Below are 72,089 nucleotides of genomic sequence, written 5' to 3'. Positions count from 1 at the left end.
TTATTTTGATTCCATATACAAAAATTTCATTATTTTAACAACCCATGAATTTGTTACTATTTTCTAGTATTTCTCATAGTTTTTGATCACATGATGTAACCATTTATGTGCCTGTCAATTTCTTATTGGATTTTAAATAGCATATGTCAAAAATTGAAGATATAACTGGAGGCTCTCAATGATATTAATAAACATATGTCTTCTTAGAAGAATTTTATATTTATTTATATTTCAGACAAGGAATTAGCTAAAAAAACTAGCAATCCCTTATCAATTTAACCCAATCAGGATTGATATGATTCATGGATTAAGTTCAGTTTCTGTGAACATTAGTCTATTTCTAGTTATTCATTCCTTTTTTAAAAAAAAGTCTCTCAGATTTCCTGGTTAAGGTGCTTACTCATTTGAAGGCTCTGATAATAAATACTGAAACACCCCAGTGTTAGTATATGTTGAAAGTACTGATCAACTTAGTGTCTCAGTTGAACTTTCAGAATCAGTAGATACTTCTAGGAAAAAGTTGCCCCAAGTGCTTAGTTTGTATCTGTGGGCTTTCCTTCTCTTCCACATCTAGGTTGAGCAATAACTCATTGAAATGTCCAGATACTAGTTATTTCACATGAATTATTTTTCAATGTTCTCTTTATCTTTTTTAGTTATCATTAAGAGTGTTGAACCCAAACTGGAAGAATTCCATTGCTAGAAGCAGAGTATACTTCTTTACTCAAACAAAATAGACTCAATTCAAGTTTATTTTCAATTTTCCCTCTCTCATTCACAATCTAACATTTTGTCTGATGTAAGAAAATGTTAGAATTTGGGAAAGTAAAATAAGAAGAATCAAGTATAAGCTTATGTATGGCCAATGAAAGTGTGGAAATCATGTAAATGGAATTTCTGTGCTGTAGAAGAAAAATGGTTGAAGTTATTTGCTATGGAATATGTAGTTCAGTTCAATTTTGCTTTCTGTTATCAGTCTTCAAATTTTGTGAGCCATTAAATTGTATCTCCTAGGTATTTGGCTTTTTTCTTTAAGGCAATCATTTACTAGATTTTCCCTCCATTGTTTCGCAAAGCCTAATTGCTTGGTATCTTTGTCTATCATTGATGTTATCATGTTTATCATTATCAAAAATGGTGTTGAACGTCTACTATATGTAAGGCTCCATATATAGTCTCATTTAATTGTTACTCTGATATAACAAAAAATCTAAATCTACCATTAAAAAAATACTTCCACAAATGGAAGAGTGGAAGGAAGGAACCAACATTTGTGTAACAGCAATTATGTGCCAAGCACAATTTACTCATGTATAACCAAACTAAGAAGCCCTTATAAAATATTTGAATATTTGAAAATTTGAGATATCTTTAACAGTTTGGCTTCAAAGTTTTTTTTTCTGTTATTTCTCCCTGTTGTATCCTCAGATTAAAACATTTAACAGCATAATACAAATTTCTTAGAGCTAATTTATGTAATTCTCCCGTCATCTGTTGATGTTTACACTGATAATTTCATTTTACACTTGAGAAAATTAAGACAAGAAAGTTATTTAATTTGTCTCTGTTCACACAGCTTAGTTGTGAAACTGGGATTATAATCCAGATCTGGTTAATTTAAAAGTCTGTGCTTTTAACCAATATGGGACAAATCTCAGCAAGTTCATTTCTCTACCTGTGTTACAAACCTCCAAACATTTTAGTCAACATCTGAATACTAGTTAAATGTAGCTTCTAAAAAGAAAGTAATGTTACTCAGAATAAGAAAACATTAATAAACATGAAGATGGGGTTTGTTTCTTCCAAGTTCCTTTGCATACATTTTACTGTCCAGAAACTGAGGGAGATGCAATAACTGACTTATACAAATGCAAATGTGGGCGTTTTATTAACCAAAAGAGCAGAAAAGTATGAGATCAAAAGAAATACATTACTATATTTTTTGGTAAATTAGAATATTTATGGTAAATTAGTTCTGAAAATGATGTAAAAGAATCTAATATTTTTTTAGGTTCAGTAAAGTATAAAGAATGGAATTCATATAATTGCTATTGTTAAATTTTAGAGGAAGTGGCTACGTTTATGTCTTTGGAAAAATAAAGTAATAAGGAAAATTATGTGTCACTGAGATACTAGATTTGTAAACACACTATTTGTGACACTGTTACACAGAAAACAAAGCAATTGGATCAGATATTTCAAGCATTCCCTTCTCCACCCAATCATATTTGTGTTGAATATAGGCGCTCAAAGTAAATGTACTACTTTTGTTTGAATTTCTGCATATTTTTTATAATTATCCATGTTAACTTGAATGTTAGACATGAGCTGTTTATAGAAATTAATACTTTTACATTTTCATTACATATTGAAAATGTTGCAATCATGCATATTAACAAATCTAAATTGGGCACCTTGAAATAAATGTTTCAAGGAGATAATTTTTGACATGAAAATTATGTTTTGTTTTGTTTTGTTTTAAATCTAATCATTATAAAAAGTATTCTAACAATTACCTTAATATACAAATGTAGAATAAGTTAAACTCTGGGGTGTTAACTATATTAACAAAATTTAATTTAATTAATGTCATGATAAAGTGCAGATAAAAATTTACAACTGTGATTATTACCAAATTTCATCCTGTTGATATGGTACTATTATTACATATAGGTCTCTAGGCCTATTAAGGTAATTCATGTCTCATTTAAAAGTCGATTTCCAGTGACCTCAGCAAACATGGGAGAATAGGAGACTCTGATACTCATTGTTCCACAAAAACAGCAAGTAAATTGTCATAAACTGTCATAATGACCCTTAGAACTCTGGAAATGAATCAAAAGTTTACAACAACCTAAAAAACCCTTAATCAATGAAAAAAAAACCACTTTAATCTCATTAAAAGAATTTTGTGATATTTTTACCCAACTTAACCTGAGCCTGCATTCACCAGTTTGGTGTTAGCTTTAAAGAACTCTGCCTACATCCTGGTATAGGTTCTTCGGGATGGAGAAGAAAAATGAACCATATACTCCAAGAACGGTAATTATTTGTTTTGCTATATCTGGTAATTTCTTCAAGGATCAGCTCCAAGGGCTTTCCTTTATTTCTCCCAGCTCAGTACCTAGCAATAGCTGAAGTAACTACCCTGGGGAGTAGTTGTTGAAACATTTAAAAGTAAGTGCATTAGCCTTTGCCACATAGGGCAAGGATAAAAATTGGGGTAAAAAATAGAAAAAGTGAAAAACTTGAGAATGAAAACCCAGTAATGACATACCTCAGGGGAAAAAACACTTTAAAAATCTCCCATATACTAGCTTTTGAGTATGTTATATTCATTTCATGTGTGCAATATAGTGACTCAACATTTCTATACTTTATGTTATGTTCACCATAGGTGTAGTTATTATCTGTCCCCATATAATGCTATTACAACATTGACATATTCTCTATGCTATGCCATTTATTCCCACGACTTATTCATCTATAACTGGAGGCCTGTATCTCCCTCTCTCCTTCACCTATTTTGTCTAACACCTGAGCCCCCTCCCTTCTGGCAACCATCAGTTTGTTCCCCATATTTATAGATCTGAGTCTGATTTTTGTGTGTTTATTAACTTTTAATGTTCCATTTATCAGTGGAATCATGTTTTTTTTCTCAGTATGACTTATTTCAATTAGCATAATAACATCTAGGTCCATCCATGTTGTTGCAAATGGCATGATCTTATTCTTTATGGATCTATAAAATTCTATCGTGTGTGTGTGTGTGTGTGTGTGTGTGTGTATACATATATACCACATTTTCATTGTCCACTTATCCATTCATGGACATTTAAGTTGTTTCTAGGTCTCAGCTATTGTAAATAAATATAAGGGTGCATATATCTTTTTGAGTTGGAGATTTTGTTTTCTTGGGTAAATACCCAATAGTGGAATTATTGGAACATACAGTATTCTATTTTCAATAGGAACCTGCATAATGGTTTCCGCAGTGACTGTACCAATTTACATTTCCACTAACACAAGGGTTTCTTTTTCTCCACATCCTTGCCAACACTTATTATTATTATTATTTTTATTTTAACCATTCTAACAGGTGTGAGGTGATATCTCATTGGGGTTTTGATTTGCATTTCTCTGATGATAAGTGATGTTGAGCATCTTTTCATATGTCTGTTGGCCATCTGTATGCCTTCTTTAGAAAAATATCCATTCAGGTTCCCTGCATATTCTAAAATTGTACTGTTTGCTTTTTGGTGCTGAATTGTATAAGTTCTTTTTTTAAAATTTTTTAATGTTTATTTATTTTTGAGAGGGGGGAGGGGCAAGAGAGAGGGAGACACAAAATCTAAAGCAGGCTCCAGGCTCTGAGCTGTCAGCACAGAGCCCGACACAGAGCTTGAACTCATGGACCATGAGATCATGCCTGAACCAAAGTCAGACGCTTAAGTGACTGAGCCACGCAAGTGCCTCTATACATTCCTTATATTTTTTTTGGATATTAACCATTTATTGGATATATCATTTGCAAATATCTTTTCCCATTCAGCAGGTTCTCTTTGTGTTTTGTTGATGGTTTCCTTTGCTGTGCAAAATTAGCCTTTTATTTTGCTGTAGTCCTAATAGTTTATTTTTACTTTTTTTTCCCTTGCCTTATGAGACATATCTTTAAAAATATATGTTGCTATAGCTAATGTCAGAGAAATGACTACCTGTGCTCTCTTCTAGAATTTCTATAATTTCAGGTCTGACACTTAGGTCTTCAATCCATTTTGAATTTATTTTTGTGTATGGGTTAAGAAAACAGTCCAGTTTCATTATTTTGCATGCAACTGTCCAGTTTTCCCAGCACCATTTTTTGAAAACACTGTCTTTCCCTCACTGTTTATTCTTTCTTCCTTTGCTAAACATTAGTTGATGATGTAATTGTGGCTTTACTTCTGGGGTGTCTGTTCTGTTCCATTGATCTATATGTCTATTTTTATGCCAATATTTACTCTTTTGATTACCACAGATTTGTAGTATATCTTGAAATCTGGAATGATGATACCTCCAGCTTTGTTATTTCTCAAGATTGCTTCAGCTATTGGAGACATTCTGATGTTCCAGGAATGAAAAATGTTGTTGGTATTTGATATGTCTTGCATTGAATCCGTAGATTGCTTTTTGTATTATGGACATTTTAACAATATTAATTCTTCTAATCCATGAGCATGGAATATATTTCCATTTTTTGTGTGTGTGTCATCTTAAATTTCTTTCATCACTGTTTATGGCTTTCAGAGTCTTTCACCGTTTGGTTATGTTTATTCCTAGGTATTTTTTTTTCCTTTTTGGTACAATTGTAAATGGTGTTTTTTATGTGTATTTATTTTGAGAGAGAGAGACACAGAGAGAGAAATTGAAAGAGAAAGAGAGAGAGAGAGGGGAAGAGAATGAGAGTTGGGGAGGTGTAGAAAGAGAGAATCCCAAGAAAATCTGACAGTGCAGAGCCCAACATGGGTCTCGGTCTCATGAATTGTGAGATCATGACCTGAATTGATATAAAGAGTTGGTCGCTTAAATGACTGAGATACCCAGGCATCCCAATGGCGTTTTTTTTTTTTTAATTTCTGTTCTTGTGATTTCATAATTAGTGTATAAAACACTACCAATTTCTGGGTATTAATTTTGTATCCTGCCACGTAACTGAATTTTTTTATTACCTCCAGTAGTTTTTTGGTGGAGTCTAGGATTTTCTATGTATAGTGTCATGTCATCTACAAATAGTGACTGTAGATAGATGCCTAGTGACTAATATGGATGCGTCTTATTTCTTTTTGTCTGATTGTTGTGATTAGGACTTCCTGTACTATGTTGAATAAACATATAAAGAGTGGTCATCCTTATCTTGTTGCTGACATCAGAGAGAAAGCTCTCAGTTTTTCACCATTGAGTATGATGTTAGCTGTGGGTGTTAGCTGTGGGTTTTTAATAATGGCCTTTATTATGTTGAAGTTTGTTACCTCTGATTCCACTTTGTTGTGTTTTTATCATGAATAGATGTTGAATCATGTCAAATGTTTTTATGCATCTTTTGAGATGATCATATAATTTTTGTCTTTCATTAAGGTGATGCAGTGTATGATGGTTGATTTGCTAATATTAAACCAACTTTGCATCACAGGAATGCATTCCACCTTATCATAATTAATGATCTCTTTAATGTATTATTGTATGCAGTTGTTAATATTTTAGTGAGAATTTTTGCTTCTATGATCATCAGAGATATATTGCCCTGTAGCTTTCTTTTCTTGTGGTGACTAGTTTTGGTATCAGGATAATGCTAGCTTTGTAGAATGTATTTGGAAGCTTTCTTTCCTTTTCTATTTTTTTTTTTTGGAATATTTTGAGGAGCATAGCTATTAACTCTCTTTTTTAATGTTTGGTAGAATTTACCTGTGAATTCATTTGATCCTGGATTTCAATTTTTTGGTAATATTTTGATTATGCCAATTGGATCTCATTACTTGTAACTGATTTGTTCAGATTTTTTATTTCTTCTTGGCTCAGTTTTGGATGATTTTATGTTTCTAGGAATTTATCCATTTCATTTATAAGTTGTTCAGTTTGTTGGTATATAATTTTCATAGTATTCTCTTACTATTTTTTTATTACTCAGATGCTGTTATTTCTCCTTTCGATTTTATTTATTTGAATCCTTTTTTTTTTTCTTGATGAGGCAGGCTAAAGGATTCTCAATTCTGTTTATCTGTTCATAGAGCCAGCTCTTGATTTTATTGACTTTTCTATTGCTTTTTAGCCTCTACATTATTTATTTCTGTTCTGATCTTTGTTATTTGCTTTCTTCTACTCACCTTGGGCTTTGTTCTTTTTCTAGTTCCTTTAGGTATAAGTTTAGATTGTTAATTTGAGCTTCTTCTTTTTTCTTGAGGTAGGCCTGTATCACTATATATTTCTCTCCTAAAATGGTTTTTCCTATATCCCAAAGATTTTGGACAGTTGTGTTTTCACTTTTCTTTGTCTTCATATTTTTTTATATTTATTATTTGCTTCATTGACCCGTTGGTGTTTTCGTATCCATTGATGTAAGTGTAGTTTTAAAGTCCCCTACTATTATTATATTACCATCAATATTTCTTTATTTTGTTAATATTTGATTTATGTCTTTAGATGCTTCATTATTGGGTGCATAGATATTTACAGTTGTTATATTCTTTTATTGGATTGATTCATTTATTGTTATGTAATTCTTTACTTTGTCTCTTGTTATAGTCTTCCTTATTTTTGTAAGGTGTTTATTTATTTATTTATTTTTAGAGAGCAAGCATGTGAGTAGGGGAGGGGAAGAGAGAGAGGGAGAGAGAATCCCAAGCAGGCTCCATGCTTAGCATGCAGCCTGATGCAGGGCTTGATCCGACAACTGTGAGATCAAGACCTGAGCTGAAATCAAGAGTCAGATGCTTACATGACTAAGCAACCCAGGCACCCCTACAATCATTCTTTTAATGACTATTTTGTCTGATATATAAGTATTGCTACCCTAGCTTTTTTGTTTATTTTTACTTCCATTTGCATGGTGAATGTTTTTTCCATTGCTTCACTTTCAGTCCATAATGTGTCCTTAGGTGTGAGATGAATGTCTTGTAGAATGCATATAGATGGGTCTTTTCTTTTTTTAATCTATTCGGTCACCTTATGTCTTTTGATTGGGATATTTAGGTCATTTACAATTCAAATAGTTATTGCTAGGCCTGTAATTAATGCTGTTTTAAAATTTGTTTTCTGGTTGTTTTCTAGTTCTTTTTTTTTCTCCTCTTGCTCTCTTTCTTTGTGATTGATGAGTATCTATAGTGTTATGGTTGGCTTTTTTTCTTTCTTCTTTTTTTTTTGTTTATCTATCATTGGTTTGGGGCTTGTGATTACTATGAGGTTCATATACAACATCTTAAGTAAATAGCAGTCTATATTAAACTGATGGTCACTTAAATCCATATATATACCTTAAAAATAAGAAAAAAACACAAATTCTTTTTCTTTTTATTTTTCTCTTCCCATTTTATGACTTTTCCATGTTTTACATATATGTTGTAACATTTTACATCTTTTATTCATAATTTTCTTATGTCTAGTTATGGCCATTTCTTTTTCACTTAACGAAGTCCCTTTAACATTTCTCATAAGGCTTGATTAGCAGTGATAAATTCCTTTTTTCTTTTGTTTGTCTGGGAAATTTTATCTCTCTTTCAAACCTAAATGAAATCTTGTAGAGTATTAATTGTAGGTTTTTCCTTTCAGCACTTAGAATATATCCTGGCATTCCCTTCTGGCCTACAAAGTTTCTCCTGAAAAATTTAGCTGATAGTCTTATAGGTTTTCACTTGTAGGTAACTTTTTTGTTTCTTTCTTGATGATTTTAATATTCCCTCTTTATCTACAACTTTTGACATTTTAATTCTTATATTCTGTGGTGGAGACCTTGTTGTGTTCAATTTGTTTGTCACTCTCTATGATTCTTGGTCTTGGATGTCTATTTCCTCCCCTAGGTTGGGGGGGGGGTTCAGTTATTATTTCTTCAAATAAGTTTTTGACACATTTCCTTCTCTCTTCTTCTTCTGGGACCCCTATAAAGCAAATGTTCTTTGCTTGATGTTGTCCAAGAAATCTCTTATCATTTTAAATTTTTTTTTCTTTTTTTGCTGTTCAGTTTGTGTGCTATTCATTACTCTGTCTTCCAGATTACTGATATGTTCTTCTGCATCTTCTAATTTACTGTTGATTACCTCTAATGTGTTTTTAATTTCAGTTATTGTATTTTTAAACTCCGGTTCTTTTTAGTATTTTCTATCTCTTTATTGAATGTCTCACTTAGTTCTTCCACTCCTTTCTCCAGTCTTATGAGCATCTTTATAATCCTTACTTTAAATGCTCTAAATGTAAAGCCATATTTTTTATCTCTGTTTCATTTAGTTATTTTCCTGGGGATTTTTCCTTGTTCTTTTTTGGGAGGATATTCCTCTGTCTCTCCATTTTGCTTGACTTTGCATCTTTGTTTCTATTGATTAGGCAGAACAGCTACTTCTTTCTTTCTTTCTTTCTTTCTTTCTTTCTTTTTTAGAACAGCTACTTCTAAACTTAAAGAAATGGTCTTGTGTATCATGTCCCCTATGCAGACTGTGTTTGCTTGGTGACTTTTGCTGGTTGACTGGAGCTGTGACTGCATTTGCTAGTTACTCTTAAACTGTGGCTTTTTACAAACAGAAGATAAAAATAATAATGAAATAAAAAATAAAAAGTAAAAAGGAGTTAATAAAAGAAAGTAAAAGAGAAAAAGAAAAAATTAAAAGAAGAATGAAAATAAAATAAAAACAAAACAATGCAAATTATAAATAAAATAAAGAAAAAATTAAAAAATTAAATTAAAACAAAACAATAAAATGGGGATTATTTTCTGTGTCCCAGAACAACAGGGGTACTTGTGTGAGCTTGCAGACACTGATCTTGCTGGGGTCACAATCTCACTGTGAGCCAGACCCTGCTCTAGTCTGGGATTTTAAGGTGGAGGGAGAGAGAATGATTCTTCTGTTCTCCAGCCTTTTTATTATTTATTTGTTTCATTATTTTAATGTTTATTTACTTTGAGAGAAAGAGAGAGAGTGCGAGTGGAATAGGACAGAGAAATGAAGAGATTAAGAATCCCAAGCAGGCTCCATGCTATCAGCACAGAGCCTTACTCAGGGCTCAAACCGATGAACTGTCAGATTATGACCTGAGTCAAAATCAAGAGCTGGACACTTTGAGATCATGAATGGAGCCAAAATCAAGAGCTGGACAATTCTGAGCCGCCCAGGCACCCCTTCCCCCCTTTTAAACTGCACCTTTTTTTTTCTTTGTCCCAGCATGCATGGGATTGGTCTGGGCTTGCAAACTCTGGGCCTGTTGATATCATAATCTCACTGAGATGATCAGACCCACTTCACCCATTATGGCCTCAGGACCAACCAGTTTTGGTGTTGAACCTACCCCATGTGGTGTTCAGGCCCTGCTCTGGTTTAGGCTTTTAAGGTGGGGTGGAACATATACCATGTCGACCTCCAGTCCCTCTGACCTGGAGAATATTCCCACAGCTTCCCTGCCACTTAGCAGAGTTCTAGTGTTGTCTCTTTTGTATGCTAGTTGATCTTTTAAAACATAGCTTTTTTTCTCCTGTGTCCAAGGACAGAGTAACTTGTCCCTGGTCCTTCAATACAATTCCTCCCTAAAGCTGTTCACAGTATTGGGGGTGGGGGGTTCACTTTGTTACCATGCCTCCACATCTTGTAGTTCTTTTGCCATTCCCTCTGTCTTTAGTTGGTTGGTAGCTGCTCAGTCAGCCTTCAGTTCTTCAGTAGGGAAGGTATAATTTCATTTTTTTCTGTAAGAAGGTGAATTCATAGTTTTCCTACACTGCTATCTTGAACTGAATTTTCCCCACATAATCTTGAGAATTTAGAAGACCATACACATACCTAGGGTTCATTGCTTGTTCACAAAATACCTGAGAAGCTACCAACTTGCCATTTCCCATAGATTTTCAGGAGCTGTATAAGCATGAAATGAAGACAGAGGTAAAATTGTAAACTTTAAAGCTGAAACAAATAAATGGAAGAAAATAATAAATATTTGAATGGGATGAATGAAATAGAGAACAGAAAAACAAAATCAGAAGGTGGTTTCTTGAAAAATCCATGAAATTGACAAAATATCAGGTAGATTTCCAGGAATAAAAATATTTACATTACTAACTTTAGAAATGAAAGTGGAGAATTACTATAGACATCAATGAAGAAAAAGGGAATGCAAAAGAATGCTATAATGTAGATGGATAATTTCCTAAAGAAACAAAAACTACCAAAAATGAATGGAAAAGAAATAGAATATCTGAATAAACCTATAATAAGATATTGGATAAGTAATCAAGATTTCTAACAAAGGAAAGCCTAGGATCAGATGGATTCACTGGTGAATTGCACTAAACATTCAAATAACAATTAAAATAAATGCTTCTAAAACTTTTACCCCTCACCCAAAAAAGAGGAGAGAATACTTTGTGTGAGGCCACTATTCCCCTCATACTAAAGCCAGGAGGAGATATCACAGGAAAAGAAAACTACAGGCCAATATCCTTTATGAATATAGATGCAAAATTCCACACCAAAATATTAGATCAATTTTATTTTTTTAAATTTGTTTAACATTTATTTATTATTGACAGAGAGAGAGAGAGAGAGAGAGAGAGAGCATGAACATGGGAGGGGCAGAGAGAGGAGGAGACACACAATCTGAAGTAGGCTCAAGGCTCTGAGCTGTTAGCACAGAGCCTGATGTGGGGCTCGAACTCACAAACTCTGAGATCATGACCCAAGCCAAAGTCGGATGCTTAACTGACTGAGCCACCCAAGCACCTCTTAGCAGACAAATTTTAATAGTATATTAAAAGCATTACCAACAGACCAATTTTAATAGTATATTAAAAGCATGACCAAGTGGGATTTTCCTAGGAATAAAATAATGTTGCAACATGCAAAACAGCAATAACAACAATCACCAATGTAATATACCATATTGATAAAAAAATGAAATAAAAAATGTCAAATGATCTTCCTAATAGAGAAAAAGTATTCAACAAAATCCAACATTCTTTATAATAAAAACTTTCAACAAAATAGGAATAGAAGGATATTTTTCTAACATGTTAAAGTTTATCTATTAAAAAAGTCACATCTAACACCATATTCAATTGTGAGAAACCAGAAGCTTTATGCCTCAGATCATTAATAAATCAAGGGTGCCTGCTCTTGCCACTTCTATTAAGAATTTTGTACTGGACATTCTAGAGAGGACAATTACTCAAGGAAAATACATTACATACACAAATTGTAAAGGAAGAAATTAAAATTGTCTCTATATGTAGATGACATGAGCTTATATATTGAAAATACTAGGGGCATCTGGGTGGCTCAGTTGGTTAAGCATCCAACATTGGTTGAGGTCATGATGTTGTGGTTCATGAGTTCAAGCTTGTGTTGGGCTCTGTGCTAACAGCTCAGAGGCTGGAGCCTGCTTTGGATTCTGAGTCTCCCTCTCTCTCTGCTCCTCCCCCATTCATGCTCTGTCTCTGTCTCTCAAAGATGAATAAACATTTAAAAAATTTAAAAAAAGAAAATTCTAAGGAATCTACAAAAAATACTAAGGCTAATAAGCAAATTCACAAAAGTAGCCAGATACAAAATTAATGCACAGAAATCCATTGTAGTGCTGCTATATACTAGGACTGAATAATCCAAAAATGAAATGACAATTACATTTACAATAGGGTCAAAAAGAACAAAACACTTAGAAATAAATTTAACCAAGTATGTGCAAATCTTGTGTACTAAAAATAAAAGAAATTAAAGATGATTTAAAAAGTAGAAAGATATCCCATGTTCACTGATTGAAAGACTTAACATTGTTAAAATTCCAATATTCTCCAAAAGATCCACAGATTAAATACTATACCTATCAAAATCCCAACTGCTTTTTTAGCAACAATGAACAGATTGATACTAAAATGTATATGGACTATTACTCAGCCATAAAAAAGAATGAAATTTTTCCATTTGCAACCATGTGGATGGGGATCTAGAGTATTATATTAAACAAATAAGTCAGAGAATGACAAATCCCATAAGATTTCACTAATTTGTGCAATTTAAGAAACAAAACAAATGATCATAGGGGCAAAAGAGAGAAGCAAACCAAAAAAAAAAAAAACAAAAAACAAAAAACTCTTAACTATAGAGAACAAACTAATGGTTACCAGAGGAGAAGTGGGTGGGGGGATGGGTTAAATAGGTGATGAGGATTAAGGACTGCACTTGTTCAGATGAGTACTGGGTGTTGTATGTATGTGTCGAATCACTAAATTGTGTACCTTAAACTAATATTACACTGTATGTTAACTAACTGGAGTTTAAATAAAAACTATAAAATAAGAAAATTTATTTTATTTTATTTTTAAATTTTTTAATGTTTTATATTTATTTTTGAGACAGAGACAAAGCATGAGCAGGGAAGGGGCAGAGAGAGAGGGAGGCATAGAATCCGAAGCTGACTCCAGGCTCCAAGCTGTCAGCACAGAGTCCAATGCGGGGCCCAAACTCACTGACCTCGAGATCATGACATGAGCCAAAGTCAGACACTCAACTGACTGAGCCACCCAGGTGCCCCTAAAATAAGAAAATTAAAAAAAAAAAAAAGAAAAGAAAAAGAAATGTATACCGAATTGCAAAAAGACCTGAGTAGCAAAAACAATCTTGGAAAAGACAAAATTGCTGGTATCACACTTCCTGAAATTTCAAAACAAAATAAAACTACAGCAATCAAAACAGAATAGTTCTGGCATAAGGATAGCCATATAGACCAATTGAATAAAATTCAGGGTCCACAAATAAATCCATACGCCTATCTCAAGTTGATTTTAACAAGGTTGTCCAGACCATTCAATGGAGAAATAATAGTCTTTTCAACAAATGGTCCTGCAACAACTAGATATTTACTAGCAAAGGAATGAATTATGACCATTACGTCCTACTGTTTTTAAAAAGAAACAACACAAAATGGATCAAAGAACTACAAGTAATTGCTAAAAATATAAAACACTTAGAGGAAAACATGGGAATAAATCATATTCTTGGATTTGGCAATATATACACAGCTACGACACCAAAAACAAAAACAATGAAAGGGAAAATAGATAAATTGGACTTCATGAAAATTAAAGACTTCTGTGCACCCAAGAATATTATCAAAAAAGTGAAAAGACAATCCACAGAATGTTAGAAAATATTTTAAAATCATATATGTGGCAAATGTGTAGTATCCAGCATATATGAAAAAAACACTTATAACTTAACAGCAACAACAACAAAAAAACAAACAAAAATTATCAAACTAAAACATAGGCAAATTAAGTAAATACACATTTGGAAAAGAAGATACATTAATGGCCAAAAGCAAATGGAAAGATAGTCAACATCTTTAGTCACTGGGGAACTACAAATTGAAGCCACTGTGATATTATTTCAAATTTACTAGATTAGTCATGAAAAAAATAAAAACAGAATTTCACATTTACTAGATTAGTCATAAAAAACAAAAACAAAATAACAAGAGTTGGCAAGGATGTAAAGAAGTTGGAATCTGTTGTGCATTGCTGGCAGGAATGTAAAATTGAGCTTCTCTGGAAAAAATTTTGGCTTCTCATTAAAATTTAAACATAGAATTTCCATACGATCAGTGTTTGCAGTACGAGTATACTCCTAGGTATATTCCTGAGATGACTAAAAACATATGTTCCTACAACAACTTATGTTTGATGTTTATAGAAGCATTTTTCATTATAGCCAAAAAGTGGAACCAAACCAAATGTCCATTAGTTGCTTAACAAAAAGTGGTATATCCACACAGTGGAATAGTATATATTCCTATAAAGGAATGAATATACTACAATACTGATAAACTTCACAAACATTATAAGCTAAGTGAAAGAAGCCAGAAATAAAAGCCGCATATTGTATGATTCAATTTACCTGAAGTGTCCAGAATAGGCAAATCTGTAAAGAAATAAAACAGATTCATTTTTGCCAGGAGCTGGAGGGAGGGTATGGAGGATGAGGAGTGACCATTTAATGAGTACAGGGTTTCTTTTGTGGGTGATGAAAATGTTCCAAAATTAGTGATGATGGTTGCACAAAACTGTCAGTGTAAAAAAAAAAAAAAACAACAACAACCTGGGAGTGTACTTTAAATCCACTGAATTGTACACTTGAAAATGGACAAAATAGCATAATTTAAGAATAAAATCCAGAAAATAGAAAGCATTTCCCCTGGGGCTTGTTCCCTGATCAGATGATTGAAAAACTCATTTTAGTCTTCAGGTCTGTGAAAGATAAACACTTTTACTCATTGCACAATGGCCTGTTGCCACCTGGAGAGAATAGATCATCAAAGTTGACTATGCACATTTCCTGGGAGCTACTTATTTGGATGATAGCATTTAGAGAGTAGGCAAATCTATCAATACAAAATGTTTCTTTTGCTTGTGTTTAAGGACTTTTGTATTTTTTTTATTCAGACATTTTTAGAGCAGTTTAAGGTTGATGACAAAATTGAGGTGAAAGTGTGGATTTTGCATATATCTCCTGCCCCTACACCAGCATAGCCTACCCCATTATGAACATCTTCCACCAGAGTGGTACATTTATTACCATTGGTGAACCTACATTGGCACATCATAATGACCTGAAGTCCATAAATTACATAATAGTTTACTCTTAGTGTTGTACATTTTATGAGCCTTTTGTTTTTAAAAAGGAATTAGGGCTTTATCGCTGCCAAGACAGGAAGAAAGGACCATTCTTGTTTCAATCAATGAAATTCTTGTTGTGTCTGTTATAAGTTTGGGTTCTACAAAAAGTTTCATTTGAAATCTGGATCTGGTTGCTAAAAAAGATATTTTGCAAGCTATTCTACTGAAGCATTCTAAAGTTATTTCCATCTTTGATGTTTTATGTGTCTATTGTGACCTTTAACTCTGGAGATTCTAGAATGTGTGAGATATTCTTGCTCAGAAGCATACCTGCAAGACTTGCAATAATTTTTATTTAGCAATTACTTATAGTTTGTATTATGGGCCAGAAGTTACTCTTAGGGCTTTGCAATAATCATTAACTTTAAAACTCATAGCAACACTGTGGATCGGGCACTATTTTTATCCTTATTTTACAAAAGATAAGAGTGATGGAAGGTAAGACATTTTCCTGGGGCACCTGGGTGGCTCAGTTAAGCATCTGACTTTGGCTCAGGTCATGATCTTGCAGTCTTTAAGTCGAGCCCCATGTTGGGCTCTGTGCTGACAGCTCAGAGCCTGAAGCCTGCTTCAGATTCTGTGTCTCCCTCTCTCTCTGCCCCTCCCTCGATCGCACTCTGTCTCTCTCTCTCAAAAAATAAACATTAAAAAAATTTAAGACATTTCCCCAAAGCATCAGTTAATGACAGGGTCAGGATCTGCACTGCCTTAAAGTGGCTTCACAGCTTCACTCTGCTGTTTTTCCATCTTGATGAAGCTACCTTTTCATATTAGTGAAACTACACTAATGCAACTTGTTTTTGTAGGCCTTTGAGCTACTGGGCAAGAGACTTATCTGCACTTTCTTACTAACTTCCCTCTATGACTTCAGGGAGACATTTTGAGAAGGCTGGCCAGACTACAAGGATCATATTTTTCATGGAAGTTACTCTTTCTACATTTCTGTTTTCTCTTTTTTTCTAATGAAGGCAACCATTCCTGCATGTATGCCAGTGAATACCACTTATGCAGACAATTAGGTGACTATGGGGCAGACCTAACACTGTGGTGTTGCCAACTCTATGATGTAATAAAACACTTGACATAACTCTAAAGACTGTCATTGGGAGCATTCCCACGACTAAGACAGTATCTTTATTGATGAATACAACTTGTTGGAAAATTTTCTCAGAAATATAACATCACAATTGTCTGTTTAAGAAATACATCTGGTGATATATTTATCCATTCTCTCCAAAATCTACAAATAAGTATTTTTATTTATAAAGTTTATGACCATGTATTTATATTTTTAACAAAGAAAATTATTTTAGTAAAATAATTTGACTAGTAGTCAAATACTGAGGACATGATTGTTTTGTTTGTTCACAATTTTCTCTAGTAATTTATTTAGTACTGATGAGCTAGGTGAAATGGAGCATGCATATAAGGCAGATTTAAGTCCTTTCTGATTCAGAAATAAGGCATAGAATGCAATGAGTGTCTACCGATATCACTGGAGCAAGCCAAATAATTTCCAAGATGGATAATTAGCATAACTGAGTCAGTTAAAAAGAAGGGAAGGAGAATAAAACTACTTTTCAATGACTGAATATATTTCTGTCATTAATTACCTGTAGATTTGTGACCATTTGGCAAAGTTTTGTAGTTATACTACTGAAAATAAGCCATGGTAAAAACATCTTGATTTATTCAACAATTTAAAAATATGTAGGTTTAAATAACTCAAATATAATTAAAACATTTCTGAAAATATTTCAAATTTTGGAAAATAAAAGCCATGGGAATATATGTAAAGAACTAAAGTTATCTTGGCTGAAGAAAAGATGACTAAGGGGAAACTTAATAATGGGTTTCAAGAGCATGAAGTTCTGTTATACAGAGAACACTATAAATTTGTCTCTCATATCCTTCAAAAGCAGAGCAGAAAAAAAGGAGGGGAGAGGGCTAAAAAGACAAGATAATTAAAATTAACTAAAAATAAACAATTAATTGAGATATTAGAAATGTTAGTGATGTGAAGTAAACTCATTTAAAAAGAAATTAAGCACTGTGAATAATAAAGCTTCAAATATTGAAGCATAGAATATTATCTTTACCTATCATGGAAAGGGGGACTCTGATAAAGTACTAAAACATTTCAGAATCTAAGGATTTCTTCCAGTGAAAATGTGAAATTTGAAATCTGTGGCATCCATACTTGCAGAGAAACTTACCTTGAAAGTTTCAGGGTTCCTAGCACTAAGATTTCCGAGGAAAGGAGACTATGTGCTATCATCTCAATCTGCTATATATAAGGCAGATAAAGACAACACATTTGTGCTTCATTCTACATTGAAGGCACTCAAATAAACAGGCCATTTTCTCATTCAGACTGAAAACCTTTTTATCATTTGTCATTTTACACACCTATTCAAATAGTATGTTTTCACATTCAGTATCTTATCAGGATTTACACACATCCTGGAATTTTGAGATTCAATGAAAATATGTATTTCATCCATAATTTCCAATAAATGCTTGAGAGGAAAAAGCCCTGAGTATTTTAATTTCAAAAAATATTCCAGAGATTTCATGTATTTTGTGAGTGTGGTTTATAGGTCTGTGTGAATGTTTTCCTGTGCCAGTAGAAGATTGCTAGTTTTTTTAAACAAATGCAATTTCTGACTCAATAAAGAAATTATGTATCTGTTGGATTTATTACGATTGTAAAAGAAATTAAACCCAAGAGAACAGAACTTACAGTGGTTCATAAGTGCTACTTCCTACTGTTAAGTTAATGTTTTATGACATCATTATGCAACTTTTTCACTCCCATTGGAGAATTGTCCTCTATTCTTTTTTCTTGAATAAATAGCCAGAAACAATATACGCTGATAACTGTTCTGGCTGAAAATCATATTTGCACCCTGTTGGGAAATATGGTCAAATTTAAATTAGTATTTCCAGTAAATATACAAAAATACTTCCCAAAACATCTTTCAGGGGAGCTACATCACCAAATGATGTATTTTCTAAATAATGCAAAACAATTTACATTCATGTCATTTTGCCATCCCATTAAACTTTACAGCATATGGCATTTTCTTCAAAAGTATTGGGACAAAGAAGGAAAAGAGACACACTGAAAAGGAAATAGCAGCTACTTTACTTTGTATTATATTTTTTATTTTTGAATTTTTTTTTGATGATAAAACAGTTTTTTTTTTTTGTTTTTTTTTTTTTTTTTTTTTTTTTTTTTTTACTTTATATAGGGTAAATACGGATGCACGTTTTGGATAATATTGTGAATCTGCATTAAATCTTAATTCATTCAGTTTTCAACAGCATTTCAACAAATGCTGAAGCAGCAAGATATTTTATAGTTTATATTGACAATGATAATTCACTAAGAATTCAACAAACATTTATTGATCTTTTATGGTTTCCAGCCTCTTGTTCTTACCATTAGTTACACGGGGATGAACTAGATAGGCAGGGTCCCTTATCTCACTGAGCTTACATTCTATGGAGATGGGGTGAGGAGATTAGAGGAAACTACAAAAACCTAAATAAATTAATATGACATTTGATAGTAAAATTTTTATGAAGAAAGTGAAATAAGGTAATGTAATAATAATATCCTAGGGTGAAGAGAGAGGGGCTTTTTGAGAACAGGAAGCTTATCTGACAGTGTCATAATCAAATTGATCCTTTCTGATAAGATGGAACCAACTTCTTGAATATCTACAGCCAGAACTTTTCAAGTGAAAGAGTAAGTACAAAGGCCTTGAAGAAAGAATTTGCCTTATGCATTCAAGAAACTTAAAGAAAAATTCAACAAATTGTGTTGGAAAAACTGGGTAGCCACATGCAAAAAAAAAAAATGAAGTTAGATTCTTACCTTACATCATCTAAAAAGACTAATTCAAAATGGGTCAAAGATTTAAATTTAAGAGCTAAAACTACAAAACTCCTAGAAAACATAAAGGAAGAACTACATGACATTGTATTTTGCAATGATTTCTTGGATATGACATCAAAAGCACAGACAGCAAAAGGAAAATAAATAAAAAGACAAATTGGAATTTATCAAAATTAAAAACTTGTGCATTAAAGGACAGTCGAAAATGTGAAAAACTATGGGATAAAATAAAATGTAACATATATGATCAGGAATTAATATTTAGAATATATAGAGAACTACAACACAACAACAACAAAAACAACAAAACAGCCCAATTAAAAAATGGGCCAAAATTTGAATCGACATTTTTCCAAAGGAGATATACAAAAGAGCAACAAGCACGTGAAAAGACACATTCAACTTTACTAATTATTTATTTAGTTTTTAAACTTTTTTATTTATTTTTGAAAGACAGAGAGAGACAGAGTTCTTGTGGGGGAGGAACAGAGAGAGGGAGACACAGAACCGAAAGCAGGCTCCAGGCACCGAGCTGTCAGCCTGGAGCCTGATGCAGGGTTTGAACTCACGAACCGTGAGATCATGACCTGAGCCAAAGTTGGACACCCAACTGACTGAGCCACCTAGATGCCCCTTAATTTCACTAATTATTAAGAAAATTCAAATCAAAGTCACAAAAAGATAATACTTCACACTCATTAGGATGTTTATATATGTATAAAGTAACAAGTGTTGGTGAAGATGTGTAGAAATTGGAACTCTTTGTGCATTGCTGACAAGAATATAAAATGGTATAGCTGCTATGGAAAGTAGGATAGTGTTCCTTAAAAAAAATATACAGAGTTACTACATGATCCAGCATTTTCATTTCTGTGTACATATACAAAATAATTGAATGCATGCCCTCAAAGATGTATTTGTTCACCCATGTTCATAGCAACATTATTTATGATAGCCAAACGATAGAAAAATCCAACTGTCCATCTGTGAATGAATTGGTAAACAAAATGTGGTATTACATACAATCCAGTGTTATTCAGCCCTACAAAAGAAGGGCATTCTGTTATATAATACAACATGAAGGGACATTTAGGAAATTATCCTAAGTGAAATAAGTCAATCACAAAAAAGCAATATTGTATGATACCACTTGCATGATGTACACAAGAGAGTCAAATTCAAGAAACAAAGAAAAGCACTTGTCAGGGTTTGGGAAGTAGTAAGAAGACTCCCAGTTTTCTGAGTAGAGGGAAGTTATATACTTTTATATATAAGGAATTAAGAACAATTGGGACATGATCATTTCTCAATTTATCTAAAATTGCTTTGCTTATATTTACATTTCCACATTATACAATGATTAAATTAGTGACCATTAGTTGTATCAAGCTGTTTAAGTTTTATAGAATCTTTTAAACAAGTCTTCAATTAATTACTTGGATAGTGTTAAATAGGTTTTTTTTGTATATACATTCATAAATAAATTTACTTTTTTGCACATACCATGCCTCTCAGTCATTAATGCAATTATTTTTTGACTACTGTAATCAAGGTCAGACACATAATTAGAACCTCAAAATATTGAACTTGAATCTAAAGCACTAAGTATCTCTTTTCTCTTTTACTTACAAAATATTATCACAAACTTAAGTAAAAAAACTCTGTTTTAGTATTTCAGTTAATGTTGAACAAGGCAGCCCAAGAATAATACTAAATCCATGAGAAGCATGATTCGTGTTCTGAAAAATATTCCTAAATCACAGTCAACGGAATCTAGTAATAGTAGTGTGTTTTCCTGTAGTCGGAATATTTCATTATGTAAAAAAATTGATCAAATATAAATATTTAGCAAATATATTACTCTGCAAGTTTCTGGTCAATTTTACAGTATAGTATAAAACAAGCCATTACTGTTTCACATAAAATGTGTCAACATGTGTTTGGTGTTTTCCAGAATACTGCTTGACTACCAAAAATGTGGTATGACTTGCAGGACACAGGTAATTTTTAAAAAAACTTTTTGAGGAAAATATTATTTCCTGAAAATCAAAATGCCTGGCTTAATGTGAAATTGTTCATTACAACATATGGAGGTTGAATATTTAACATCTATTGTTAAAACAAATGTTCTCAAGTTATATTTCTGTTAAGTTTCCAAATGAATAGGAAGAAATTGGGATGGGGGGAGGCAGTGGCATTCAGGAAGCAATTGTTCTGATGATGAGATAGACACAATTCAGGGAGTGAATTTTCAAAATAAAACTTGATTTTGCTTTGAAAATGTCAAAGTGAAGAAAAGCAATAGTTCTGGCCTTTATAATACATCAGAATATCAGCCTGGAATATATTTATAGTTCCTTCTTGTTATAGATTAAAAAAATATTTTGCTCATTAGAAACTTACAGTAATCTTTGATTTTTTACATGCCAGTTCAGAGGAGTATCATTTTTTCCCCATTTTCTGGAAAGCTAATGTCTTTACACTCCAAAAGAAAATTTTAAAGGAGAATAGGAAGCTCCATACTTTCCTCCCTCCCACAGGGACACTGATATAACAAGACATAAAATAATTCCCCTTGTGAAAATCCAGAAACAAGTTAGGTGACTTCTGCACTACATCTTGTATCAAATCCTGCAGGAAAATTCATGATACTTACTTGCCATATACTGCCTCTTGCCACCTGTCACAGTAGGGTGCAATTGGAAGGGAATTGATTCCCAGCTCCTAGTTTTTTCTTGGGGAAGGACAAAGAAGACTGTACTGTATATACAATGTTCTGACTTCTCAGGGTTTTTTTTTTCTGACAAAACTACTTCTGCTTTATCTGAATTTAAATGCTAAAAAGAAAGGGATCTAGATTGGGAGCCACTGAGATGAAGGATGAATGTATTAATACATGCCAAAATCCCTCCATTCAGTTGAGCACAGAATGAATGGTGGAAAACTCCTAATTCCCAGCTTCTCTCTGGGGGAAAAGCATTGAAGTATGCATTCATATTCTTGTTTTTCATGGGGCTACCCAAATAAGTGTTTCCTATCTCTTCTAATTTGGAGTGCTAACAGAAACCAGAATAATCTAGAAGCCAGGGGACCCCAGAGAACAAGTGACCTGGACAACTTATAGCTGATCCAGACAATTCACAATACCACAGACAAACAGCAGAGAGAGCAAGATATTATCAGCTCCTGAAAACAAAACAAAACAAAACAAAACAAAAAATTAACAAATCTTTGTAATTAATCTACATGCACAAATCCAAAGAAGACATATCCACAGAAAAATATATGAGAAGACCCCAGAATCTCTGGATGTGCTCATTGGTAAAGGTCTTTTCCTATATAAACTAATCTGTAAACCCTGTGAGAAGTGACTGTTTTTACAAATGTGTGGATTTCAACCCAAAGTTACAAGTCACATGAAGAAACAAGGAAACATGGCACAAAGGAAAAAAAAAATACAGAAACCAAACCTCAAAAAATGGAAGTACACGAGTAACAACAACAACAACAAATTGAAAATAACCATAATGAAGAGTTCAGAAGAATAACGTATGAATAAAATGATAATATCAATAAAGAAACAAATACTATAAAGCAGACTCAAAGGGAAATTCTGGAGTTGAAGAATACAATAACAATTAAAAATCACACCAGCAGAGTTTAACAGCAGATTTAATCAAGTATAAGAGAATCAGCAACCTCAATGACAAGTCATTTGAAAGTATTCTGTCAGAGAATCAAAAGGAAAAGAGAACTAAAAAGAGTGAAGAAAATCTAAAGAACTAATGAAACACTATCAAATGAACCAACATATATATTATGTAAGTCCCAGAAGGAGAAGAGATATAGAGGCAAAAAAAAATTATTTGAAAAAATAATGGCACAAAACTTCCTAAATCTGGGGAAGGTGATTAACATCCAGACTCAACATGCCTAACAGACCCAACTAGGAAGAACCATGGAAGACCACACCCAGATACATTATACTCAGATTGTTAAAAGTCAATGACAGAATTTCAAAGCAATAAGAAAAAAATGATGCATCATATTTAAGAAAGACACCATAAAATCATTAATGAATTTCTCAGATTAATGAAAAAAATGTCAAAAAAGAGCACTACATCTGGCAAAATCATTGTTCAACAATGAAGGAGAGATAAAGTCTGTCACAGAAAAATAAAATTTGAAGGAGTCCATCACTGTTAGACTTACCTTATGAGAAACATTAAGGGGACTTTTCAAGTTAAAATGAAAGGACACAAAGAGCAACACAAAAACATATGAAAGAATAAATCTTGTTTGGAGGGAATTAGAATGGCAGAGCAGTAGGAGGACCCAAGACTTGCCTGTCCTTCAAACACATCTAGATAAATATCAAATCATACTGAATAGCCAATAAATTGATCTGAGGACTGGCAGAAAGAACTACACAACTAGAGGGAGAGAAGGGATCACTTTATGGAAAATGAAAGGTGCAGATATGTGGTTTGTCGGAGAAATGGATCGCTTGCACTGCAGAGGTAAGGGAGGCCTGGTCACAGAAAAAGGCCAGAGAGAGAAGCACACAATCACATAAGGAGAGCATTTTTTGAAAGCATTGACTGAAAAAGAGAGAAGGGCTGATTTTTGTGATTTTTTTGCAACCAGTGAGTCGCAAAGATTGGAGTTTTAGAGGTCCATGGTGTGGCTGGTATAGAGTCCTCTGAGCACTGCAGTGCTCCTGTGGAGAAGGCAGGTAGGTAACCCAGGAACAGAAAGCATGATCTGAAGATCACCTAACATGCACTGGGAGAGAATGTTCCCTCTTCTTGGAGTACATCTGAGAGGGGTGGCATTTCCTCTCAGGGACAAAAGACCCCTAAGGTGTCATTTCCCTCCATCTTCCCTCAGCTTAGGGGAAGCTTCTTCTCAGCTGCTGAGATGGGCTAACCTGGACACTAGCTGTTTAGTGTTCTTTGCTACAAATACCATGCCTCTGCACTCTGGTGCAACTGACCTCTGAGTCAAACCTGCATGAATCCCAGCATTGCAAGACCCTCCCCCAGAAGACCAGTGCATGTATCCACCACACCAGGCCCCTAAAATTTGAGGTTTTAAAACTCAGCCAGCCTGGCTAGGATAGAGCCCAAAGTGCACTGCACCAAGCTGGCAAGCAACGCAGGCAAAGACAGTCTGAAAGCAGTGAACTAAAAATGCCTAGGATGCATGAAGGGAAACTATTCAATCTTCTAGGAGGGCTTCCCTGACAGCAGCAAACTCAAGCCCTCCTCTGCAAGGACAAAGAAGCTGGCTAGCACCATTTACTTTTCCTATTCCTCAGCATAAACCAACTTCAGTAAATAGCAGACCTTCAAAACTGGATGCCTATCCTACTTACACCAAGTCTGGCTCCCTGGTTCTCTGCAGGTACTGCTTTTCTGAGGCAAGTGTGCCTAAGAACCAGTGCAGTGGGCTTTTCTCCCAGGAGAACAGCACAAACCCTTATACACACCAAATCTACTGACCATATAGTTCTGCAAATCTTGAGTTCTAGTGGAAATAGCATCAGGTCTCATTTAATAAGGAAAACAGAGCACAGTTAATTAAAACTCACTACACTTTGGGAGCACCTGGGTGGCTCAGTCGGTTAAGCGACTGACTTCAGCTCAGGTCATGATCTCATGGTCCATGAGTTCAAGCCCCAATTCGGACTCTGTGCTGACAACTGAGAGCCTGGAGCGTACTTCAGATTCTGCGTCTCCCTCCTCTCTCTCTGCCCCCTCCCCTGCTTGTGCTGTGCTGTCTCTCACAAAAACAAACAAACAAAAAAAACAAACAAACTCACTACACTCTGGCCAAGGTCCAAACACCCCCCAAGTCAAGGAAGGAGAAAGTCTGCAAAGGACAGACTTGAGGGATAACACAGCTGCAGAGTGCAAGCAGCATACTCCAGAGACATGTACTGAAGCACCAGGCCCTGGACAGTATATGACATATTCTTCATAATGCCATTAGTCTCAAGGGCAGGAAATATAACAGGCTTTCCTAACACAGAGAAGAAGAGAGAGACCTAGACCAAATGCCAAGATGGAGGAATTCATTCCAAAAGAAAGAACAAGAAAAGGTCATGGCCAAGGATCTAATCAAAAAAGATATAAGAAATATGCCTGATCCAGAATTTAAAGCAAAAAATTAAGGATACTAGTTGGGCTTGAGAAAAGCTTAGAAGACATCAGGTATACACTTACAGCAGAGATAAAAGAACTTAAAACCAATGTGGTCAAAATGAAAATTCAATAAGATATTCAAAACCACATGGGGGTAGGAGCCAAGATGGCAGAACAGCATGGAAGTTTTTGTGTGTGTGTGTCTCACATCCATGAAATGCAGCCAGACCAACATTAAACCATTCTCCACACCTTAGAAAACTTATCTTAGGATTAACACAACAATCTGCACAGCCGAAACCACAGAATTCAGCAGTTACGTGGCACGGAAAGGTGATCTGGGGGAGAGAGAAGCTGTGGAGAGCAGGAAGCCATTTTGCATGCAGAGAGAGAACAGAGACAGAGGGGTAGGGAGAGAATATGGGAAAAGCAATCCCCCAAAAGCAGCTGGAGAGAAAGTGGAAAAGTGGAAACAGTCGCAGGGACTGAACTAAAAACAGAGAAAGGAGAAAGGAGAGGGTTTAAATTCCATTAAGACTCTATAAACAGGGGGAGTGCAGAGTCTATAACTCTGTGGCTCAATACCTGGTTCTGCTCTGGAGCTAAGGGCGAATCCCCAGGAGCAGAATGAAGTCCTGGGGTCTTTGGGCCACACTGGGACAGCGGCTTCCCCTGCTGAGAGGACACCTGGTAGAGGCTGTGTGACTCTACCAAAGGCAAAGGCCCCAGTGGAACCAGGAGAGAGAACAACCACATTCACTGGTGATGGAACAAGGTCGCTGGGGGTGAAGCTTGGTGCCAGATGCATGTTGTGATTTGTCATAATCCCTGAAACACTGCTGCTACACAATTGCGTGAACGTTTTCTGGGGCAGGCTGGCACCCAGCTGCAGTCTCTGGGCATCGGCAGCAGCATGGTCCCATGAATGTTCCTGGGTGCAGCCAGCACCTGACCATTGCTCGGTGAGATCCTCCTACAGAGGGGCAGAATGGGTCAAAGCCTAAGTCCCTCAGAAGTAAGCAGTCAGGAAACAGCCACATCTGAGATAAAACTCAGGAGGGAGGTGCTGCCTGGGGCTTGTTCAGGAACAGTGTAAAAGCAGGGAGTAGACAGAAGCCAAAGACAAAGGACGGATGCACAATTATTGATAGGGGAGAACAGAGTTCCTATACTAGAGACTGGGTAGCTGCATGATGCCATTTTCACCACTCACGCACGTGTGCACACAGACCTACAAGCACCACAACAATCCACTCCAGTAAGATAAGCAGCACCTTCTAGTGGAGAAAGGAGCTGTTACACTAAGCCCAGCACAACTGTGCAAACCTCACTCTTCAGGAACACAAGTCTCTCCACCTGCTTAGGTTATAGACTATAAAAACACTTCATACTTTGACTTCTAGGAGAAAACAAAGTAATTTCAGTCGTATTTCAGTCTGTTCACTGGTCCATCTCTTCAATTTTTTTTCTTTTTTTCTTTTGTCTCTTTTTCATTTCTTTTCTTTTCCTTGAATACAGAAAGAGAAAAAAATCATTTTTATTTTCAATTTTTATTAAAAATATTTTCTTAATTTTTTCTACTATATTTGCTACTTTTGTGTAAAGTTTTTCAAATTCTATTTCACTTCCATAATTTCATTTTATTCTACTTCAGTGTATTCATTTTTTTCAAACCTTCAAATGATTTCCTTTTTTTTTTTTGGTTCCCCTTTGTTCTCTAATCTGTAAAGCCACTTTCAACACCCAGGCCAAAACACACCTAGAATCTAGCGTCATTTATTCAATTTTTTTGTGTGCGTTTCTTTTTAATTTTTTAATTTTAATTTTTTAATTTTAATTATTTACCTCATTAAATCCTTTTCTACCTTCAAAATGATGAAATGAAGGAATTCACCCCAAAAGAAAGAGGAGGAAGAAACAACAGCCAGGGACTTAACCAACACATGTACAAGCAAGATGTCTGCACCAGAATTTAGAACCATGATAATAAGAATGTTAACTGGTGTCGAAAATAGATTAGAATCCCTTTCTGCAGAGATAAAAGAAGTAAAAGCTAGTCAGGATGAAATAAAAATGCTACAACCCAGCTGCAATCTCAAATGGATGCCACGGCAGCAAGGATGTATGAGGTAGAACAGAGAATCGGTGATATAGAGGACAAACTTATGGAGAATAATGAAGCAGAAAAAAGAGGGAGATAAAGGCAAAAGAGCATGATTTAAGAATTAAAGTTTTCAGTGACTCATTAAAAAGGAACAACATCAGAATCATAAGGGTCCCAAAAGAAGAAGAGAGAGAAATAGAGGTAGAAGGGTTATGTGAGCAAATCACAGAGGAAAACTTTCCTAACCTGGGTAAAGACACAGACATCAAAGTCCAGAAAGCACAGAGGACGCCCATGAGATTCAACAAAAAACGACCATCAACAAGGCATATGATAGTCAAATTCACAAAATACTTGGGCAAGGAAAGAAACATGAATGCAGCAAAGGAAAAAAAAGTCCTCAACCTAGAAGGAGAGACAGATCAGGTTTGCTGCAGACCTATCCACAGAAACTTGGCAGGCCAGAAAGGAGTGGCAGGATATATTCAGTGTGCTGAATCAGAAAACTATGAAGCCAAGAATTCTTTATCCAGCAAGGCACTCATTCAAAATAGGAGATATAAAAGGTCCCCCAGACAAACAAAAATTAAAGGAGTTTGTGACCAAAAACCAGCCCTGCAAAAAATTTTAAGGGGGAATCTTTGGGGTGAGAAAAGATGAGAAAGAAAGAAAGAAAGAAAGAAAGAAAAAGAAAGAAAGAAAGAAAGAAAGAAAGACTAAAAGTAACAAATACTAGAAAGGACCAGAGAATACCACCAGAAACTACAACTCTACAAGCAACAAAATGGCAATAAATTCATATAAGTCAGTACTCACTCTACATGTCAATGGACTAAATGCTCCAATCAAAAGATGTAGGGTAACAGAAAGTATAAGAAAAAAAGATCCATCTATATTCTGTTTACAAGAGACCCATTTTAGACTGAAAGACACCTTCAGATTGAACGTAAGGGGATGGAGAACCATCTATCATGCTAATACTCAACAAAAGAAAGCCAGAGTAGCCATACTCATATCATAAAATCTAGACTTTTAAAAAAAGGACTGTATCAAGAGATGAAGAAGGGCATTATATCGTAATTAAGAGGTCTATCCACCAAGGAGACCTAATAATTGTACACATTTGTGCTCCAAATGTGATGGAACTCGAATATATAAATCAATTAATCACAAACATAAAGAAACCCATTGATAATAATACCACAATAGTAGTGGACATCAACACCCCACTCACAGCAATGAACAGATCATCTAATCAAAAAATCAACAAGGAAACAATGGCTTTGAATGACACACTGGACCAGATGGACTTAACAGATATATTCAGAACATTTCATCCTAAAGCAACAGAATATACATTCTTCTCCAGTGCACATGGAACATTCTCCAGAATAGACCACATACTGGGACACAAATCAGCTCTCAACAAATACAAAAAGAATGAGATAATAACATGCATAATTTCAGACCACAACACCATGAAACTCAAAATGAACCACATGAAAAAATTTGCAAAGGTAACAAATACTTGGAGACTAAAGAACATCCTTCCAAAGAAGGAATGGGCTAACCAAGAAGTTAAAGAGGAAATTGAAAAGTTCATGGAAGCCTATGAAAATTATAACGCCACCACCCAAATCCTCTGGGATCCAAGAAAGGAGGTCATAAGGGAAAACTATATAACAATCCAGGCCTTCCTAAAGGAGGGAGAAAGATCTCAGATATACAACTTAACCTTACACATTTAAGGAGCTGAAAAAAGAACAGCAAATAAAACCCCAAACCAGCAGAAGACAGGAAATAATAAAGATTAGAGCAGAAATTAATGATAGCAAAACAAAAACAAACCAAACAAACAAACAAACAACAACAACAACAACAAAAAAGTAGAAAAAAATCAATGAAACCAGAAGCTGGTCCTTTGAAAGAATTAACAAAATTGATAAACCACTAGCCAGTTTAATCAAATAGAAAAAGGAAAAGAACCAAATAAATAAAATCAAGAATGGAAGAGGAGAGGGGCGCCTGGGTGGCGCAGTCGGCTAAGCGTCCGACTTCAGCTCAGGTCACGATCTCGCGGTCCATGAGTTCGAGCCCCGCGTTGGGGTCTGGGCTGATGGCTCAGAGCCTGGAGCCTGTTTCCGATTCTGTGTCTCTCTCTCTCTCTCTGCCCCTCCCCCGTTCATGCTCTGTCTCTCTCTGTCCCAAAAAATAAATAAACGTTGAAAAAAAATTAAAAAAAAAAGGGATGGAAAAGGAGAGATCACAACCAATACAGCAGATATAAAAGCATTAATAAGAGAATATTATGAGAAATTATATGTCAATAAAATGGGCAATCCAGAATAAATGGACGTTTTCCTAGAAACATACACACTACTACCAAAACTTAGACAGAAAGAAATAGAAAATTTGAACAGACCTATAACGAGTAAGGAAATCGAATTAGTAATCAACAATCTGACAAAAAACAAGAATCCAGGGCCAGATGGCTATCCAGGGGAATCTACCAAACATTTAAGGAAGAGTTAACACCTATTCTCTTGAAGCTGTTCCAAAAATCAGAAATGGAAGGAAAACTTACAAACTCTATAGAGCCAGAATTACCTCGATTCCAAAACCAGATAGAGACCCCATTAAAAAGGAGAACTATAGACCAATTTCCCTGATGAACATGGATGCAAAAATCTTCAACAAGATATTAGTGAACCAGATCCAACAATATATTAAAAAAATTATTCACCATGACCAAGGGGGATTTATACCTGGGATGCAGGGCTGGTTCAATATTCATGAAACAATCAATGTGATCCATCACATCAAGAAAAGAAATGACAAGAACCATATAATCCTCAATAGATGCAGAGAAGTCATTTGACAAAATACAGCATCCTTTCTTGAAAAAAACTCTCAGGAAAGTTGGGATAGAAGGATCAAACCTCGAGATCATAAAAGCCATATATGAAAGACCCAACTCTAATATCATCCTCAATGGGGTAAAACTGGCAGGTTTCCCCCTAAGGTCAGGAACTAGACAGGGATATTTGCTCTCAACAATGTTATTCAACATAGTATTGGAAGTCTTAGCCTCAGCAATCTGACAACACAAAAATATAAAAAACATCCAAATGGGCCAGGAGTAGGTCAAACCTTCACTCTTCACAGATGACATGATAATCTACAAGGAAAACCCAAAAGATTCCACCAAAAAACTGCTAGAACTGATTCATGAATTCAGCAAATTTCAAAATATAAAATCAATGTACAGAAATCTGTTGCATTCCTATACAGCAATAATGAAGCAACAGAAAGGGAAATCAAGGAATAAATCCCATTTATAATTTCACTAAAAAACATAAAATACCTAGGAATGAATCTAACCAAAGAGGTGAAAAATCTATACACTGAAAACTATAGAAAGCTCATGAAAGAAATTGAAGACACAAAAAAATGGAAAAATATTCCATGCACCTGTATACAATGAACAAATATTGTTTAAGTGTCATTACTATCGAAAGCAATCTACATATTCAATGCAATCTCTATCAAAATAACACTACATTCTTCACAGAGATAGAAAAAGTACTCCTAAAATTTGTATAGAACCAGAAAAGACCCTGAATAGCAAAAGCAATCTAGAAAAATAAAACCAAAGCAGAAGGCATCACAATCCTGAAGTTTAAGCTGTAATACAAAGCTGTAATCATCAAGAAAGTATGGTACTGGCACAAAAACAGACACTCAGATCAATGGAACAGAATAGAGAACCCAAAAATGGAGCCACAAACATATGGCCAACTAATCTTTGACAAAGCAGGAAAGAATATCCAATGGAATAAACACAGTCTCTTCAGCAAGTGGTGATGGCAAAACTGGACAGCAACATGCAGAAAAATGAACATGGACCACTTTCTGGCACCACACACACACACACACACACACACACACACACACAACTCAAAATGGATGAAAGACATCAATGTAAGACTGGAAGCCATCAAAATCCTCCAGGCAAAAAACTCTTTGAGCTTGGCTGCAGCAACTTCTTACTCAACACATTTCTGGATGCAAGGGAAACAAAAGCAAAATGAATTGGTGGGACCTCATCAAAATAAACAGCTTCTGCACAGTGAAATAAACAATCAGCAAAACTAAAAAGCTACCAAATTCTGGGAGAGGAAGATGGTGGCGTAGGAGGATGCTGGGCTCACTGCATCCTGCAGATCACTTAGATTCCACCCACACCTGCCAAAAAACCCAGGAAACCACCAGAAGACTAGCAGAATGGATTCTCCAGAGCCAAGCATAGTCGAGAGGCCCACGGAAGAGGGTAAGAAGGGCAGAGAGGCGGTGTGCACTCCACGGACTGGCGGGAGGGAGCTGGGGCAGAGGGGCAGCCTGCTGGCAAAGCAGAGCCCCCGAGTCTGCTTGCAAAAGTGGAAGGGCCTGACAGAGTGTGTTCTGGCAGCAAGCAAGACTGAACATCTGGAAGGTTTTAAGTTAACAGCTGTGCTCGGAGAGCAGTAGGGCTGGAGGACAATAGGAAGGAGAGTTGTAGAGCCCCGGACGACAGAGCCCAGCATGGCAGGGAACAAAGATGCTCGCCAATGCCATCCTTGGCCCATCCCTCAGCCAAAATCCCAAAGGGAACCAGTTCCTGTCAGGGAACTTGCTTGCACCTCGCAAACAACCAACACTGTGCTTCTGCAGATCCATCCCTCCGGTGGCAGGTCTGACTCCCTCCAGGTGCTGCAGGGCCCTTCCCAAAGGGGATCATGAAGGAAAAGCAAGCTGAGCCTGCCCCTCCCATCCCTGTGCACCTTGCCGATCCACCCCAGCTAATATGCCAGATCCCCAGCACCACAAGCCTGACAATGTGCAAGTAACCCAGATGAGCCACGCCACCCCACAGTGAATCCCGCCCCTAGGAGAGGGGAAGAGAAGGCACACACCAGTCTGACTGTGGCCCCATCGGTGGGCTGGGGGCAGACATCAGGTCTGACTGTGGCCCCGCCCACCAATGCAAATTATTCAAGACAGCACAGGAGAAGTGCCCTGCAGTTCCGCACCACTCCAGGGACTATCCAAAATGACGAAATGGAAGAATTCCCCTCAAAAAAAACCTTCAGGAAATAACAGCTAACGAACTGATCAAAAACAATTTAAACAATATAACAGAAAGTTAATTTAGAATAGTAATGAAATTAATCACTGGGCTTGAAAACAGTATAAAGGACAACAGAGAATCTATTGCTACAGAGATCAAGGGATTAAGGAACAGTCAGGAGGAGCTAAAAATGCTATTATTGAGCTGCAAAATAAAATGGAGATTACCACAGCTCAGATTAAAGAGGCAGAGGAGAGAACAGGTGAACTAGAAGATAAAATTATGGAAAAAGAAGAAGCTGAGAAAAAGATAAAAAAATCCAGGAGTATGAGGAGAAAATTAGAGAACTAAGTGATGCACTAAAGAGAAATAATCTACATATAATTGCTATTCCAGAGGAGGAAGAGAGAGGGAAAGGTGTTAAAGGCATACTTGAAGAAATAATAGCTGAGAACTTCCCTGATCTGGGAAAGGAAAAACGCATTGAAATCCAAGAGGCACAGAGAACTCCCTTTAGATGTAACTTGAATGGTTCTTCTGCACGACATATCATAGTGAAAATGGCAAAATACAAGGATAAAGAGACAATTCTGAAAGCACCTAGGGATAAACGTGCTCTAACATATGAGGGAGACTGATAAGTCTAGTGACAGATCTCTCTACTGAAACTTGGCAGGCCAGAAAGGAATGGCAGGAAATCTTCAATGTGATGAACAGAAAAAAATATGAAGCCGAGAATCCTCTATCCAGCAAAACTGTCATTTAGAATAGAAGGAGAGATAAAGGTCTTCCCCCCCCCAAAAAAAAAAAAAAAAACCTCAAGGAATTCAACACCACTAACCAGCCCTTCAAGAGATCCTAAGGGGGATCCTGTGAGACAAAGTACCAGAGACATCGCTACAAGCATAAAACATATAGACACCACAATGACTCTAAACCCATATCTTTCTATAATAACACTGAATGTAAATGGACTAAATGTGCCAACCAAAAGACATAGAGTCTCAGAACGGATAAAAAAAAACAAGACCCACCTGTTTTCTGTCTACAAGAGACTCATTTTAGACTGAGGACACTTTCAGATTGAAAGTGAGGGGATGGAGAAATATTTATCATGCTACTGAAAGGCAAAAGAAAGTTGGAGTAGCCATACTTACATCAGACAAACTAGACTTTATTTTTTATTTTTTTAACGTTTTATTTTATTTTTGAGACAGAGAGAGACACAGCATGAATGGGGGAGGGGCAGAGAGAGAGGGAGACACAGAATCGGAAGCAGGCTCCAGGCTCTGAGCCATCAGCCCATAGCCCAACGCGGGGCTCGAAATCGCGGACTGCGAGATCGTGACCTGAGCTGATGTCGGACGCTCAACCGACTGAGCCACCCAGGCGCCCCTAGACTTTAAATTAAAGGCTGTAACAAGAGATGAAGAAGGGCATTATATAATAATCACAGGGTCTATCCATCAGGAAGAGCTAACAATTATAAATGTCTATGCACCAAATACAGAAGCCCCCAAATATATAAAACAATTACTCACAAACATAAGCAACCTTATTGACCAGAATGTGGTAATTCGAGGGGACTTTAATGCCCAACTTACAACAATGGATAGATCATCTAGACACATGGCAAATAAAGAAACAAGGGCCCTGAATAATACATTGGATCACATAGACTTCACAGATATATTTAGAACTCTGCATCCCAAAGCAACAGAATATACTTTCTTCTCGAGTGCACATGGAAAATTCTCCAAGATAGATCACATACTGGGTCACAAAAGAGCCCTTCATAAGTATATAAGAATTGAGATCATAACATGCATATTTTGGACCACAATGCTATGAAGTTTGAAATCAACCACAGGAAAGAGTCTGGAAAACCTCCAAAAGCATGGAGGTTAAAAAACACCCTACTAAAGAATGAGTGGATCAACCAGGCAATTATAGAAGAAAGTAAAAAATATATGGAAACAAACGAAAATGAAAAGACAAAAATCCAAACGCTTTGGGATGCAGCAAAGGCAGTCCTGAGAGGAAAATACATTGCAACCCCGGCCTATCTCAAGAAACAAGGAAAATCCCAAATACAAAATCTAACAGCACACCTAGAGGAAATAGAAGCAGAACAGCAAAGACTCTCCAAAGCCAGCAGAAGAAGAGAAATAATAAAGATCAGAGCAGAAATAAACAATATAGAATCTAAAAAAAAAACTGTAGAGCAGATCAATGAAACCAAGAGTTGATTTTTTTAAAAAAATAAACAAAATTGACAAACCTCTAGCCAGGCTTCTCAAAAAGAAAAAAAGAGATGACCCAAATAGATAAAGTCATGAATGAAAATGGAATTATTACAACCAATCCCTCAGAAATACAAGCAACTATGAAGGAATACTATGAAAAATTATATGCCAACAAACTGGACAACCTGGAAGAAATGGACAAATTCCTAAACACCCACACACTCCCAAAACTCAAACAGGAAGAAATAGAAAGCTTGAACAGACCCATAACCAGTGAAGAAACTGAATCAGTTATCAAAAATGTCCCAAGAAATAAGAGTCCAGGACCAGATGGCTTCCCAGGGGATTTCTATCAGACATTTAAATCAGAGACAATACGTTTCCTTCCCAAGCTATTCCAAAAAACAGAAAGGGAAGGAAAACTTCCAGACTCATTCTATGAAGCCAGTATTACTTTGATACCTAAACCAGACAGAGACCCAGTAAAAAAAGAGAACTACAGGCCAATATCCCTGATGAATATGGATGCAAAAATTCTCAATAAGATACTAGCAAATCGAATTCAATGGCATATAAAAAGAATTATTCACCATGATCAAGTGGGATTCATTCCTGGGATGCAGGGCTGGTTCAACATTCGCAAATCAGTCAACGTGATACATCACAGTAATAAAAGAAAAAAATAAGAACCATATGACCCTGTCAATCAATGCAGAAAAAGCATTTGACAAAATCCAGCACCCTTTCTTAATAGAAACCCTTGAGAAAGTAGGGATAGAAGGAACATACTTAAACATCATAAAAGCCATTTATGAAAAGCCCACAGCTAACATCATCCTCAATGGGGAAAAACTGAGAGCTTTCCCCCTGATCACGAACACAACAGGTATGTCCACTCCCACTGCTGTTCTTTAACATAGTTTTGGAAGTGCTAGCATCAACAATTAGACAACGAGAGGAAATCAAAAGCATCAACATTGGCAAAGATGAAGTCAAGCTTTCGCTTTTTGCAGATGGCATATTATACATGGAAAATCCGATACACTCCACCAAAAGTCTGCTAGAACTGATATATGAATTCATCAAAGTTGCAGGATACAAAATCAATGTACAGAAATCAGTTGCATTCTTATACACTAATAATGAAGCTACAGAAAGACAAATCAAGAAACTGATCCCATTCACAATTGCACCAAGAAGCGTGAAATACCTAGGAATAAATCTGACCAAAGATGTAAAAGATCTGTATGCTGAAAACTATAGAAAGCTTATGAAGGTAGTTGAAGAAGATATAAAGAAATGGAAAAATATTCCGTGCTCATGACGTGGAAGAATAAATATTGTTAAAATGTCAATACTATCCATAGCTATCTACACATTCAATGGTATCCCAATCAAAATTGCACCAGCATTCTTCTCAAACCTAGAACAAGCAATCCTAAAATACATATGGAACCACAAAAGGCCCCGAATAGCCAAAGTAATTTTGAAGAAGAAGACCAAAGCAGGTGGCAACACAATCCCAGACTTTAGCCTCTACTGCAAAGCTATAATCATAAAAAACAGCACGGTATTGGCACAAAAACAGACACATAGACCAATGGAATAGAATAGAAACCCCAGAACTAGACCCACAAACGTATGGCCAACTAATCTTTGACAAAGCAGGAAAGAACATCCAATGGAAAAAAAGACTGTCTCTTTAACGAACGGTGCTGGGAGAACTGGACAGTAACAAGCAGAAGAATGAAACTAGACCACTTTCTCACACCATTCACAAAAATAAACTCAAAATGGATAAAGGACCTGAATGTGAGACAGGGAACCATCAAAACCCTAGAGGAGAAAGCAGGAAAAATCTCTCTGACCTCAGCCGCAGCAATTTCTTACTTGACATATCCCCAAAGGCAATGGAATTAAAAGCAAAAATGAACTCTTGGGACCTTATGAAGATAAAAAGCTTCTGCACAGCAAAGGAAACAACCAACAAAACTAAAAGGCAACCAACAGAATGGGAAAAGATATTTGCAAATGACATATCGGACAAAGGGCTATTTTCCAAAATCTATAAAGAGCTCACCAAACTCCACACCCAAAAAACAAATAACCCAGTGAAGAAATGGGCAGAAAACATGAATAGACACTTCTCTACAGAAGACACCCAGATGGCCAACAGGCACATGAAAAGATGCTCAACATCATTCCTCATCAGGAAAATACAAATCAAAACCACACTCAGATATCACCTCACGTCAGTCAGAGTGGCCAAAATGAACAAATAAGGAGACTCTAGATGCTGGAGAGGATGTGGAGAAATGGGAACCCTCTTGCACTGTTGGTGGGAATGCAAACTTTTGTAGCCTCTCTGGAAAACAGTGTGGAGGTTCCTCAAAAATTAAAAATAGACCTACCATATGACCCAGCAATAGCACTGCTAGGAATTTACCCAAGGGATACAGGAGTACTGATGCATAAGGGCACTTGTACCCCAATGTTTATAGCAGCACTCTCAACAATAGCCAAATTGTGGAAAGATCCTAAATGTCCATCATCTGATGAATGGATGAAGAAATTGTGGTTCATATACACAATGGAATACTACGTGGCAATGAGAAAGAATGAAATATGGTCCTTTGTAGCAACGTGGATGGAACTGGATAGTGTGATGCTAAGTGAAATAAGCCATACGGAGAAAGACAGATACCATATGTTTTCACTCTTATGTGGATCCTGAGAAACTTAACAGAAACCCATGGGGGAGTGGAAGGGAAAAAAAGAAGTTAGAGAGGGAGAGAGCCAAAGCATAAGAGACTCTTAAAAACCGAGAACAAACTGAGGATTGCTGTAGGGTAGGTGATGGGTATTGAAGAGGGCATCTTTTGGGATGAGCACTGGGTGTTGTATGGAAACCAATTTGACAACAATTTTCATATATTAAAAAAAATTTAAAAATGAAAGCCAATAATAACATAAAAAAAAAAAACTAAAAGGCTACTGACAGAATGGGACAAGATATTTCCAAAAGACATTTTAGGCAAAGGGTTAGTATACAAAATCTATAAAGAACTTATCAAACTCAACACCCAAGAAACAAATAATCCAGTGACAAAATGGGCAAAGACATGAAGAGACAGTTCTCCAAGGAAGACATCCAGATGGCCAACTGACACATGAAAAAATGCTCCACATCACTCATCATCAGGGAAATACAAATCAAACTCCAATGAGATATCACCCTATACCTGTCAGAATGGTTAATATTAACAACTCAGGCAACAACACATGTTGGCAAGGATGCGGAGAAAGAGGATCTCTCTTGCATTTTTTTTGGGATTGTAAGCTGGTGCAGCCACTCTGGAAAACAGTATGGTGGTTCCTCAAAAATTAAAAGTAGAACTAACCTATGACCCATCAATTGCACTAGTAGGTATTTATCCGAGGGATATAGGTATGTTTTCTTGAAGGGGCACATGCACCACAATGTTTATAGCAGAACTATCAACAATAGCCAAAGTATGGAAAGAGCCCAAATGTCCATCGATGGATGAATGGATAAATAAGAGATTTTATATATATATATATATATATATATATATATATATATATGATGGAGTATTACTTGGCAATCAACAAGAATTAAATCCTGCCATTTGCAACTACATGGATGGAATTATAGGGTATATGCTAAACGAAATTTGTCAGTCAGGGAAAGACAAATATCATATGACTTCACTCATATGAGGACCCTAAGATACATCACAGATGACCATAAGGGAAGGGAAGCAAAAATAATATAAAAAAAGAGGGGGACAAAACATAAGAGACTCTTAAATATGGAGAAAAAACAGAGGGTTACTGGAGGGGTTGTCAGAGGGTGGATGGGCCAAATGGGTAAGGGGCATTAAGGAATATAATTCTGAAATCATTGTTGCATTATATGCTAATTTGTATGTAATTAGAATTAAATTTAAAAAAACACACCTGGATGTAATTACCACAAGGATGGAAGAAGAAAAGTAACAAGTAAGTGATGTAGGACATACAACTATGGAAAATAATGAAGCTGAACAAAAGAGGGAAAAATTTTAGATCATGAAAGTAGGGCAGTTCTCCAAGAGAGTTGGAGAACTCATTTACTCCATCAATCATAATTACATTCATACCATAGGAGTATCCCAGAAGAAGAAGAGAAAAGGGGTCACAGGTTTATTTCAGCAAATTATACCTAAAAAAATTCCCTAATCTAGGGAAGGAAACAGACATCCAAATCTAGCAGGCACAAAGAACTCCCATCAAAATCAACAAAAGCACGCCAACACCAACATGCATCATAGTTAAATCTGCAAAGTATAGAGATGGAGAAAAATTACTTAAAGTAGTGAGGCAAAAGAAGTCCCTAACTTAAAGGAAGACAATTAAGGTTAGCAGCAGACCTATCCACAAACATTTGTCAGGCCAGAAGGAAGTGGCATGATATGTTCAATGTGCTGAATGGGGAAAACATGCAGACCAAAGCACTCTGTACAGAAAGGCTATCATTCAAAATAGAAGGAGAAGGATGCTTTGTTAACCAAGTCACAAGCCCATAAGGCTTCATGTCTCTCAGAAAGTTCTTTTTTCTTTAAATACCTCTACATAAACCCAAATTAATTATCCTGAAACATCATTTTAATCATTTTGTTCCCTTGTTGATAGCCTACTGAATTTTTCCTGCCACAAAAAGTTCAATCTATGATGCCAGTGTCTGGATGGAAGATGGCAGCATAGGAGGATGCTGGGCTAACCTCGTCCTGTGCTGATTGCTTAGATTCCATCCACATTACCCTAAATAACCCAGAAAGCAGCTATAAGACTAGCAGAGTGGACTCTCCGGAGCCAAACTTAGACAAGAGGCCCATGGATGAGAGTAGGAAAGGCCAAGAGGAGGTCCGTGCTACACGACTGGCAGGAGGGAGCCGGGGTGTTGGAGGGGCAGCCTGCCTGATAAGGCAGAGGCCCCAAAGTCTGGCTTGCAAAAGTGGAGGGGCCGGACTCTGTGAGTTCTGAAAGCCAGCAGGACTTAACATCTGGAATGTTAAAAGTCAACAGCTATGCTCTAGGAGAGCTGGGAGGGCAAGAGGACACCGGAAGGGAGAGTTGTTGAGCCCCACAAGACAGACCTCAGCTCAGTTCAGGAAAAAGGTGCTGGCAAGCACCATTTTCCTCTCCCATCCCCCAGCCAAAATTCCAAAGGGAACCAGTTCCCGACACTGAACTTGCTTGCACTGCACAAACGCTCAATGCTGTGCTTCTGTGGATCCATTCCTCCGACAGGCCTGCCTCCCTCCCGGTGCTGCAGGTCCCCTCCCGCAGGGGACCACCAACGCAAAGTTAGCTATTCCTGCCCCTCCCTCCCCTGGGCACCTTGTGGATCCATCCCATTTAAAATGCCCTTGGTGAGATCCCATTGAAGCAGCACCACAAGCCTGGCAGAGTGAAAGTAGCCAAGACAGGGGCCACACCACTCCACAGTGAGTCCTGCCCTTGGGAGAGGGGAAGATAAGGTACACACCAGTCTGACTGTGGCTCCAGTGGTAAACTGGGGGCAGACATCTGGTCTGACTGTGGCTCTGCCCACGAACACAAGTTTCTCTGGACAGAACAGGGGAAATGCCCTGCAGTTTGGAGCTACCACAGGGACTACCCAAAATGGTGAAATGGAAGAATTCTCCTCAAAAGAAACTCCAGGAAGCAGCAACATCTAACGAATTGATTAAAAACATATTTAAACAATATAATGGAACAAGAATTTAGAATAATAGTCATAAAATTAGTTGCTGGGTTGAAAAAAGCATAGAGGACAGCAGAGAATCTATTGCTACAGATATCAAGGGACTAAGAAATAGTCATGAGGAACTAAAAAATGCTATAAATGAGGTGCAAAATAAAATGGAGGCGTCCATAGCACGGATTAAAGAGGCAGAGGAGAGAATAGGTGAATTAGAAGTTAAAATTAAGGAAAAAGAGGAAGTTGAGAGAAAAGGAGATAAAAAAATCCAGGAGTATTCCAGGAGTATGAGGGGAGAATTAGAGAACTAAGTGATGCAATCAAACGGAACAATATCCATATCATAGGAATTCCAGAAGAAGAAAAGAGAGAGAAAGGGGCTGAAGGTGTACTTGAACAAATCATACATGAAAACTTCCCTGATCTAGGGAAGGAAAAAGGCATTGAAATCCAAGAGGCACAGAGAACTCCCTTTAGATGTAACTTGAATTGATCGTCAGTATGGCATACCATAGTGAAACTGGCAAAATACAAGGATAAAGAGACAATTCTGAAAGCAGCTAGGGATAAACAGCCTCTAACTTACAACAGTAGACACATAAGGGTACTAGCAGACCTATCTACTGAAACTTGGCAGGCCAGAAAGGAATGGCAGGAAATCTTCAATGTGATGAACAGAAAAATATGCAGCCGAGAATCCTATATCCAGCAAGTCTATCAGTCAGAATAGAAGGAGAGATAAAGGTTTTTCCAAACAAACAAATGATATGAAGGAATTCATTATCACTAAACCAGCCATATTAGCGATCCTAGGGGGGATTCTGTGAGTGAAATATTGCAAGGACCACAAAGTACCAGAGACATCACTACAAGGATGAAGCCTACAGATATCACAATGACTCTAAACCCATATATTTCAATAATAGCACTGAATTTAAATGGACTGAATGTTCCAACCAAAAGACATAGGGTATCAGAATGCATAGAAAGCAAGATCCATCTATTTGATGTCTACAAGAAACTCATTGTAGACCTGAGGACACCTTCAGATTGAAAGTGAGGGGATGGAGAACTATCTATCATGCTACTGGAAGTCAAAAGAAAGCTGGAGTAGCCATACTTATATCAGACAAACTAGACTTCAAATTAAAGTCTGTAACAAGAGATGAAGAAGGGTGTTATATAATGATTACAAGGTTTATCCATCAGGGAGAGCTAACCATCATAAATGTCTATGCACTGAATTCTGAAGCACCCAAATATATAAAACAATCACAAATAAAAGCAACCTCATTGATACGAATGTGGTAATAGCATGGGACTTTAATATTCCACGTAAGCAATGGATAGATCATCTAGACACAGGATCAATAAAGAAACAAGGATCCTGAATGATACATTGGATCAGATGGACTTGACAGATATATTTAGAACTCTGCATCCCAAAGCAATGGAATATACCTTCTTCTCAAGTGCACATGAAACATTCTCCATGATAGATCACATATTGGGTAACAAAACAGCCCTTCAGAAGTATAAAAGAATTGAAATCATACCATGCACTCTTTCAGACCACAATACTATTAAACATGAAATCAACCACAGGAAAAAGTCTGGAAAACCTCCAAAAGCATGGAGGTTAACAACACCCTACTAAAGAATGAATGGTCAACCAGGCAATTAGAGAATAAATTAAAAAATATATATGGAAACAAATGAAGATGAATATACAACAATCCAAACACTTTGGGATGCAGTGAAGGCAGTCCTGAGAGGAAAATACATTGCAATCCAGGCCTATCTCAAAGAACAAGAAAAATCCTGAAACAAAATCTAACAGCACACTTAAAGGAACTAGAAGCAGAACAGCAAAGACACCCCAAACCCAGCAGAAGAAGAGAAATAATAAAGATCAGAGCAGAAATAAAGCATATAGGATCTAAAAAAACTGTAGAGCAGATCAACAAAACCAAGAGTTGGTTTTTTGAAAAAATAAACAAAATTGATAAACCTCTAGCCAGGCTTCTCTAAAAGAAAAGGGAGATGACCCAAATAGATAAAATCATGAATGAAAATGGAATTATGACAACCAATCCCTCAGAAATACAAGCAATTATCAGGGAATACTATGAAAAATTATATGCCAACAAACTGGACAACCTGGAAGAAATGGACAAATTCCTAAACACCCACACACTCCCAAAACTCAAACAGGAAGAAATAGAAAGCTTGAACAGACCCATAACCAGTGAAGAAATTGAATCAGTTATCAAAAATCTCCCAACAAATAAGAGTCCAGGACCAGGTGGCTTCCCTGGGGAATTCTACTAGACATTTAAAGCAGAAATAATACCTATCCTTCTCAAGCTATTCCAAAAAACAGAAAGGGAAGGAAAACTTCCAGACTCATTCTATGAAGCCAGTATTACTTTGATTCCTAAACCTGATACAGACCCAGTAAAAAAAAGAGAACTACAGGCCAATATCCCTGATGAATATGGATTCAAAAGTTCTCAACAAAATACTAGCAAATCAAATTCAACAGCGTATAAAAAGAATTATTCACCATGATCAAGTGGAATTCAGTCCTGTGCTGCAGGGCTGGTTCAACATTCACAAATCAATCAGTGTGATACATCACATTAATAAAAGAGAAGATAAGAACGATATAATCGTGTCAATTGATGCAGAAAAACCAATTTACAAAATTCAGCATTCTTGTTTAATTAAAACCCACGAGAGGGGCGCCTGGGTGGCTCAGCTGTTTGAGCATCCGACTTCAGCTCAGATTATGATCTGATGGTTTGTAAGTTCAAGCCACACTTCCGGCTCTGTGCTGACATCGCAGAGGCTGGAGCCTGCTTTGGATTGTATGTCTCCCTATCCCTTTGCCTCTCCCCCACTTGCTCTCTCTCTCTCTCTCTCTCTCAAAAGTAAATAAATAAATAAATAAATAAATAAATAAATAAATAAAATGTAAGGAAAAAAACATCGAGAGAGTGGGGATACAAGAACATACCTAAACATCATAAAAGCCATTTATAAAAAGCCCACAGAAAACATCATGCTCAATGGGGAAAACCGAAGAGCTTTCCCCCTGAGATCAGGAACACGACAGGCATATCCACTCTCACCGCTCTTGTTTAACATAGTGTTGGACGTGCTAGCATCAGCAACCAGACAACAGAAGGAAATCAAAGGCATCAAACTTGGCGAAATGAAGGCAAGATTTCACTTTTTGCAGGTGACATCATACGATACACAGAAAACTCAATAGACTCCACCAAAAGTCAACTAGAACTGATACATGAATTCAGCAAAATCGCAAGATACAAAATTAATGTACAGAAATCATTTGCATTCTTATACACTAATAATGAAGCAACAGGAAAGAAGTCAAGAAACCGATCCCATTCACAGTTGCACCAAGAAGCATAAAATACCTAAAAATAAACCTAACCAAAGATGTAAAAGATCTGTATGCTGAAAGCTATAGAAAGCTTATGAAAGAAATTGAAGGAGATACAAAGAAATGGAAAAACATTCTGTGTTCATGGATTGGAGGAATAAATATTGTTAAAATGTCAATACTATCCAAAACAATCCACAAATTTAATTCAGTCCCAATCAAAATTGCACCAGCATTTTCCTCAAAGCTAGAACAAGCAATCCTAAAATTTGTATGGAACCAGAACAGACCCCAAATAGCCAAAGTAATATTGAACAAGACCAAAACAGGAGGCATCACAATCCCAGACTTCAGCCTCTACTACACAGCTGTAATCATCAAGACAGCATGGTATTGGCACTAAAACAGACACATAGACCAATGGAATAGAATAGAGACTCTATAATTGGACCCACAAAAGTATGGCCAACTAATCTTTGACAAAGAAGGAAAAATATCCAATGGAAAAAGACAGTATTTAACAAATGGTGCTTGGAGAACTGGATAGCAACATGTAGAAGAATGAAACTAGACCACTTTCTTACACTATTCACAAAAGTAAACTCAAAGTGGATAAAGGACCTGAATGTGAGACAGGAAACCATCAAAACCCTAGAGGACAAAGCAGGAAAAATCTCTCTGACCTCAGTCGCAGCAATTTCTTACTTGACACATCCCCAAAGGCCAGGGAATTAAAAGCAAAAATGAACTCTTGGGACCTCATGAAGATAAAAAGCTTCTGCACAGCAAAGGAAACAATCAACAAAACTAAAAGGCAACCGACAGAATGGGAAAAGATATTTGCAAATGACATATCGGACAAAGGGCTAGTATCCAAAATCTATCAAGAATTACTCTCAATGTCAATGTACTAAATGCTCCAATATATATGCCACCTACAAGAGACTTATATTAGAATTAAAGACACTTGCATATTGAAAATGAGGGAATGGAGACATATTTACCATGCAAATGGACACACACACAAAAAACAGCTAGAGTAGAACTGCTTATATCAGACAAACTAGATTTTAAACCAAAGACTGTAACAAGGGAAAAGGACACTATATCATAACACAGTGACCTATCCAACTAGAAGATCTAACGATTGTAAACATTTATGCCTGCAACCTGGAAGAACCCAAATATAGAAAACAATAGCAAACATAAAGGAACTCATTGATAATAATACAATAATAGTAGTGTACTTTAACACCCCACTTATAGCAAAGTAGATAGAGATCATCTAAGCAGTAAATCAAAGAGGACACAATGCCTTTGAATGACACAATGGGCCAGATGGAATTAACAGATATATTCAGAACATTTCATCCTAAAGCATCAAAATACACATTCTTTTCAAGTGTGCATGAAACATTTTCCAGAGTAGATCACATATTGAGTCAAAAATCAGGCTTCAACAAGTACAAAAAGATTGAGTTTATACCATGCATATTTTCAGACCACAATGTTATGAAACGAAATCAACCACAAGAAAAAAAAATTTGGAAAGACCACAAAACATCCTGGTTAGGCAACATGCTACAAAATAATGAGTGGCTTAACTAAGAAATCAAAGAAGAGATAAAAAAAATACAAGGAAACAAAATAAAATTAAGATGTTCTAAAACATTTGGGATGCAGCAAAAGTGGTCCATAGAGGGAAGTATATAGCAACACAGGCCTACATCAAGAAGGAAGAAAAAACTCAAATATGCTATCTAAACTTTCACCTAAAAAAACTAGAAAAAGAACAACAATGAAAGGAACAATAATGGAGGTAATTCTTTGAAAAAATTAATGAAATCAATAAAACCCCAGCTACACTTATCAAAAAGAAAAGAGACCCCAAAAAATAAAATCACAAATGAAAGAGAAGAAATAACATCAACAGCACAGAAATGCAATTAAAAGAAAATTTTATAACAAATTGTATGCCAACAATTTGGACTATTTGGAAGAAATCGATAAATTCCTAGAAACCTACACACTAGTAAACTTGAAAAAGGAAGAAATAGAAAATGTGAACAGACTGATAACCAGCAAGGAAATTGAATCAGTAATCAAAAATCTCCCCAAGTGGTGCCTGGGCACCTTAACTGTCTGACTCTTGGTTTCAGATCAGGTCATGTTCTCACAGTTAATGCATTTGAGCCCTGCATTGGGCTGTAAGTTCCGTGCCAGCACAGAACCTGCTTGGGATTCTCTCTCTCTCTCTCTCTCTGCATATTCTCTGCTCTCTCTCTCTCTCTCTCTCAAAAATAAAATATTCCCAAACTCAAAGTCAAGGCTCAGATGGCTTCCCAGGGAAGTTCTACAAAACATTTAAAGAATAGTTAATACCTATTCTTTACAAACTCTTCCAAAAAAATAGAAATGGAAGGAAAACTTTCAAACTCATTCTATGAGGCCAGCATTATCCTGATTTCAAAACCAAAGACTCCACTGAAAAAGATAACAGGCAAATATCCCTGAAAAAAAATGTATGCACAATTCTCAACAAAATACTAGCAAATCGAATTCAACAATACATAAAAGACTCATTCACCACAATCAAATGGGATTTATTTATGGATGCAAACGTTTTCAATATTTGCAAATCCATCAACATGATACACCATATTAGTAAAAGAAAGGATGAGAACCATATGATCTTGTCAATTGATGCAGAAAAAGCATTTGACAAATTTCAGCATTCTTTCTTGATAAAAAAATCTCAACAAAGTAGGAATATAAGGACCATACATCAATATAATAAAGGCCATATATGAAAACCAACATCTAATATCCTCAATGAGGAAAAACAGAGCTTTTCCTGTATGATTAGGAACAAGACAGGGATGTCCACTCTCACCACTGTTATTTAATACAGTACTATAAGTCCTAATCTCAGAAAACAAATGACAAAAAGGTGTATAAAGGTATCCAAATCAGTAACGAAGAAGTCAAACTTTCACTATTTGCAGATGACATGATACTCCATGTAGAAAACCTGAAAGATTCCACTAAAATATTGCTAAAACTGATACATCAACTCACTAAATTTGCAGGAGAGAAACTCAACATACAGAAATAAGTTGCATGAATGAAGCAGTGGAAAGAGAAATGAAGGAATCAATTCCATTTACAACTGCATCAAAACCCATGAGATATCTAGGAATAAAACCAACCAAAGAGGTTAAAGATCTGTACTCTGAAAACTATAAAACACTGGTAAAACAAATTAAGATGTCACCAAGAAATGGAAAAACATTCCATGTTCATGGACTGGAAGAATAAATATTGTTAAAACTTCTATACTACCTAGGGTGTTGGAGTGGTTCAGTTGGTTAAGCAAACAACTCTTGATTTCAGCTCAGGTCATAATCTCAGGATTCATGTGTTCAAGTGCCACATCCATCTCTACACTGTCAGCATGGATCCTCCTTGAGATTTCTCTCTCCCTTTCTCTCTGCTCCTCCCCTGCTTGCACATGCTCTCTCTCTCTCTCTCTCTCTCTCTCTCTCTCTCTCTCTCTCTCTCCCATAAAATAGATAAACTTAAAAAATGTCTATACCACCCAAAGCAATCTATACGTTTAATGCAATCCCTTTCAAAACACCGCAAGCATTTTTCACAGACCTAGAACAAACAATTCTTAAATTACTATGAAACCACAAAATACCCTGAATAGACAAAAGAACCTTGGAAAAAGAAAGCAAAGCTGGAAGCGTCACAATTCTCGACTTCAAGTTTCATTACAAAGCTGTAGTGATCAAGACAGTATGTTATTTGCACAAAAACAGACACATGGCTCAATGGAACAGAATAGAAAACCCAGAAATAAATCCACAACTATATGGTCAACTCACCTTTGGCAAAGCAAGAAAAAGTATCCAGTGGAAAAAAAGACAGTCTCTTTAACAAATTGGACAGCAACATCCAAAAGAATGAAACCAGACCCCTTTCTTACACCACAACAAGAATGAATTCAAAATGGATGAAAGATCTAAACGTGAGATGGGAAGCCTTCAAGAACAAAAGCAACAACCTTTTTTACATTGGCCGCAGCAACTTTCTACTAGTTACCTCTCTGGAGGAAAGGGAAATAAAAGCAAAAATAAACTATTATGACTTCATCAAGACAAAAACTTCTGCACTGTGAAGGAACAAATCAACAAAAATAAAAGGCAATCTTAAGAATGGGTGGAGATATTTTCAAATGTCATATTTGATGAAGAGTATCCAAAATCTATAAAGAACTTATCAACTCAATATCCAAAAAACAAATAATCCAGTTAAGAAAAATGGCAGACCACATGAATAGACGTTTTTCCAAAGAAGAAATCCAGATGGCTAACAGACACATGAAAAGATGCTCAACATCACTCATCAGGAGGGAAATATGAATCAAAACTAATAACCTTACACCTGTCAGAATGGCTAAAATTAACATAATAAACAACAGATGTTGGTGAGGATGCAGAAAAAGAGGAACGCTCTTCCACTGTTGGTAGGAATGCAAATTGGTGCAGCCACTCTGGAAAACAGTATGGAAGTTCCTAAAAAGATTATATATATAACTACCACATGACTGAGAATTTTACTACTAGGTACTTACTGAAAAGATATGAAAATACTGATTTAAAGGGATACATGATGTTTATAGCAGCTTTATCAACTATAGACAAATTATGGAAAGAGCCCAAATGTCCATCGACTGATGAATGGATAAAAGAGAGGTGACTATATATATATATATATATATATATATATATATATGACTGTACATATATTTATATATATACACACACAATGGAATATTACTCAGCAATCAAAGAATGAAATCTTGCTACTTGCAATGACATAGGTGGAGCTAGAGTGTTATCATACTAAGCAAAATAAGTCAGAGAAAGACAAATAACATCGATTTCAATCATATTAGAATTTAAGAAACATAACACATGAAAATAGGGGAAAAAGAGAGAAGAAAACCATTAAAAAGACTCTTAACTATAGAGAACAGAGTGTTGTTGGAGGGAAGATGGGTGTAGGGATGAGTTAAATGGGTGATTGATATTAAGGAAGCCACTTGTGATGAACACTGGGTGTTGTATGTAATGAATCACTAAATCCCAATCCTGAAACTAATATTACACCGTATGTTAACTAGGTGGAATTTGAATAAAAACTAGAAACTACCCATACATAAATATTACTTGTAAAATTGAATATATATACTCATAATACTATAATCTAACAATGGTGTGTAAATCACTTTTAATTCTGATAAAGAAGTTAAAAGAAAAAAGCACAAAAATAACTATGGAAAAAAATATCTTTGGGGTGCCTGGGTGGCTCAGTTGGTTAAGCATTTGATTCTTGGTTCAGCTCACTTCATGAGTTCCAGCCCCACATCAGGCTCTGTGCTGGCAGCATGGAGCCTGCTTGAGATCCTCTCTTTCCCCCTCTCTCTCTGCCCCTCCCTTGCTCACTCTCTTTCTCTCAAAATAAATAAATAAACCTAAAACTATGTTAATGCAAACACAGTATAAAATATGTTAATAGATACACTACATATATGTAAAACAAATGATGTAACTTGTGGTATCCATAACATAAACTGTGTAGAGAGGGAAGAAATAAAAGCAGAATTCTTTACATGATTGAATTCAAGTTGCTGTCAACTTCAAATGGATTGCTATATTTTATGTAAGCTCCATTGTAACTACAAATAATGTATCAATAGGAAATACATAAAAGAAAATAATGAAAATAATGTATCAATAGAAAGGAATCAAAGCATGTTACTACAGGAAAATTCAACCAAATAGAAAGGAAGAGAGCAAGAGAGGGGCAAAAGGAAAAAAAAATGTAGCTACAAGACATACAAAAAACAATGAACAGAATGATAATACTAAGTTCTTCCCTATCAGTAACTACTTTTAATGCAAATAGATTACAACTAACTAGACACTATATAATTTTTGGAAGTTCCATATAATAAGAACTGACCTTTGATCTGACACCAGCATAAGAAGCAAGACATTTCGATCTCTTTTCTTTTGATAGCCTCAATTTATCAACTGTTGCCAGTTGATAACAACTTCGTTTATATATGTGTGTGTGTGTGTGTGTGTGTGTGTGTGTGTGTGTGTGTAAAAATAATGTAAAACATTAAAAATAGTTATGGAAAAATAAGGAAGAAATTTATTAATAATATTGCCATTATAACAAAATCACTATTAATATTTTCTTCTCATTATGTTTGTAGTTAGACATGTACTCTAGTTGCATATGTAACTTTATATCATTTCCATATAAAATTGTATTGTTATAACATTGTCTTCATAGTTAATTTTAATGAAGATAACACTTTTGTACTATTACCTATATTCATGTAAACACGTTCAAGTTCATATTTGAAAAATCTTGAGTATAAATGAATATATATACAAGAAATAAATAATTTTAAGAGACGTAAAATATTCCATCACATATTAAAAAATCAAAAGCACTAATTTCAAATAAGCCTGATAATCCTACTGCATTTTTTAGTCATTTTTTTACTTTCCTGGATGACTTAGCTTGCCTCAAAAGTCTATTATTTTCTGCAAATCTCCTCAATCTCAGATGATGAAATTAATTCTGATTTTATAGAAAAATTGAGGCTATGAGAAGAGAACCATCCAATAAATCCCACCTTTATATCTATCAAACTACTTTCTTCTATGCTGCTATTACAATTTTACCTTTTATTGTGGATGAACTAACTTTGCATCTTGATAAAGGCAATCATTTCATTATGAACTAGATTTTGGCCTCTTATCTAAGCATTTTTTCTATCATTGTCTTTTCCTACTATGTAATAAATTACTCCCTCTCTCCTTCATAGACAGATGACTATAAACATGTCATAAAACCTTCGTGTCTTAATAATTTTGTCCTTGATTTTGTCCACTACTCTAGCTATCATCACTTCTCTCTGCTCTTCAGAGAAATTATCTTTGAATAAATCATCCAGATATGTACTCTTACCTTTCATCTTTCTATTCTCTCTCTCTCTCTCTCTCTAAGTGAATGAAACATAAAGACACAATTTAGCTAATATTTACAAAAAAAAAAAAAGAAGTAATGTAACCACACCCAGGTGAAAACAAATAAAACTTTATCAGTACTCCAGATTCTGTCTCTCAATATCTGGTTCTTCCTTATCAAAACATCATTCCTCCCTAAAGCACATAAGTATCTTGAATTTTATGAGAATCACTTCTCTGCTCTACAGTATAGTCTCATCACATATGTATACCTCCCTAAATAACATGGTTTGCCTTTGCCTGTTTCTACAATATGTATGAATGGAAATTCACTGTATGTTTTTGTCTTTGTGAGATTCATCCATGACAACATTGTAGTTTGTTGATTCTAATTGCTGTATAGTATTCCACTAAATGAGTATAGCTAAATTAATTTGTTCACTTTTTGTTGATGGACATAAGATTGTTCCCATTTTTGGATTATTACAAATAGGTTACTATTAACATTCTTGTACATGTATCCAGGTACAAATGAGCATGACTTTCTCTGGAATATAATATAATTAGGAATTGACTTGCTAGATCAAACATAGTAAATAATATCAGTTTTCTAAAGTGATGGTATCAAATTGTACTCTCCCCAGAGCTATACAATATTTCCCATTGCTTTGCATTCTTGCAAACATTTAATATTGTCTGTCTCTATAATCTTTTTCAGTCTTGTGGATGATTTATAAAGTTTGATTATTATTTAAAATTTATTTATATGATGGCTATGAAATTGAATATTTTTTCTATATTGTTGTAGGCCATGTAGTTATCTTTTTAAAAAAATTTTAATGTTTATTTATTATTGACAGAGAGAGTCAGAGAGTGAGCAGGGGAGGGGAAGAGGTAGAGGGAGACACAGAATCCGAAGCAGGCTCCAGGCTCCGAGCTGTCAGCACAGAACCCGATGCGGGGCTCGAACTTACAAACCATGAGATCATGACCTGAGCCAAAGTTGGATACTTAACAGTCTGCATCAGGAGAATTAGATATAGACTTCATATATGTTAAATTCCACATACATATTGATAAATCTTTAATCGAAATGGTTGGGAAAATTTTGATTCTAGATCTAAAAACAATAAAGTCCATAAAATAAATTTTTAAAGTACTTTTAGACACTTAGAACTTAATAGTTTAAAGGACCCTGAAAGTTTATTAAATTTACTCCTTTCATTTTACAGTTGAAGAAAGCAGCCAAGGAGGCAAAATAATTTAAGTCTGCATGCCTATTTACTAACAGGTGTGGAACTACGACACTGATTTTCTAGGCAGTGATTTTTTTTTTTTTAATCACACAAGCTCATCATGTCAATTGGATTACAAAACACCAAGATTGTAATAGGACTTAATTTTTTTTTAAGTTTACTTATTTATTTGGAGAGAGAGTGAGCAAGGCATTGGCAGAAAGAGAGAGGGAGAGAGAGAATCCCAAGCAGGCTGTGCGCTGTCAGCACAGAGCCCAAAGCTGGGCTCAAACTCACGAACCATGAGATCATGACCTGTACTGAAATCAAGAGTCAGACACTTAACCGACTGAGCCACCCAAGTGCCCCTGGGATTTTTATTTTAAAAGGTTTAACAAATGATTTTCAAATAATCTGAGGCACAATATAGTTGTTTCTTCTCCTTTTCCTTCTCCTCCCCCTCCTCCTCCTCCTCCTCTTCTTCCTCCTCCTCCTTCTTCTTCTTCTTCTTCTTCTCCTTCTTCTCTCAATTGCTATACTACTACTTGCAGTAATTTGATTTCTAACTGATTGCCCTCGAAGTCTATAAATTGCTGCATACATATTTTTACATTTCCACAGCTCCATATCTAAATGGATGCATAACTTGTCTACAACATAGTAATTCTAATATAGCATTTTAACATTAAAATTTGTTATAAAACATGGACCACAGTGCTCTGTATTTATACTGCACCTTTACAAGGCTATTATGCTTACCTCATGGCCAATCTACCTCTGTTCTCCTTATAAAATTTTAGTGTGTCATTTGTTAGCATTTCTTACTTATAGTGTAACCTCTTCTTTAATGCAGTGCTAATTGTATTTTTGGATTAACTTTGTATTCTAGCTTAATTGGCTCTACTTTAATTTGAAGTGGTGCAGTTTTGAATCTGCTAACAATTTAAAGCTCCTTTTCAAAGGTTTAAAAGGAAGACATAAAGAAATACTTTTATCCAAAGTTGGCATTTAATGACTTGGTACTGTATTTAAAAACTTGGGTTTGTGTAGTGAAGTAGAAAAGTCACTTCATACCTTCTTAAATACAAGAAGACAGTATAATGGGAAATAACAGAAGGAAAATATTCTCCCCACCCAACTCTCTCATCCTCTCTATTAACAAAAGAATCACTTAGAAAACAAGTATAGAAAGAGTTCATTGATCCTTTACTTCTCTTGCTTTTTATCTTTTGTATGCTATTTCAAAATCTGTAGTGTCAGGCACTAAACAATATGTTCTTGGTCTGCATGAACATGTGAATTAATATTGTGCAGTATTTAAAAACATTTTCCACATCAGAGCATCTTCTTCAAACCCATTTCTTCTTAGTGACAGAAATTGATATTGTGCAACTCTCCTTTCCTCTCTTCTATTTTTGTTCGTTCATTATTTGAGTCTAAAATGTTGACTCCATTTAGATGGTGTAAGATTCCACTTTCTAGTTCAGTTTATAAATTCTGTTTAAAGAGTAATCTCAGCAAGATGGTAGCATAGTTTTTAGACCTTATCCTTTTACAGAAATACCATTTTTACAACCAATTATGGACATTAGTATCTTTGTGGGGGCCTAGTAGTCCAGCAGAGAGGTCCTAGCCTTCTTTTGGAGAAAAAAATAATTTACGAATAGATGCATTGAAAAGAGTTACGATAATAGTTTTACTTTACTCACTATATTTCTCTCCCAAAGCAGCATGGATTAGTGCCAAGAGATATTCCCTCAGCTTGAAACTTTTCACAAAGGAAAATAATAGTGCAGTTAATGCCTGGATTCCCCAGGCATGTTGGATGTTGTTCAAGAGAACCAATTATTTCTCACTCAACCCAGGACATTGAAGGGACTGGTTAGGCTGAATAGTCTGGAAGCAGCTAGAAGCAGGGGAAAGGGGCAAGGTCTCATAGTAACCAGGGTGCAGAACTCAACAAACATCCAGTTTCTACTAACTGTGTCACAACATCACCAAAAGGTCTTTTCTTGAATATTGTAGGATGCATCACCTGTGGATTACTGAATCTTGACCACATGCTATTAAAGTGCTAGAAAAGCCCCCCCTCTCTCACATAGCCAGGGCTCTCTGTGCACCCTTAAAGTGGCATATATGAGCCTCTGAAGATCATGAATGAGCACATGTAGATGGCTAGCTCACTGTGCTTGGCTGATAGTAGCATTTAACCTTGGAAACTTCAAGGCTATAGTTTAATGAAAATAAATAAGAAAATCTCAGTGTGTAGTCAAACTTTACAAGATCAGAAGAAGGCATAAAATCCTAAGGCTTCCTCCCAAAAGGGGAAAAGAAAAGTGGACTGGGTGCATACATAAAGAAGTACTGGGAGAAGCCCAGAGTCCTTATCCATGCTCTCTAATGAAAGTCTTTCTCTCCAAAAGGCTGTCAGTAAGACTATAGGAAGTTACTGCTTCATCAAATGTAAAGACAGTAATAAAAGACTTGAAGAATTGAGAAAAATCAAAGAAACATAACATCACTAATGGAACACTATAATATTCCAATAACCAACCATAAAGAAATAAAAACTAATGAACTGCCTAACAATTAAAAAAACATTTTAACAAAGCTCAGCAAGCAACAAGACAGCCAAGCAACTCAATTAAATCAGAAAAAACAATATATGAACAAAGAATTTCAACAAAGAAATCATTAAAACACACACACACACACACGCAAGAAATTCTGGAGGGGGAGAATACAATGAATGAAATGAAAAATGCAGTAGAGTTTAAATGGCCAACTTAATCAAACAAAAGAAATAATGTACAAACTGAAAGACAGATCATATTAAATTATCTAGTCAAAATCTTCCCAAATAGTGACAAGAATATGAGCATCCAGATTCATGAAGTTCAAAGGACTTTAAAATAAGTTGAATTCAGAGCCTGTTTCCGATTCTGTGTCTCCCTCTCTCTCTGCCCCTCCCCTGTTCATGCTCTGTCTCTCTCTGTCCCAAAAATAAATAAACGTTGAAAAAAAAATTCTTAAAATAAGTTGAATTCAAAAAGATTATACCAAGACAAATTATAATTAAATTATCAAAAATCAAAAATCCCCATAAGGTTGTTAATTGATTTCTCTTCAGCAAATAGTATTGAGAAGACTGGATATTCACAATGGCAGAAGAATGAAATTGAACCTTTATCTCATGCCATTTACAAAATTCAACTCAATATGAATTAAAGACTTAAACATAAATCCCCAAACTATAATTTTACAGAAGAAAAGATAGGAAAAATGTTTCATGACATTGTCCTGGGAAATGAATTTTTTTTTACATGACCCTAAAGCACAGACAACAAAAGCAACAACAGACAATGGTATTGTATCAAACCAAAGAGCTTCTATACAGCAAACGAAACAATTGAAAATGAGAGAATCTATAGAATGAGAGAAAATATTGTCACACCATACATCTGGTAAGAGGTTAAAATTCAAATTTCATGTAGCTTGTAAAACAATATTTCTGTGAGTTTATAGAGTGTCAGAACGTGGCAACATAGGGAATAGTCTGGATCCTTTCTGAAATTGTCCCAATGTGCAAGAAATTACTTGATATATACCCAGAGATTGCATAATTTTCTCTTGCAGGAACTGAATTTATTTTTTGATTCCATGAAAAAAATGGTTGCTCCATCAAACAACATATATTTTCTATATCCAGAATTAATTAATTAATTAATTAATATATTTAAAATTGTATTTCTTTTGGATCTATACATAATAGTTACTTGAGGGATATAAAATATGTGAGAAATTCTAGTTTTGAATAAGAGAAACAACGAGTTGGAATTTTCACTCTTTTCTTTTCACAATCCCAAAACCTAAAGGAGATGGGAATTAATAATTATCAGTACTGCAGTCAGCAACAAACGGAAAAATATTGAAAAATCCCAAGAAAGACCAGGGTGGAAAGGTGGAAATCCCTCTTCATAGTGGATTGTGAACTGGAGCAGGAAAGAGAGAGGGCCATAGATGAGGATAGGCCAAGAGAAACTTTCTAATTCATTAATTTATTCAAAAGTATGTTTTAACCAACTACTATGTGTTGAGTGGTATTTAATTATTGAGGATATACCAGTGAACAAAACAAGTATCCCTACTTCATAGTACTTACATTCTAGAAGGAGTCAAACAATATACTAAATAAGTAAAATATAAACATGTCACTTGGTGATTAAGTAATATAGAGAAAAATGAAAGAGGAAAAGAGATGGAGTTGTAGGGAACACATGAAAAATTAAGTAAGGTCATCAGGGAAGATCTCAGTGTGGAAGCAGTATTTCAATAAGGACATACAGGTGAAGGGGAGAAGCATATATTTTTCTTCATCTATATCTATATCTATATCTATATCTATATCTATATATCTGTATCTATATCTATATCATCTATATATCATCTATATCTATCTCACCTATATCTATATCTATATATCTATATATCTGTATATATATCTATAATGTGTCTATTATCTATCATCATAATCATCATCATCATCATCATGTTTTCTATCTCTCTCTGTATACATTTATATATATTTTTTTTCTTTTAATTTAAAATTTAGTTAGTTAACCTACAGTGCAATCTTGGGTTTTGGAGTAGAATTGAGTGATTCATTATTTACATACAATACCCAGGGCTCATCACAAGTGCCCTCCTTAATACTCATCACCCATCTAGCCAATCTCCCACCCACTTCCCTCTATCAACTTTCAGTTTGTTCTCTAGTGTTAAGTGTCCCTTGAGATGTGTTTCCCTCTCTCTTATTCCACTACTCTTCCCATATACGTTCATCTGTTTTGTTTCCTAAATTCCACATATGAGTGAAATCACATGGTATTTGTCTTTCTACACTAATTAATTTCATTTAACATAATACATTCTAGCTCCATCCAGATATTTGCAAATGGCAAGAATTCATTCTTTTTGATAGCTAAGTAATATTCCATTATATATATAAACCCCATCTTCTTTACCCATTCATCAGCTAATGGACATTTGGACTATCTCCATAGTTTAGCTATTTTTCATAATGCTGCTATAAACATTGGGGTGCATGTACTCCTTCCGGTCTGTATTTTTGTGTCCTTTGGGTAAATACCTAATAGTGCAATTTCTGGGTTGTAGGGTAGTTAGTTTTTGTTGTTGTTGTTGTTGTTGTTGTTGTTGTTGTTGTTTGAGAAACCTCCATACTGTTGCCCAGAGTGGTTGCACCAGTTTGCATTCCACCAACATTGCAAGAGGTTTCCCCTTTCTCCACATCCTCACCAAAACGTGTTGTTTCTTGTGTTGTTGATTTTAGCCATTCTGGCAAGTGCAAGGTGGTATCTCATTGTAGTATTGATTTGCATTTCCATCATGATGAGTGATATTGAGTATCTTTTCATGTGTCTGTTTGCCATCTGTATGTCTTCTTTGGAAAAATGTCTATTCATGTCTTCTGCCCATTTTTTCATTGGACTATTCATTTTTTGGGAGTTGAGTTTTATATTCTTTATATATTTTGGATACTAATCCTTTATCAGTTATGTAATTTGCAAATATCTCTTACCATTCTGTAGGTTACCTTTTAGTTTTGTTGATTGTTTCCTTTGCTGTGCACAAGCTTTTCATTTTGATGAAGTCTCAATAGTTTATTTTTACTTTTGTTTTCTTTGCTTCAGGAGACATATCTAGAAAAAAAGTTGCTACAGCCAGTGTCGAAGAGGTTACTGCCTGTGTTCTCTTCTAAGGTTCTTATGGTTTGGCAGAAAATATTTGTAAATATTTGTTAACAAGTCTAGTATCTAAAATATACAAAGAAAACAAAACATATAATTTTTAAAAGCGTACTTAAGATATAAGTCTTTTCAGCAAATATTTGCAAATATTTTCTGCCAGTATGTAGCTTGTATTTCCATTTTCTTAGCGGTGATTTCAAAACAGTAGACATTTTTTTAAATGAAGTCTGCATTATTGACTTTATTTTACATGGATCATGATTTGAATATTGCGTTTATAAACACTTATTGCCAAACCCATTATTATATAAATTTTCTCATATGTTACCTCTAGAAGTTTTATGGCCTGGCAATTTACATTTAGAAGTTGAGCATTTTTTTCATGTGTTTGTTAGCCATCTGGATGTCTTTGGAAAAGTGTCTAGTTATGTCTTCTGCACATTTCTTAACTGGATTATTTGGTTTTGGATTGTTCAGTTTGATAATTTCTTTTTTAAAATCTGTTTTTCATGTTTATTATTATTATTATTTTTGAGATAGAGAGAGAGGGAGAGAGAGCATGAACAGGGGGAGGGCCAGAGAGAGAGGAGAGAGAGAATCCCAAGCAGACTTTGTGCTGTCAATATGGAGCCCAATGCAGGACTAGATCCCATAAACCTTAAGAGATCATGACCTGAGCTGAAACCAAGATCAGATACTTAACCAGCAAAGCCACCTAGGTGTTCCAAGATTCATAAGTTCTTTATAGATTTTGGATACTAACCCTTCATCAGATATGTTGTTTGCAAATATATTCTCCCATTCCCTAGGCTGCATTTTAGTTTTGTTGATCATTTCCTTCACTGTGCAGGGCTTTTTATCTTGATGAATTCCCAGTAGTTCATATTAGCTTGTTTCCCTTGCTTCTAAAGATGTGTCTACTAAGAAGTTGCTGTGGCCAAGGTCAAAGAGGTTGCTACCTGTGTTCTCCTCTAAGATATTGATGGTTTATTGTCTCACGTTTAGGACTTTCATCCTTTTTGAATTTATTTTTGCATATGGTATAAGAAAGTGGTCCAGTTTGTTTCTTTTTTGCATGTCGCCTTCCAGTTTTCCAAACACCATTTGTTGAAGATACTGTATTTATTCCATTGGATATTTTTCCATTGAATAAATGGAAAGATTAGTTGACCACATAATTGTGGGTCAATTTATATGTTTTTTGTTCTGTTACAATGATCTATGTGTCTGTTTTTTTTCCAGTATGATGCTGTCTTGATGACTACAGCTTTGTAATATAGCTTGAAATCTGGAATCATGATGTCTCATGTTTTGTTTAACTTTTTCAGGATGGCTTTGACTACTTGGGGTCTTTTGAGGTTCCATACAGATTTTGGGATTGTTTGGTCTAGCTCTGTGAAGAATGCTGGTGGTATTTTGATAAGGATTACATTAAATGCATAGGTTTCTTTGAGAAGTATTGACATTTTAACAATGTTTGTTCTTCCAATCCATGAGCATGGAGCGCTTTTCTATTACTTTTGTGTCCACTTCATTGTCTTTCAAAAGTATTCTATAATTTTATAGTATAGATCTTTTACCTCTTTAGTTAGATTTATTCCCAGATATCTTATTGTCTTTGGTGCAATTGCAAATGGGACAGATCCCTTAATTTCTTTTTCTACTGCTTTGTTATTGGTGTATAGAAACGCAACATATTTCTGCAAGTTAATTTTGTATCCTGTGACATTGCTGAATTCATGTATTAGTTATGGCAATTTTTGGTGGAGTCTTTGGATTTTCTATAGAGAATATCATATCGTCTGAAATAGTGAAAGTTTGAATTCATCCTTCCTGCTTTGAATGACATTTATTTCTTTTGTTGTCTGATTGCTGAGGCTAAGACTTCCAGTACTATGTTAAATAGTAATGGTGAAAGTGGGCATCCTTGTCTTGTTCCTGAATGTAGGGGAATGGTTCTCAGTTTTCCTCATTAAGGATAGTCTTAGCTGTGGGACTTTCATATATGGCTTTTATAATATTATGTTCTATTTATCCCTACTTTGTTGAGTATTTTTATCAAGGATGGATGTTGTATTTTGTCAAATGATTTTTCTTTATCTATTGACAGGATCATATGGTTATTATCCTTTCTTTTATTAATGTGGTGTATCACATTCATTGATATATGAGTATTGAACCAAACATGCAGCCCAGGAATAAATCCCACTTGATCATGGAGAATAATTCTTTTAATATACTGTAATTTCAATTTGCTTCTATTTTGCAGAGAATTTTTGCATCCATGTTCATCAGGGATATTGGCCCATAATTTTCCTTTTTAGTGAGGTCTTTGGTTTTAGAATCAAGGTAATGCTGGCTTGGTGGAATGTGTTTGGAAGTTTTCCTTCAATTTCTATTTTTTGAAACATTTTGAGAAGAATACTTTTTAGCTCTTCTTTAAAAGTCTGGTAGAATGCCCCTGGCAAGCCATTTTGCCCAGGGCTCTGGTTTGTTGGAAGATTTTAGATTACTGATTCCATTTCTTTGCTGGTTATTAGTTTGTATCAATTTTCTATCTCTTACTGTTTGAGTTTTGGTAGTGTGTGAGGTTCTAGGAATTTTTCCATTTCTTCAAGATTTCCCAGTTTGTTGGCATATAATTTTTCATAGTATTCTCTTGTAATTGTTATATTTGTTGTATTTCAGTTATATTTGTGATCTCTCCTCTTTCATTTATGATTTTATCTATCTGTGTCCTTTCTATTTTGTTTTTGATAAGCCTGGCGAGGGGGTTATCAATTTTCTTAATTCTTTCAAAAAGCCAGCTCTTAGTTTAATTGATAGCTTCTACTTTTTTGTTTGTTTTTATTGTTGTTTCCAAATCATTTATTTCTGTTCTAATATTTATTACTTTTCTTCTGCTGTTTAGGCTTTATTTGCTATTCCTTTTCTAGCTCTTTTAGCTGTTGTTAGGTTATATTTTGGGGACCTTTCTTGCTTCTTGAGGTAGGCACAATTTCAATATACTGTCCCTGAGGATTATTTTTTTTATTTCATCTTTAATTTTCTGGTTAACCCATTCATTCTTTAGTAGGATATTCTTTATTATTTATGTATTTGAGGGCTTTCCAAATTTTTTATTGTGATAGACTTCAAGTTTCATAGCATTGTGCCTTGAAAACATGCATGGTATTGTCTCAATCTTTTTGTACTTGTTAAGGGGTGATTTTTGACCCAGTATGTAGTCTATTATGGATAATGTTCCATGTGTACTCTAAAGGAATGTGTATTCTGCTGCTTTAGGATGAAATGTTCTGAAAATATCTGTTATGCCCTTCTGGTCCAGTGTATCATTCAAAACCATTGTTTTCTTCTTGATTTTCTGCTTATATGTTCTGTTAATTAGTATAAGTGGGGCATTAAAATCTCTTGCTATTATTAATTTTTTTATGAATGAGTTTGTGTTTGTTATTAATTGATATATGTCTTTGTGTGCTATCATGTTGTGGGTATAAATATTTATAATTTTTAGATCTTGATGGATAGACTCCTTAATTATGATATAGTCACCTTCTTCATCTCTTGTTACAGTCTTTGTCTTAAAAAATAATTTGTCTGATATATGTATGACTACTATCACATTTTTTTAAGTCTATTAGCATGATAGATAATTCTACTTTCCCTCATTTTCAATCTTCAGGTGTGTTTTGGTCTGAAATGAGTCTTTTCTAGGCAGAATATAGATCTTGGTGTTTTTTTGTTTGTTTGTTTTGTTTTTACCCATTCTGATACCTTATGTCTGTTGACTGAAGCATTTAGTCCATTCACATTCAGAGTGGCTATTGAAAGATATGAGATTAGTCCCATTGTGTTACATATAGAGTTGGTGTTTCTGGTGATATTCTCTAGTCTTTTCTTATCTTTTTGCTGGTCCTTTTTTCCCCTCCACTTTAAGAGTCCTCCTTAAAACTTCTTGTATGGCTGGTTTAGTGGTCAGAAAGCTTTTTTGGTTTTGTTTGTCTGGGAAACTCTTTATCTCTCTTTCTATTCTGAATGAGAGCTTTGCTGGATAAAGTATTATTGGCTGCATATTTTTCCCATTCAGCATGTTGACATTCCTCTTTGGCCTGCCAAGTTTCTGTGGACAGATCTTCTATGAACCTAATCTGTTTTTGCTTGTAGATTAAGGACATTTTTCCCTTTTCTTCTTTGAGGATTCTTTCATTGTCTGTGTGTTTTGTGAATTTTACTATGACATACTTTCACGATGACCAGCTTTTGTTGAATTTAATGGGAGTTCTTTGTGCTTCTGGGATTTTGATCTCTGTGTCCTTTCTAAGATTAGGGAAGTTTTCAGCTATAATTTGTTTGAATAGGGGAGCCTGGGTGGCTTGGTCAGTTAAGCATCTGACTTCAGCTAAGGCCATGATCTCGCAGTTCATGAGTTCAAACCCTGCATCGGGCTCTGTTCTGACAGCTCAGAGCCTGAAGCCTGCTTTAGATTCTGTATCTTCCTCTCTCTCTACCTTTTCCCCTATTCTCTCTCTCTCCATTTCTCTCAAAAAATGAATAAACATTAAAAAATTTATAATTTGTTTGAATAAACCTTCTGCTGCTTTTTCCCTCTCTTCATCTTCTGAGACACCTAAGATATGAATGTGTTATTAAATTTTAGTAAGTCGCTGAGTTCCCTATGCATGCCTTTATTATCCATTTCTTTTTCCCCTCTTCTTTTCAGCTTCATTATTTATCATAATTTTATCTTCTATATTACTAATTTGCTCCTCTGCCTTTCCCATCTTTGTTGTCATGGAAACCATTCAGGTTTCATCTTGGTTACAGAATTTTTAATTTTGGCCTGTATAGATTTTAGTTCTTTTATCTCTATAGAAAGGGATTCTTTGGTATCTTCTATGCTTTCTTCAGACCCAGGTAATATCCTTATAATTGTTTTAAATTCTAGTACAGACATCTTACTTATTATATTTGTATTGATTCAATCCCTGGCCATGAGTTCTACTTCTCGTTCTTTTTGGGGTGAATTTATTCATCTTATCATTTTTTTCTAGAAAAGAAGAAAGAAAAAGCAAAAACAAACAAACAAAACATACACACACACACAAGACAAAAATAAAAAACAAAAACAAAAACTAGATCCTAGGTGTGTTTTGGTTTGTTTGTTAAAAGAATCTAATTTAAAAATAAAATACAATAAAATACAATAAAATAATAAAATAAAATAAGCATTAGGGAATAGAAGGAAAAATAAGATAAAAATGGAGAGGGAGGTAAAACCATAAGAGACTCTTAAATACAGAGAACAAACAGGACTGCTGGAGGGGAGGTGGGTGTGGGGATGGGTTAAATGGGTGTTGGGAATTAAGGAGGGAACTTTTGGGATGAGCACTAGATGTCATATGTAAGAGATGAATTACTGGGTTCTACTCTTGAAGCCCAGACTACACTGTATGTTAACTTGAATTTAAAATAAATAAATAAATAAATAAATAAATAAATAAATAAAATAATTACAATAAATTTAAAAAGGAATTAAAAAAAATAGAAAATAAATGAAAATAATAAAAAAATAAAGAATAAAAGTAAACAGGAAGCTAAGTCTTTTTTTCCCCTACAGCTGAAACTTTGTAGCACTCTTCGGTCAGTAGACTTGGTGTAAACAAGGGGTTTGTGCTGATCTTTTGGGGGAAGAGTATGCAGCACTGATTCTCAGGCTGACTTGTTTAAATCTAAATGTACCTCCAGGGTGGGGCATCTGAGTGGCTCAGTTGGTTAAGCACCCAACTTCAGCTCAGGTCATGATCTCCCAGTCTGTGTTTTTGAGCCCTGCGTTGGGCTCTGTGCTGACAGCTCAGAGCCTGGAGCCTGCTTCAGATTCTGTGTCTCCCTCTCTCTCTCTGCCTCTCCCTCACTTGCACTCTGTCTCTCAAAAATGTATAAACATTATAAAAATTTAAATGTGCTTCCAGGGTGCAAGGGGGTGGGGCTTGGTGTAAGAGGGTCTGGCCTCAACTAGGTGCTCCCTGAAGTCTTTCAGTGATGAAAGGCAAGTTGAATATGGAGATGCCTTGTTCTCTAACCCTGTTCTGAAATATCTGGGCCACTATCCTTCACGAAACCCTCACAGAAAAGCAAATAATCACCTCACTTGTGTCCCTAGTTTCCGTCAGAACCCTGTGTTCACCCTGCCTGTATCCACCGTTTTTTTTTGTTTTTTTTTTTTGTTTGTTTTTTATTTAATGCAGTGACTGAGTTAAAAAACTCCAAATTTTAAGGACTCCCAGGGCACAGACACACTTTGATCCTCTGGGAGACCGTCTTGCTGTGCTTTTCCTGGCCATTGTAAGGAAAGTAGTCACATGCCCATGCAGCAGTTAAGAGTTTATCAAAACAGAGCAGAAAACCAGAATCCATCTTTGTTACCTTCAGACCGAGTAACCTGCTGTTATGTCTGAAAATAGCAGGGCACTTTGGTGCCACCTGTCCCTCTTGCAACTCAGGGGATCCTCAGACCACACTGTCACTCCTGGAATTCCTTGCCACTTCACAACCTGAGTCCCTTTAAGTCAGGCACATCCCCCACTCTAGTGGACTTCTAAAAGTTCAGATTTTGCACTCTTCTGCTTATAATACTTTGCGGTATCCTCTGTAAGCAGGTTCCCTGCCCACAGCCATACCTTCAGCTTTGTCTCTTCAAATCAACTGTCAGCACTCTCTACCCTCCAGAAGGTGGTCACTTTTTTACTTGTAGACTTGTAGTTTCTGTTTTCTCAGAACTATAATTGATTTTTCAGGTGTTCAGAATGATTTGATAACTAGCTGTGTGGGAGAGATGAGACAAGCATACTCCTCCACCATCTTAATTCTCTCCCTCCAACCATAGATTTTTCTGAGAGCAGGGAATTCCAGGATAAACAAATATATTAAAGTGGTAACTTATCTGGTATGTGTTCAAGGAATAGCAAGGTGGCCAGTGTGAGTGTTAAAGAATTCTTGAGGACATGAATAAAAGGTCATAATGCCAGAGAGAGTGGTGAGTGGGGGCAGATCATGAATAGCCCTATAGGCTAATGGGAAGACTTTGGTCTTTAAATGATATGGAAAGCCATTGGAGGGCTGTGAAGGGAGTAATACAATATGACTTAATTTTTTACAATATTATATGAATTAATTTTCTACAATATTACTCTAGTTTGTATTTAAAGTACAGACTGAAGAGAAATAAGGTAGGAAACTGGGTATAGGGTTGCAGTAAGAAAGCTACTGGAATAATTCTGGTGAACAATATTAGTTCTTTTGCTGAGGACAGGTTTCCTCAACCTTAGCATTATTGACATTTGGACAGATAATTTTTTTTAATGTTTATTTATTTTTGAGAGAGACAGAGACAGAATTCGAGTGGGTTAGGGGCAGAGATTGAGAGACACACACAGAATCTGAAGCAGGCTCCGAGCTGTCAGCACAGAGTCCGATGCGGGGCTGGAACTCACAGGTGGTGAGATCATGACCTGAACCAAAGTTGGACGCTCAACCGACTGAGCCACCCAGGCACCCCTGGACAGATAATTTTTATTGTGTCTTGAGGAGGCAGACTGCCTGTACATTGTAGGATGTTTAGCAGCATCCATGGCCTCTACTACTGGATTCCAGCAACAATGCACTACCCAAGTTATGATAACAAAAAACGTCTTTAGACATTGCCAAATATCCTGAGATGCAAAATCACCCTCATTTGCGCGAACCACTGATCCACAACAATTTCAGGATAGGTGGTAAGATGTTATATTTGGATATATTCTTAAGGTAGAAGCAACATGATTTTCTGATGGAGTTTATGTGGAGTAAGAGAAGAAAAAGGTAAATCCAAATGTCTAAGAATTTTGACCTCCATAACTGGAGGAATAGAGGTCATCTGAAATGGAAGAGGTTATAAAGAACAGGTTTTGGAAGTTAACAAGGTTTGTGTTTCATTCATGTTAATTTTGAGATTCCTATGAGATATCAAGTGAAGATAATTCCCCTTTCCTTCATACTGCTCTGGGTATATAATTACTACCACGGAGAAAGAGAGCAAGAGTATTAGATCAACTTCAATCATATGTGTGGGAGGAAATATTACAGGCAGTATAAAGGTAATAATATGAGAGTAGTGCTCAAACTTAGTTGGAATGGAAGATAATAGCACTGTGTACAACAGGTTGATTACATATTTTTGCTAACCCTGACACTTAGGTATTTTGTGTGACACATTTCCTAGGGAATATAGACTATGTGATATGAGCACAATGAAGTAAGTAAAGGCAATAATAGAAAATTACCCCCCCCAGGGGCGCCTGGGTGGCGCAGTCGGTTAAGCGTCCGACTTCAGCCAGGTCACGATCTCGCGGTCCGTGAGTTCGAGCCCCGCGTTGGGCTCTGGGCTGATGGCTCAGAGCCTGGAGCCTGTTTCCGATTCTGTGTCTCCCTCTCTCTCTGCCCCTCCCCCGTTCATGCTCTGTCTCTCTCTGTCCCAAAAATAAATAAATGTTGGAAAAAAAATTAAAAAAAAAAAAAAAGAAAATTACCCCCCCACACACACAAAGCACGTGTCAGTATAAATAAATAAATAAATAAATACATAAAATTGTACTATTAAGTAACTCTAGTTAAAAAGGAAATTATAATGTAAAATATAAAGAGCTAACTGATATTGAGAGTATTAAATACTCAAAACTGTGATGTTAATCTAAAACAGTACTTTTATGGGACATTTATAGCTTTGAATATAACATATCAGAAAATTAGAAAGAATAAAAATAAATGAGATATGCATTCAATGCAGGAAGATAGGGAGAGAGTAAGAGAGTAAACCCAAATAAATTAGGAATAATGTATAGAAGAGGCATTCAAATTGATTTACAAATGACAAGCTATTTTTTTTTAAAGAATGGTAAAAAAGAGCAAGATTAGCAAGATTAATCAAGAAAACTAAAAGCAGACATACGACATACAGTCTGAAAGTGGGTAATAACTAAATATAAAATAGTGATAGCAATGCAAAATAGTATTAAAACCAATATTATGCAAATGTTTGAAAAATATATATTTCTGGAAAAAATATAAATTGTCAAAATAAGCATTCAATGAAACAGCAAAAAAGAAACATACAGATAATCATTATATGTATTGAAATGATAACAAAAATCTCCTGCCACTTTACATATCATTACCAATGGCTCCAGAATAGGACAATTTTATAGTTGCAGTCTACCAAACAGTCAATAAACACATAGTATCAATTCCTAATTGTACAAGTAGTTCCAGAAAATAGAAAAATAAATTAAAATGAGAAAAAATGTGCAAAATACTTTAACAATTTTACTGAGATACATTTTGCATATTAAGTGTTGGAAATGATTTAGGGTACAGGGAAACATCATGTATGGCTAGTGAGAATGCAAAATAATGTCCATTATGGAAAAAATACTTACAGTACTTAGGTGAATTTGAGAATGTATATATCTTAAGATGTATAATCTTATTCTTGTTTTTGTATCTCAGAAAAACTGTCACATAGGTTCGAGAGAAAACAAGTGAGACATCTCTTTTATTAAGTTACCTAACATGGTAGCTGTTTATTTGTTAAGTAGAAATCTACTGCTGGTATTGCATATAGTTCCTGGTTATAAACACATATTAAGAACAAAACTCTGGGCATTATGATTCAGTAAGTTTGGCTTGAGGCCCAGACATGGATATTTTGAAAAATCTAAACATGTAATTCTGATATTAATTAAGAACTAGTGATGTTGTGGAATTAGCATATATCTAAGTGCATCTTCTTTCAGTTTCGTTAAAGACTTTGGTGGTTCATCATGGACTAAGTGGGGACGTTGAGGTAGAAAAAAGGACAAAGAACACAGGAGTTCAGGCAAAGCACTCATTCTGTGCTTTCCCTTTAATATGTAGATTTTTCAGTTTACTAGAGTCAGAGAATCCAGGACATTCCTCCCATAAATGCTAGTATAATGCTTTTTGGAACAGGGTAAGCATTTATGGATGTTTTGAAAGAGTTCATCCCAAACATATTGAAGCCTACGTCACATGAAGTTGGTTTTCTGCCAGGATTTCTTTCTTTCTTTCTTCTTTCTTTCTTTCTTTCTTTCTTTCTTTCTTTCTTTCTTTTCTCTCTCTCTCTCTCTCTCTCTCTCTCTCCTCTCTCTTTCTTTCTTTTCTTACAAAAAAATCTTTATAATCCACTGGGTATATTTACCTTGGAGATGTGGAAAGTTCACAGGACTTTTACTTCTTCCACCAGAATCAAGAATTTTGCGTTCAGAGAATTATCAGAAACTCCAGATCCCAAAAGTCAGTGTAAGAATACAGCATCTGGGTGCAAGAACTCACTAATTGTTGGCTTAGGGAGCATAGAAAATGAGAGATCCTCTACAAGTCTGTGATGAACAATATCCCCACTCCATCTCCCAAATAACCCCAAAAGAAGTATATCAGGTTGATGTTCAGGACTTGCTTGTTGGCTGGTGTGATTTGAGCATTTTGCCACCCCCACCTCTCAAGTGAATTTGATCAATCCATAGATAATCTTTGTTTTATTAGTAATGCTTAGCATTCCTCATCCATGAATGAAAATATTGCCTTAAAAATTAAGAGTTGAAGTATAATAAACCAATGACTCAAAAGCTTAACATACTGGTTATGAAAGAGAGAAGTGAATGAAGAAAAAGCACAAAGGAAATTAGAGTGGAAAGTAGATGGTAAGAGAGAAAGAAAGAGAGAAGAAAGAGTAAATATTGATTGCTGACTTCGAGTATATCCAGAGTGGATACTTCCAAATTTCTCTTGGGCAAAGACAAATATGTAATAGGTAATACAGGTAATAGTTGTTAGCTTGACTTCTACAAATATAAGCAACTATACTTCACAGGACTTACACAGATTTATTTACCCCGGGAGATTTTATATGAAGTTTATTTGAGGAATTGTTAATGAGGTATTGTTACATTTTTAAATTCCAACTTCATGACTAATAGTATTTCTTACACAGTATCTTTTAAAGTGATAGAAGAGTATCTGATTTAACAGAATACTTTCCTCTATGGCTATGCTGGATGACAAAAAATGCTTCTTTACTAGCCCAACTTTTTCTATGTGCTTTGTGATGAAGTATAGTTGCAAAATAAAAGTGAAATAGTACCAAAGAGAAACTGTAGCTAAAAACAAAAAATCTTTTCAGTCAATAGTTCCTTTGTTTAGGGGATTTCTACTCCACAAACATTTAGTTTCAATCTGAGATGATGAGGGAAAATGGCATTTGACACTGTAACATGAAACCTAAATGAAAGACTATTTTATTTTAAAGCTGAAAAATTGATAATAGGAACTGAAAAATGATGAAAAATTGGGTCGGCTAAGGCAATGATAACATTCTGGTGGCATCCTGTCCTCTGAACAAATAAATAATATAACTCAGTGCTCTCAACTTTTCCCTGCGTATTATATTCAAGAAAAGTGAAAGAATAGGAATTATCCTTTAGCAATAGTAGAGGAATGGTAGTTACAAGCAGAAGGCTAATTAGAGGAATAAGGATAGCTAACAAAATGTACTGAGGACGTGAAGTTGAACTTAGAATTGAAATCCTGGATTTGAATCCTGGCTCTAGTATTTCTAGCACATGACCTTTGGCAAATTAATTTGTGTCCTGACTTCCTTATTTTTAAAGCTGGAATGTTAATACCAGATTTACAGAAGTGTTGTAAGACTTAGAAATAATATATGTAAAGGATCTTGTACTATGTATGTGCTCTGTAAATAGCAGTGATTATTATTAACTTTCCTAGAACCAAGGAGAGTTTACGTAGGAAAATTCAAAAATAAACCCATATTGTAGTGAATGTTCCGATAAAGAAACAGTGTTGCCAATGACAATAACTTTTCCTACTTGTTTTCAAATTAAATTGCTTTATTATTTTTAAAAGCTTAGCTTTCACTGTTTTAGGAAAAAAACTGAGTTTTAAATCATAAATAATAATAAAAAACTGATGTATGGCATAGGACAATAGAGCAATGTTTAAGAATACCATTAATAAATTAAAGTGGAAAAAAATCTTAAAATAGAGATATTATTACTATATTGTATTTTTCTTCTTTGTTGGAACATTAGTTTTCATAAAAGGCCTTTCTATATAAAGCAATCAATGATATCTGGCCAAAAGTAAAATAAACTTATAAAATTTCTCTAGGGCAAAGAAATATTGTGTGCATATTTAATTTAAAATAGAATTAATCCGATCAATTTATGTGCTTCAATGTTCTGTGGTTACAAATATTTTTCATACCTTTAGATTAATATTATACAAAATAAGATTTTTTGTGAAGCAAAACTTATTACCAACTTGGATACTTAATTTATGTGATTAAGGCAATTAAAACTCATTTATTTAAGACATGATATGATTACAAAGATAAAACCAAAATTCACAGAAAACAAATCATAGGTCTTTTAAATACCCTCAGGCCACTGACAAATGTAAAAATGGATGAATAGAATGGAATAATGTATGATAGAGGCTTCTTCTCAAAAGATTAAAAATTAGGCACCCTATCAATTCTGTTAAAAATTGTGATGGTAAATTATTCTATGTAAAATCTTGGATCTAGGAGAAATTGATAAAAGCAGATTCAAAAGTCCTGTCAAGGGGCGCCTGGGTGGCGCACTCGGTTAAGCGTCCGACTTCAGCCAGGTCACGATCTCGCGTCCCGTGGGTTCGAGCCCCGCGTCAGGCTCTGGGCTGATGGCTCAGAGCCTGGAGCCTGTTTCCGATTCTGTGTCTCCCTCTCTCTCTGCCCCTCCACCGTTCATGCTCTGTCTCTCTCTGTCCCAAAAATAAATAAAACGTTGAAAAAAAAATTAAAAAAAAAAAAAGTCCTGTCAAGGTCCAGCATTGAAAATTTAATGTTTCCTCCATTATTTTCAAGTACAGATTACATGTCCCTGTCACTGGATGAGATAAGTATTGGGAGGGGGTTATCTGAAAGCTAGAATGGAAACCCCTCAGATCAGATAAGAGAAATTTTGTTCCCTTAGGTGTGGTTACTTTTTTGGATTCTTAGTGGGGGCCTAGGCTTCCCAGTTCATGCATCCTACTAGAAAGATGACCTGAGTGCTCTACTAAGAATCAAGTAGGAGAAGCATATGAGCTCCATGCCAACTGGGAAAGTAATACCTGAAACAGTCTGTGCTAGGCAGAATTTGCCTAGCCCCCTGTTGTGTATGATCCATATACAGTAAACCTTGGTTTGTGAGTCTTGTTCGGTGAGTGTTCTGCAAGATGAGCAAACATTTCTAATACATTTTAACCTGATTAATGAGTGATATCTTGCAATATGAGTAGTACATGATGCTGAATATCACATGATGACAACTGAACTAATGGTTCTTGAAAATTGCTTTGATATACAAGCACTTTGGATTACAAGCATGTTTTCAGAACCAATTATGCTCACAAACCAAGTTTTTACTGTAATTACCTTCCATTAAGTGTAGCTAGAACCTTTGAATATGATTGAATATTACTCCCTCAATTTGGATACTAATCAGTTGATTTTGAGATAAACAAAAGGAAGCTAATCCTGGGAGGCCCTGATGTTTCAGAGAAAGATTTAAAAGAAGATAAAGTATCAAAAAGTCTGGTCTTGTTGGTTTTGAAAATGCAGCCAATTTGAGTTCTAGACCTTGAAGGAAATGAAATGTGTCAACGACCACATGAACTTGGAAAAGGAACCTGAGCCTCAGAGGAGACCCCATCTCTACCCAACACTTTGATTTCAGTATGGTGAGGACATGAGCAGAAAACACAGCTACTCAGAACCTAGGCTCCTACTCATGGAAACTGTAAGATAATGAATTTGTACTGTTTTTAACCCACTAAGTGTATAATAATTTGATATGCAGCA

The sequence above is a fragment of the Herpailurus yagouaroundi genome, unplaced genomic scaffold (genome assembly GCF_014898765.1).
Source record: "Herpailurus yagouaroundi ecotype Mexico unplaced genomic scaffold, PumYag 67681, whole genome shotgun sequence".
Classification (NCBI taxonomy): domain Eukaryota; kingdom Metazoa; phylum Chordata; class Mammalia; order Carnivora; family Felidae; genus Herpailurus; species Herpailurus yagouaroundi.
This window is presented reverse-complemented; position numbering follows the sequence as displayed.